Raw genomic sequence first — 72,089 nt, 5'->3', positions numbered from 1 at the left:
GTCTGTATCCTTTGTATATTTATATCAATATAAATCCAGGGCAAACCAGAGAAAGCTGTTTCACTAATATAAATAAAAAACCATAGCATTGAAAGGATTAAATGCGTACTTTGGGCCAGATCGTCTGAAAAGTCCATTGCATCAATTACAGCAAAAGAGAATTTAGCTTATGTAGCTTCTTTACTGCTGATCCCTTGTAATGCCAAAAGGAAGTTCCAATCATTTACAAGCTGACGTATATAAAATGTGAATCCACTGGGACGTTGTAAGTCTCCTTTGGAAACCTTGTCAACTTCAACAGCTCAGGCTAATATCAGCAACTGCTGCGATAGTTGTTCAGAACAGTCATTCCTTTTCCCAAGTGTAAAGTTGAAACGGCAAGATAAAGTTGCTGCTTACACTCATGTTGTTACTTCAGTTGGTTATATTTATCACATTACTACTGGAAAGCTTGGCAGTTCGCTGAAGCATCGTGATGAACCAAAGTTAATGATAGCCGGGAAGCCAGCTCTGTTCCAAATTTGTCATGTGGATGTGATGCCATGCACAGTGCACTGCGGTATCAATGAAAGAATCAGAGTCAGCTGATCACTGCAGATTCAGTCACTAAAAACTACCACACATCCACAACCTAAAGCTTCCCTACAGCAAGCGGCAATCACACTTCTGGTACTAGGAGAGGCTGCTGGCAGGGAAAGGTCCAGAAGTGTGTATACCAAAGTGGCGATGAATCTCTAAGTTCAGCTGGGTAACTGAGAAGGAAATTTGACTCAAACCTGTTGACAGTCATGCACGTGCAAGTCACAATGCCATTCAGATGTGTTGTGTTGGGAGTTTGGTTTATTTTGGTGGGGGTGATGTTGCACCAAAACATGTTCTGAATTTGTTTTTGGACTCTATCAGAAGTATTAGCAGCACTTGACAGTAAAAAAAGTTCCATTAAATTCTCTCTATATCACAGACCTCATACAAGCCCAGCCCTCCGATTTAGCAAAGCCGCACAACCTGGGTTGGGAAAATGCACTTCTCAGCTATTTACATCTATCTTTTTGCTAATGGTGCTCCCCTTTTGTTGGAGCTCTATCAGCTAAGACTTTCACACATCCCTTCCCAAAAGGAAGAGAAAGCCAAAGAAACCATGTACTGATCCTGCTTCTTGTCCATGCCACAAATTTACTGTAAAACTCGTCATAGGCAACCTTAGGGCTTACAGTCCATGACCCCTTCCTTGTGGATGAAATGCACTATAAAAAAGAACCTTATCTTTTATTTTTAATTATGTCTCTAGTCTTTCTCTTTGTCAGAATAGTCATAAGCTGTTAGAAAGCAAAAGAAGGGAATCTAGTTGCCAAGAGACTCTTGGAGATGATAAATAACCAAAAAACAATCTTTCCTCCCTACAAACATTTAAAATCTCCAAGAGAGATGTCTGTCTCTCTCACAATAGATTGGAGGTTGGTATTTCAGCCTCTTCCTTTTCACTGGAAGCCTGGCGAATTTCTTGGCTACTGTTTCTCTCAATCCTCCTCAACACCCCCTTGACTGATACTTCAAGTTTTTGGTCATTCAGATATGGTGCATTAGAAAGAACATGGGAAGAAACACATGTGTGTGGGAAGTAATGTGACAGAGGAACTTAGAAAAGATGTAATTATGATATTTAAGAAGGATCCAATTGCTTCACTACACAATCTAACAGAAGAGAAAACCAAACTCACAAATTTCCTAAAACAGAGAGAAAATGACTACTGGACAAAGAAATGGCATGTTTATCTACTATGGTCTATCCTAACACAGAAAAATTGAGTAAAGCCAGGAAGAATAAGAAGGTTTACTGAAATGATCTGTGAGTATCAAAGGCATGGGGAATCATCTCACATGCCAGGAGCTGGCACAGAGTATAAGACATTTTTGGAGAGTCATGCCTGAAACACTTTTGTTTTCCCACGCATGAATGGCCTTTTCTCCTCTTCTGGGCAACACACTTCACCTCAATGAGTTATCAAAAATATAACGAAAAGTGATTTTTGACCCCATCACAAAAGCATTTTACATTTGTACCAAGCTCTGCTGACTTTCATTTTTTCTTACATGGACCCTGAATTTTATACAGTTATGACTTTAAACCCTTGAGGTTTGTGGCCTGAAGCAAGCAGACCCAATCAAGCCCAGAATGCAGACAGCACAGAGACAGCATGAAATTACTTTTGCCCACCTTATTCTCTGCTGGAGCCACATGCCAGGCTAAATACAGAATATGGCCCATCGTTCTACATGGCTTGAATTAGAATTGTTAACCAAGGTGACGTTCACTTCGGAAATATGTTCTTACTAAGAATATTTCTGTTAAAACATTAAGACAGCAACAATGCAAATATGTTAACATATGAACTACTTATTGTCCATGTTCACCTTACAATTTTATTAGAAAATGGGTACTGATCTCTAAACAGCTTGCTTACAAAACTTTTTTTTTTTTTTATGAAAATTATCAAACTGCATTTTTTTCCATGTAACACAGTAGACTACAGTGGCTGCTCATTACTTACAGGTCAATTCTGCTGAGCCAAACCTGCGCTCTGATTTAGATTCATGCAGCACCCCAGTAATAAAACTACAACAGCTTACTATGGTAGTGAGAGGCAGGTTTTTTCCCGCGAACGTACAGAAGCCCATGATGGGGAGAACAGAAGTGTCAATATTCTGTGCTTTCTGTAAAGCTGTGGAAAAAGATACACATGGCTAACAGATCCCTCCGTCTTCACGGACGCTTGCTTCCTTTTCCTAGGAAGTAATGACCATGGAATTGCTCCCTTTTGGTGTGCTATCTATAAATTGAGGGCTGTGCTGCTGCTGAGGGTTTAGCCCCTCAGGATAGTGTGTAAGAAAAAACGTCCCATAAAGAAAAAAAAGTCCAATACAGAAAAAAAAAATCCTATAAAGGATTTCAGTGGGGAAAGGGTACTCAAATAAAGCTGTGAATGTGCCTGAATCTGTCTGTTTAGCCTTGTGACTAACTGAGCATCCCACAAAACGAAGGCAACTGAGAGAAGGCAGTACCAACTAGGCATGCAGATTAAATTGTTACAAAGATATGTGTTGAACAACTTTAGATAAAATGAATCACATTACTATGAAAAATTATAGTCTGTGCAATTACACAGACTGAAGATGCTTCTAATTACCCAGTGTTAATTATCTACTTAAAATACTTTGGGGAGGATGAACGAATAGGAGATCTGTCAGGAACTACGTTTCTACTGTTTATTGTTAGGAAGCAATCACAGTATATGAGCTAAACTGTCTTAAATGAATACTTGGAGAGCAAAACAAAGGTGGTTTGTAACTTGGAGAGCAAATGTCTCAATGTAAGTATATTTTAACTGTACTGGCAAAATTACATGTAAGAAAAAATTTAAACTGCCTCACAATTTCTAGGCCAAATTCAGGACTTGACAACACATATTATGAATGCTCTGGTGTCACTGAAGATGCAGAGGTGTAACTGAGGCAGGTACTTTTCACACTACCTAAAGAAAAAACATCCTGCATACGTTTTTCTGCCAGTGTTAAATGTCTATGAAATGCTACTATTCCAGCCCAGAGTGTCCCCTACACACACTTAGACCCTGCTCTTCACTGTTACAAATTATGAGACATGGTGCAAGGTAGTAAGTCCTTACATGCAACCACGTGTCACTGTAGGGACACTTCCACCACTGGCAGATGTCAATAAACCATTACATTTGTCTTACAAATAGTCGCAGAACAAACAGAATTGGGATCTAACAAAACTTAGTGAGATGCTAAGCCTCACAGATATCAGCAAGAACTGCGCAGGAACAACAGTTTGCCCAGGAGTGGGGATTTCTATACTATGGCAGTAGTGTAACATAGAAGACATAAATAGTCAGAGATGAGACAGATGGAGACATAATTCAGGCAAAACCCAAGAGTTTGAAGAAAGTTATACATATAAGAAGAAGATATTAGACTGGAACTACCATTTCAATTTTAATAACAAAGCTCACCCTGTAAGCACTTACCTAAACTGAGATGACAAAGCCTTCATTTCAGTTAGGACTCCAGGTTATCATACTGCATGCATGATAGCAAAAGGACAGTGATCTAAACACACCTAAGTATAGACTTTTCCTGTTCCTAGGCTACATGAAATCAAACAACTTAGCCTTTGGTAACCTTGACCTGGAAAGCAACTGCTGTTTTGGTCTATTAACAATCTTTAACGAGTGTACTGCTCTTGTAAGAGATTCTGGGTGGTCACTTGGTTTCAGGGTTATTAGCCTGCCAAAGTAAAATCTAGATAAGACTATCAGCTTACGCTGACAACCGAGAGGACCGAAATGGAAATATAAATTGACAGTATGGGTTTCTCTGATGTCTGGGGATCCTGTCATTAACAACTAAATACCATACAGCAATGAAAATTTGCACATTGTCATAACTCATGGAAGAGAAATCCCAGAAAAAAACCCCATAATTTACCTATAGGAAGAAAGATATGCATGTTTAATTCTCTTTCAGCTGAGTATGTCTTCCTCTTGATTCTCTTCTATATTAAGGGTCTGAGCCTATTGTACACCAAGTCATGTTAGGTTTAAGTGTGCTCCTTAAAAATATAAAAACAAAACCAGAGGGGATAGGTTTAAGAGCTAATTTCTGTACACTATATATACTTTCTATAGTTACTTGAAAAATAATCAATGTTGGTCCCATTTGATTGTTGTCCTAAAATCTGCCTCGTCCTTAAACAAAACCAAACCAAACAACAAATCACACAGCTTTTGCAAGTCCTTGCAAACTTACTGACTTCAGTAACATTTTTGTCTGAGTGAAGCTGCAGGGCTGACAGAATTCAATAGCACAAACTCGCTCCTGGAACTATGCCAGCTGCCTCTATGTACACCTTGGCACACACATCTTCTGGCTGAAAGACTGCAATGAGATAGGAAATAGAAGCGGTAAAAATCAGCCTCAGCCTCCCCTATGCTGATGGGTCCCAGAAGATTTATGGCGTTGCTAAGAAAGGCGCAGAGCCAGGAGTCCTACAAATACTCCACTCCGGGGATACTAGTGGAGTTTTGTCTATGCTTTGACTCTGGCTGCCTTCCCATGCAAACGATGCATAAGGGTTAGCTTCTGTGCCAAAGTAAGCGCAAATAATTTTGCCTTGACTTGAATGTTAACAAGTAGCAGACCCTCTGTAATTGAGGTTTGAAAAGTAATTTTAAAAAGCAGCTATTTCTTTAAACTTCACTGTGCTTTCTAATTACTGTAAAACTGAATGGTTTTCACTTGAAACCAGACACAATATAGCCTGATAACTTTGGGTGACAAGTTTTGGAGTGAGGTCCTCGTTTCCAAGGATGAATAACATCATTCCAGCTATTACACTGCTGAAAGTACATTTTCAAAGGCATATGTAGACTCTGAAACAAAACATTTTCTTGGGGAGAAGGTAGACAAAAAAGTAACTTTCCATACCTGCAGACCATTTAAAGCACAGTCTTCAATAGTAGTGCCATCAGCCACTGTCTAATGAGAAAAACGTAATCCATGTCAAGAACAGGCTTTTGTGTTTTATTGCAATAAAGGATTTTGTGGCTCCCTTGTGGCAACATAAATTAAAAATACACAGCTATCTGTAAGTAGCTACCTCACTTTACATATAATTGAAAGTGTGTGTGAAGAAAACAATGCTAGGGAGAGGTTGAAAAATATGATTCTTCATAATGACACTACCATTAATGACAAGTGGAATATTTACCCCAATTAGTTTACTGTTTCACCTAGTTCCCTGATACTATTTCTCTGAAATATACAGTATTCACTTTCTCTTTTCCATTAATTTCAATGTAATAATGAAAATTTTCATTCTTTTTAACTTGCATTCACTGTGTTTACTATCACATTGGCACAGGCTTTGACACAAAGGAAAATACATTCCATTTTTCCGGTAGAAAGCTGCATGTCAGATTAAAGGGTTATTTAAAAGGCATTAGTTCCCTGAGTTATGTCTCTCTAATACTCAGCATTTACCTTTTTTTTTCTTTTTTTTTTTCCTTCCCCTCTGTGAACTTTGCCTAGCTTTTCAAACTACTGGCCTGAAGGAAGCCATTCTATATTCTGCCTGGTCAGACAACTCTATGGTTTTTTAATTGCTACAATTCTCCTTCCTTTCTTTTGCTTGTTCTCATTCCTGCAGTACCTGACAGAAGGTTAAACAGAACTCGTTTCTGTGCTCTGCTAACCTGTGTAGAGAAAAATACACAAGGCTGGACTGGGACAGCCTTGAATAGTACAGAACAAATGTATCTAAGCTATGCATTTTAAAATAGTTGCTCAATTCTATAAAATTTAAGTCTTCCATACAAAACCAGCAGCAATAAGTTCCTCCTCATCTTCAGAGGATCTACTTCTTTTTATTAAGGAGAAAAATGGTGGACTAAGTTTGAAGACTGTTTAGTTTTAAAGAGAGCGGAAGGTGTTGAATCTTTATTACGAGTGTCTCAGTGAAAAGACTTTTCCATAGACCATTTGGAATTTCCTACAAATGGTCTTATTCAACATTCTTCTAATTCTGTCTAGTGACAGCAGTGTTTGTTTCCAGTTTTCGTATGCTTTGTATTAGATCCTGTAACTAGCTTTTCCCAAACAACCAGTGGTCTGTGGATCACAACAGAATCATAGATACTTGATGCTGTGTGGCTTGATTAATTAATTGCTTTGAAGTTATTACCAAGGAATATGCAGCACCTAGCAAAAGGACCTCAGCAGAGAGACAAACCTAAGGAGAAGTGAAGATTTTTTTGCATCAGCTGTCTTCACATTTCACTTCAATTGGGGTAAACCTCATTGGAACTGCTGGACGCACCTGCTACTATTGACCACAGCATCAGGTAGAAAGAAGGGACAATGCTTTTCAGCTAGATGGCGATGAAAGAAGTCCCGCTTGGAAACTAATGCAACTCAGCAAGCAAGCTGACTAACAACTCAAACACCACATATGACCTGGTATGACTTTGACAAACAGAAGCTATGTACCCTCAGCTCTACATGAGATGCATTTGTAAGTGACTCTGCAAAATCTCGTTGCTGCATACAACAGTCTGTAGTGCCAAGGCTGCAGAAGGACATGGTATTACAAGCACTGAAGTCATATTGCACACAGTCCTCGAGAACCATCAACATTGTCTCGTGCTCTGCTCTGACCTTAGATTATCATTAGACCTTTACAATATTCACAGATGTCACAGGCTGCTGGGAGTTTAGTACTTTACTGATTATTGTCCTGAAGTGGGAGATTGGAACAGGGAACGCAGTCACAGATGTCTTCAGAGTAAAGTGTTAGCTTCTCGGGAATTGAGGGAACAATTTCAATAAAGTGTTGCAGCACAAGCTGTGGTTTAAAAAATGTCTTGGCCTCAACTCTCCCTGAACTACCAGTGTTCTTCAAGAACCCCACCTTTCCTCTACAAGTGGTGCTGCTGACTTACAGAACTACTCCAGCTGTAAGGTGTCATGCAGTACTAACAAGATAATCATAAACTGGAAATCAATGATCAAGACATTTTTAACTATTTAATTATGGGGGTCTACCTTAAAGCTTCCTTTTCAAGGTCCAGGAAGTTACATGCTTTGTCCAGTGACTTGAGACAAAATCTTCCATTAACTACCTAGCAACACATGCAGGTCATAAATTACGTTAATCTCTGGCTACTAACCCACTCTATGTACTATGACACCACTGCAGCCTCTGTGCAGATGTCTCTACAACAAGAGTTGGTTGTGCTAGTAGTTGGGCACGCTCACATTAACTTTTATCTAGCTAGAAACAGCAACAGGAGTAATACAGACCCAGCAGCACACACTCCATCGCTGACTGTACAAACCTGCAGAAAACCCTGCATATATATACATGTACACACACATGACGTTTGTGAACCCTCACTAAAACTGACAGTGGTATGTTTTTATGACTGTTAAATTCATGCTAGCTAGATTAAACTTGGTTTGGTTATGCCCCATCATTTACTGAGTAAAGATACTGTAAGTGCTAGCTCAATAGATTGAATGTAACAGTGTTTTCCATACATCTTATGCCCTACTAAAGTAGTCTTACTGCTGCCCCGAAATATTTCAGTAGGGCTGAAACTAAACATTCCATAGAGGGCTGTAAAATACAATCAAAACAATCACAGAATGAGATATATTGTATTTCAGTTAATGAGTAGGAAATCTCCCAAACATCATGTAAATATTTGTTTTTTATTCGTATCCTGCAGCACTGTTCCAACTTTCTGTAGTATTACAGAGCATGGTTTGAAAATCATTTTCTATTATACTTATGTATCTTTCCAGCAATATAGCAACAGATAGCAAAAGGAAGTATTTGCATCACAGTCAAAACACACTGCTCCTCCCCTCTGGAACAAACCACACAGCTCTAACACCCTTTACGTCTCTCTTGCTCAACAGATACGACTAGGAAAGCAAGAAAAAATGTAAGAAACATTTGATCCTCAGCGAGTAGTGCTTTCCGTATGTTGCACCGAACTCTTACGCATTCCCATAAGTACAGGTATTTCATTTCTACAGATTGGGTTTTTCTGACCCAATCATTCTGACTGCTCTTACTAGCAACCTTATCTGATGTGATGTGGTAATCTGCTATCTGCCCATATTCCTGTTCACAGGATAAGCTGGCACTGGAGCACTGACAGTATGTGATGACGAGTTCAGACAAGCAATCAGTACAATTCAAAAGTACTATCTCCCTTTCAAATGTCACACCTCAGTGAAAAATCTGGGAACTGGAAATACCGCCCTGATACTACTAGATCCAATTACAGGAATCGTGGCAAAAATTTCACTGTCATCTTGAATGAACTGCAAACCACCAAATAATCCTAAATTAAGAAAAGCACATGCAATCTTCTATCGTGATAATTTACAAATGTATCTCCTTTATCCCTAAGAATTTCAAAATCCTTTACCAGCAACTTAACAAATCACATACTCACCAATCTAGGTATATCTATGTAACACATGCAGGTTGTAAATGGTAAAACGGACTTAGACCACAGTCATTGTGTCCACTGCGGAAGTACAGCCACACCTAAGATAAAAAAGGACAGCTAATTTTACAGACTACAGCAGTCCCACACAATAGCACTGGCACAGAAGGACCAAATGACATCATTCATCTAAATTCCTGTTACCACAGGGAAACTCTAGGTATTTAGAAACTGGAATCAGCCAGAGCACCAAAGTTAATTGCAATGAAAAATGCTCCCAAAGGAATCAATTACATAGATCAGCCAAAAGATAAATACAGTCTTCATGTCACTTTAGGAATAAAAAAATAAAAATCACAAATCCTCTTTGAATTGTATTATTAAAACCTTTGAACCCTAACAATGAAAACGCACGCTTGTAAAGGCATACATGCAAGCATGTCTCTTCACTTCTCTCACACTATATATCCCATTCAAACATCAGAAAACACTTATGCCATGACACTTACTTTATATGTTACTACTGATTTGATTCATCAGTCTTTCAGCACCAAGTAAGTCTAGTGACAATGTCTATGCCAGGACTGCAGCAGTTAAGAAGACTCTGCAAAGGAACACTTGAAATTTTTCATAAGTTCTTAAGCATGCTTATGAAGAATGTGTATTTCTGTAGAATCTAGTTCTTCCAAGTCACAGGCTAGAAATCTGTCAAGCAGCAAACTTAATTATGAAAATTTCAAAGAGAAAAATGGGGACTTCTCTACAGCTTTTCTTCGAGGAGAGTGAAAGCCAACTAAAAGGTGCACACTGGCACTAGCTCTACTGCTCTTCCCAGTGTCTGCGTTGCACTCTGTGTCAAAAAACCATTCCCTAAACAGCAGCAGAGTTCTGTCCCCACTTGCTAGACTCACTCAGAGAACTTGAGAATACAAAGGCATGCCTTGAAAATGTCCTGGTATATATACAGATGTGATCGTAGTGTTGTATGTCTGAAGTGAAGAACATGAGACATGGAAAAGATAATAGTGAGGGATAACTCTTTCTCATTTACCGGACATACATGCACATTTACGCATACACCAACAGGTTCCCCGAACTGTGTTAGGTAGCCCTTCAGAGGGTATAACAACTGACAGTTGCTTAGATCTGCATTTTATAAGGCAGAAAAGATTACATCTTAAGATCAAGTAGTAACATTTTTTGAGTGCTCTTAGGAATCTTTTCCATTTTCTCAGAGGTTTATTTTGACTTCTCAACTTCAGTATTGCTGTATTTACTCTTAAGTTTCAAGATATCTTCATTCTGAACTCAACTTCTTGATCCATGATCTGTTAAAACAATAAATACTTTATACTGTTGTCTCAGTGTCGCATGGCTGACAGCAACGTGAAATGGAAAAATAACCAGGGTATGCAGCAGAGTCAAAACAGCTTTGCTGCAAAAGGAAAAGTACAAAGGGTGATGCATAGATCCAAAAAGTTTTGGCTACATTTGAAATTTAGTACATGAATTGTGCTCTAGAAATTGGTTTTAGGGCATAGAATTCACCTTAAAATGAGGAAAGGACAAAGATATATTCCTTAAAATGTAAGGAAAGAGAGAGAAGCAAGGTGGTTTCATAAACACAGGATTTATTAAAGAATAGCTAGATGGTTTGAGAAGTTTCAACTGACATATCAGGACAACAAGTTTCTATTTAATTCTGTAGGCAGAATTAAAATTGTTACAGAAAGGATATCCTTCACTGTGAGCTCCGGTTCTACAGGGTTCCACCTAAATAACTCTGCTTAGACCCTGAAGGCTGCAACTTCTTGTACACAAGTAAACTATCACAGGAGTCAGCAGGATCTGACGCTAACACAAGGCATTACCACAGGCCTACAGATTACTCTGCTTAGACTTCATGCCAAGATAATTTCCTTCCATATGGAAAATGATATGAAAAAATGGTGCCTCCTTACTCTAGACACACATTCCTGGCTTTGTATAATGACGTTAATTACTTCAAGTACAAAAAGACCAAAAAATGTTACTTCTTTTTGTAACTATGACAAATGGATTCATACTGTATTCTACTTTACGCGCCATCAAATAAAACCATTAAGCAAATTTCTGTGACAAAACACGCATTACTGATCACACTGTAACAGGGAGAAAGAACTCAGTTTGACTTTTTAGATTCAAGACTCAGTTGACAGTGCTTACATTGAAAAATTATGCTTTTGATTTGTAAATGGAACTAACTCAGTACAGGAACTATTCAGACAGAAAACATACGGAATACTAGAGGGCCATTTTGTCAAGATACTCTTCTGGCTGCAATTCTTAGGCACAAACATGCAGAAAATTGCTTTCTTCCAAAATAGGAAAATGGGTCTCTTAGATTGCTGTTTATAAAGAGAAAAGGGGAGCAGAAATAACTACATTTTTGTTCTGTTTAAAAATGAATGTAGCATGGAATTTAAATCCCAACCTGAGGCCTTTCAAAGATGGGTAGTAATAACTGCCATAAGCATTACATTTTAAAAAAGTCACACAAAACCCAGGGGCATTTTTATCTAGAAGTTATTACAGAACTGGATTTAACAATGAATTCCATTCTACTTTGAGTTACTGTCTGAGCTGCAAGTATTGAGATCTGGTTTTCAAATTTTCATTGCATGCATTGCATTTTTTAAAATGCAGGAAAAAAGGGTAAGGTATTTCAGAGCCCTGTCTGATGCACTGGTTCTCACACAGCTGTCTAAGAACTGCCCTGATTACTCAGTGCCAGCTCTCCTTGTTTCCAGCTGCTAAATCCCATTAGAAGCAGCTAAAAATACATTAAATACTTTCTTAATATTACTTTTCCGTGTAATCAATTGTTGTAGTTGTCATATGGATAAGAGGAGACAGAAGAACTAGATCAGCAACAAAATGAACTCCTTTCAGAGATGTGTTCAGTGAAGTTAAAACATATACAATCTTTGATTTCTGGGGTAATCAGGCACCTAATACCCATAAGGATTTTTCTCCTAAATTCTTGAGCAGAGCACTGGCTCTGCTATGATTAATTGTGAAGTTTCAAGACTGATTAATTTGCCAGTAGCACAATCCTGCTCTCAAATCTATGACTAGCTAAGAGCAGATGAAAAATACGAAGTCTCTGCAAATTTCTGTTGGAACACTCCTGCTTTGAAAATGGGATGGGTGCCGATAAATCAAGCAATTGCTAGATGATAGTCTTCCATTACAGTTCATTGCAGAGGGTTGCAGAGGAAAAGCATCATTTTCAAACAGAAATAAAGGATTGGTTGCTGATGAACTGAAATGGGGCCATGGCGCTTACTTGCATGACGCTATGCTGGCTAGCCGAGACATGTGCATAAGAATCAACAGCTATACAAAGGGCTGTTTCTTACATTTTAAGAAAGTGAGAGACTAGATAGAGCTACTGGAACTATTCATTGGTCCAAAAGCACGCATTTATATTTGGGAATTACGGATTTTTGTTGAGGAACGCGCACTTTAGCAGCTTGGTATTAATTCCAATCATAGGATAAGAATCAGTCTCTGTTAGATAACAGTACTGTTGCACCAAGATCCTGTTTACTTCTGGGTTTACATCTTGCCTCTCCAGAAATGCTACTCGGGCTTGGCTTGTTTCCGATGTAGGAATTAGAATACAGGAATCCCTTAATTAACTTCATGTAGCCTCCGACACAGCAACCAAGGCCTCCGCATACAGAAGATGGCATGGAGAATCAGTAATGGCAATGCAAGATACATGTCCCCTCCTTTCACCCCTTCACCCTGCACTTTCCACTTCTCTACCAGAGAGAGACAGAAGGTGGTTACAGGAACTCTGCATCTGCTCCGATTAATTTCAGTGCAATGGTGTTTCTGTGGCTCTGACAAACAGCAATAAGCAAGAAGAAGGAGAAAAAAAAAGGTCTACCTAAGAGAGGTGCTAGCTGAACAGAGAAAAATATTGGAACACAAAAAAAATCCCTGAGAAACACAAATCATGGTCTTTATCATTTGGGAGGAGATGCTTTAGACCAGCTGACACTGGCACACAAACAGAAGAACATAACCTCAAACTATGGCCCAGTCTGTGGATGAAAAATCCATGTACACCCACTAAACCATCTGCAAGGCTCTGCCTCAACAGGAAGACTTCAGCCTCGGTTGACGTCAATGAAAAGTCCATGCTGGATCAGTCTGTATCATCACAACTGCCTTAAGTCTGTCCTGCGAGCAGAGGGACACAAAAACATTACTCGGAATGGCACAGGATGAGGAGAGCCGAGCGCAGGAGTGCAGCACACGGGCAATTTTCTGCTCACAGCTATCGCCTGCGAGCAAGAACGTGTCCACACACCTTATCGTTCCTGTCAATATTCAGAAAAAAATAACGCCCGAAAGCTTTGATAAGGGCCCAGCCGCGCTCGGAAGGAGGGTTCTGTCAGGGGGATGCTGCCTCCCACGCGCCAACCGCCCCGCTCCCAGGCCCCGGGTGCCCGCCGGGCAGTCCAGCTCCCCCTCCCCGGCCAGGCCAGGTCAGGCCCCCCCCAACTCCCACCTCTCCTCCCCTCCGCCAACCCCGTTCCTGCGCGATAACGCCGGGAGACGGGCCGGCCGACCTCCAGCGAGCCCCAAAACCGGCTCCGGGAAACCTTTATTTAAAGGACCTGAGGAAAGAAAAAAAAAAAAAAAAATCGCGGTGTGAAGACCAGGAATACCGGGGGATCCCACAGCCGGCCGGCACCTCCTCCTCCTCACAGACCCAACCGCCCGCCTCCTCCTCCTCCTCCTCCTCCTCCTCACAGACCCAACCGCCCGCCTCCTCCTCCTCCTCCTCCTCCTCCTCACAGACCCAACCGCCCGCCTCCTCCTCCTCCTCCTCCTCCTCCTCACAGACCCAACCGCCCCGCCCGCCTCGCGCCCGCCGCCGTTCGTTACCGCGCGCGTTCGAGCCCCCGCCCCTCCCGCCGCCCAAGTCTCGCGAGGGCGGGGGCAGCCCCGGCGCGCGGGCCGCGCCATGTCGGAGCCTGGTCGGCGCAGGCCGGGCCCCTCCCCCCGCCGCGCGCCCGGCGGCCTCTAACGCCCCGCGCCGAGCGTGCAGGCGCAAGCCCCGGCCGATCCCGGAAGCGCTTCCCCGGCCGCGCGCAGCCCTCCAGGCCCCCCCCCCCTTTTCCCTCTCCCCCCCCCCCGCCCCGTCCTCTCTTCCCCCCCCCCCCCCCCCTTTCCCCTCCCCTTGTCTCGCGGAGACCCGGTGCCGCCGGGAGAACGCCCCCCCCCCCCCCCCCCGCAGCGCGCGCCCTCACCGGGGGGGGCACGCGCGCCTCTCCCCCCCCCCCCCCCCCCCCCCCGGGCAAACGTTCGCCGTCCCGGAGGCCCGGGGCTGAGGTGAGGTGAGGGGCCGGGCGGGCGGGAATGCAGCCGCCGCCGGAGCCGAGCCCCCAGCGCAGAACGGTGAGGGGGCAGGCCGGGAGGAGGAGGAAGGGAGGCAGAGGCGGGGGGCTGCCCCGCTGCCGGGGGGTGCCCCGTTAGGGAGGGAGGCGGGGGGGTGACCCCTCTACCCCCCCTCCCTCTCCCGGGTGGGGGAGAAGCGGGGTGGGAGCGGGCTGGAGCTGGCGGGTTCCCCCAAGGGGGTCCGGGTGGGGGACACGGGGACGGGGACCGACTGCCCCCCGGGTGGGGTGTGTGGGGTGTCCGGTGGGGTGCGGGGGCAGGGGTGTGGTGCTGGGAGGGTGCTGGTGTTGATCCTGGCTCCTGTTTTGCTGCCGCACTCCCACGCACCGAGCGGAGGAAACTTTGGTCTTTGTTTTTTTGGAGCCTTTCGGAGAGGGTGGGAGGTTGGCCGCCCGGGGATCCTGAGAGGGTGTCCGCTGAGGAGGGCGGCTGTGGTGTCTGCTGGGCCACAGGTGCTGCGCTTGCTGTGTTGTACAAAAAAAATAAAAAAACCGGCAGAAATTCACAGGTAAGAGAGCTGCCACTGCCTCTTCGACATGTTGACTGCAGTATGATGATGCTGCTGTTGTGGCTTGGCTCTGGAGACAGAAGGCCCCCAAAGGTAGGAAGGCCTTAGTTGCGCTCTGTCCAGAATCTTGTCTTCAGGTCAGATGTGAGATCTTATCGGTTGTTTGTATTGCCTGTTGGGAAGAATAGCTTCGGTTTTCTTTTGGTTTGCCTTTTAATATGGGTGGATATGGTGGAAGGATGCTGCTCTTATTTATGGCTTGATACTGCTCCAGTGTTAGCGTTTGACTGTGCAGTTGGTGTGTTTTCCCCTTGTTCAAACATGACTTTGTAACGTGATATTGGCTGTTCTTTCCCTTGCTTTAGCGAGGAGAAAACAAGGAAGGGAAAGGCAGTTGCATAGATGGCTTGAGAGTAACTATACCCTGGAGTTTGATAGAGAATCCCTGTCACCAAAAAACCCAGAAAGGCCCAGGTATGCCACGCTGGAAGGTAGTGGAAAAGGTAGTGGAAAAACTTAAAGCAGGATACTGTGTTCAGGTAAATATGCATAAAACTGTCTTTGAAGGTTTCAGTGGTATCTAACTTGTAAAGATGCTATTAGTAGTCTATTAATACGTTTATAGCTGATGAACACAGTAAATATTAACTAAATAAAGAAATCGGCTAAAAAGATAGCTATTTGTAATGCTTTTATAATTGCTTTTGTAATAACTACGTTTCAAGATTTTTCAGCTTGGCATTGTGCAGTAGCTTTCCTTTTCCCCTCTTCTGTTCTAAATAAATATTGCGAGTGGATAGGCCAACCCGTCCGTCTGATGTATTGATAGGCGTCTGTTATTTTTAGTGCTGGTGTTCACTGTTACAAAATTGAGTAGAAGTTGTTTATAGGCTTATGTTCTGTAACAGGTCCACTTGACTGGTTCTGTTTTGGGAGGGCTTAGTATAAGAGAACTCTTGAAACTTACAGGTAAAGCCTGCATGGTCAAAGGTCAGTGTCTCTTCTGATAGCTTTCATTTTGTTTTCTAGATCTGTGAGAAGAGCAATACTTTCTTCTGCCCCTTTTCAAGTATATTTTCAGTTAGCATATTTCATGTAAAAAGAAGAAATGTTAAATTCATTTCCTCTTAGTAGTGAGAGAGGAACAGGATTCTTAAAAATAAAGTATTTCACAACATTTGTTGAAGCCTGCCCTTTGTCCTGTCTTGTAAATGGTGTCAGTTGATAGCAGCAATCTGAGGAATGCCATAAAAACCTGTATTAACGTATATATAGATTGTCTTGGTTCATCCATAAAATTGCTAGCATATTAAATTTTACACACATTAGTAAATGATGATAAAATCAGCATTTAAGTCTGCCTTTAATCTTAAATCTTTTGGTTTAGGTAGGTGCAGTGAGTTGGATAAGTGTGATGGATGCTTATAAGGAAACTATACTTTTGTGATGTGTTTTTACCTGGCTTGGGTCATAACCTTTACTGTAAGTGATGGCAGATAAATGTAAAGAGATCCATGAGATCTGTGTGCATTCTTTCCTGTTGTTTCCTGGATCTCGTTGAGCGTCCTTTTTCCTTCCATTAGTCGTCATCTTGAGGAAGACAAGATAAGTTGAATAGGTGTTGTGAAAGCGAGTCCTCTTTTCCACCCAGCTTTGGTGATACACTTGTACTGATGTCTGTCCATTGAGTTGCAGATGAGTAAATGGTAATCCTAATGGTAAAGGATTCCTTTGAACTTGTCCAAGAGAATACATTAACATGATTCTTAAGGTTATCCGCTAACAGCTTGCCTCTTTCTGTCCCCTCTCAAAAATTATGTAGTGCTTCAATGAAGTTAAGTTTTCGGTTGCACTGGTCTGTAGATGCTTTCTCCTGACTTTAAACCTGTGGTGATTCATTTTCTATGCATTTTTAGATAGCATTAAGTAGCCTCAAAGTATGACCTGCAAAAGTGTTCTCAGTTAGGGTCAGAGTTACATGTTTCCTTGCGCACTGCAGTATATAATAAATACGGAACTTAGGAAGATGTTTTATTGAGTTATTTTTCAAAGAGCTTTATCTTCAAGTGGGATGATAGTTCAAATTACTTCTGCAGCAGCAGTGTTTTAGCAGAATCGCTAACAATACAAGCAGAAGCCTTTGATTTACTTGTTTGACACCAAAGATATTCTAGTGATGGTCCAAACGTTGAGTAAATGATAAAATCCAGTAAATTCTGGATAATGTCAAGTCTACCATGTATGCTTAGTCATCCAACTCAACTATGGTATGACACGTTTTGCTCTAGGAGCGTCTGTATGATGCTCTTCTTTTCACTGCTGTGAACTGAAGTAGGTGCAGTGCCTGGTGTGTATGCACCTGTGTGCATGCATGAATGTGAGTAAAGATATTTGCAGTGAAAGAGTTATTTTTGTTACATGGTACATTTGAAAGGCAGGTGACAAATGGATAGCAAACTAAGCAAGAGTTGATACAAAGCCTCGAGACTTTTTCATAAGCACCTTTTGGACTACTTTTGACTGCAAGTGTTTCAAGTTACAAGGTAGAAATATCTGTGACTTGTGGTTTTGCAATATTTTTTCCTGTCCCTGTTACTGTCTTTACTCAAACAGAAAAATAAAGCTAAACTGGAAATTGGTGGTGCTGCCTAGTGCAGTAAACTGATATTAGGGTATTACTTTCAAATCCCTGCCAAACTTTTCTGGTATTATATGTCTTTTTTTGCAAGTTGGAGCTATCCTTCTGTTACCTATAAAATGTAAATTTTCTGTAGATTGTTACTTCTGTATGGGCATAATAGACTAAAATATTGTCTGAAGGGCTATTAGCTGTCTTGTTCTCGTGAAGGACCAAGAATCGTTTTGTTGAGATTGAATTTTGATTGATTTGTCTGGTGATGTCATGGTGCCAATTCGCCATGTGTGAAACATTCTTTCTAAATGGAAGGATGAGAGTTTTGAAATACTTGTTTAGACTCATGTATGCAAATGTTGAAGGTGTTGGTTGAAAACAGTTCTAGGATAGGTTCTTGTACTCTGCCAAACCTTAAAGTATCAAAATTGTCCTTTGAAAGGCTTTCAAATTGTGAATATGCTAGTAATACTACGCAAATTTGTCTCTCCAGCTTCAGACAAACGGTGTAAGTCCGACCTGATAGTGTAGATGGTTCTGGGGTACTGAGTATCCATTCCGAGTACCTCTTATTCTGTGTGAGGTGGATAGTTGGTCAGCGACTTCTGTGCTGTGTCGGTCAGTGCTTAAAAGCTGTCACTGTGGTACAAGTATCCAGGAGACTCATGGGCCCAACTACCAGAAAAAACATCACTGAAGCCTTTTTATTGACAATGAGAAGCTGGAATACATCTGGCAAAATTCGGTATGTAATAGGAAGGTGAGACAAAGTTACAATGTTGCTAATTAACCATACAGATCAGGATGGGCAGCAAGTTCTTAATGTTTGGGAGTTTTCTTCTTCTTTTTCTCTTTTTGAAGATTAATTGTACTAGATAGATCACACTGTGATCTATCTCAGTTAATGTCAGAGTGGAACTAACGTTTCAATATTCTTACACCCCGTTGATTACTAGGTTGAATGTTTCTCCCTCTTCAAGTACTGTTTCATAATAGCCAGCATAGCACTATAGTATAAAAGTGAAAAATGTCATCTCTGTTAAGGTTATATACAGCTTTGTGTTCTTAAGAAGCATTAGTTCTTGCATTCCAGGTGGGCTTTATTTTATTCAGGGCCTGAATTTAGAGTAGTGGTATTTTAAAAGCATCTTCAATGTATTACCAGCTTTTGTCCAAACCTAGCTCTTTTGTAAGGAAAATTACTTCTTTTGGTCTTTTCAGAGGGTTGTATAAAGCGGGATGGCTTCATAAGCAAAGAGTAAAGCTACAGAATAGAGATAAAGGTTGTTCTGCTATAGTAGTGTTCAGTAACCTGACTGTTGCAGCTGAAGTATAGAAGTTTTCCTGCCTGCATGTGGGCTTGCTGGTGGGTAATTAAGAATGTTTTCTTAAAAACACCTTTCAGCAGATTATGTTCAATCAATCATGTTCCACATGCAGTATGCTTTAATGAAATGCTTGCTTTCAAATGAAATTGTATATCCACTAAAGTGTATATTAATTTGAAAAGTGGATCAATTTCTGTGAAATCATGGTTGATCTAGGGATGCTTTTAGAAAAAAATTCTAATACTATCAGTACTTGTCTTGGATGTTGTAAAAAAAAAAAAAAAAAAGAAAAGATACTTTTCTAAAATGTATTTAGTGTTGAGTGTTTCTTAGCAGATTTGATAACAAGATCCACAGCAGTGCTAGTGTTCTAATCTTGTTACAGCTTTAAGCTTTCATTTTTCCCTTCCTTGGTTGTGTTCTAAGGTAATTTGTCCTGAACTCTCATCTGTTTGAACAATTCATACTAGTGTACAATGTCACAACTTACTGAAAATAGCTGGCGAAAGGCTTGTTTTATTTCTATGTATGTCATAGCATCATGGCATTTGTCATTTGTCATGTTGGTATAAATCCTCAAGTATAATTCTTTTTGTTCTGTGGGGAGTTTGTATACTTTGGCTTAACTCAAGCTGTGGACATTTATTCACAGCACTTGAAAGAGTTAGGGATTTGTTTTCTTCTTTGGTTTTTTTGGCTTTGGGCATGGGATCAATAATAGTTCAGAGCAAGTAGAGGGGGTGGTTGGTTTTTTTTGGTTTGGGGGTTTTGTTTTGTTTTGTGTTTTTACCTGGATGTTGTGCAAGTTATGAAAGGAATGTAAAATTTGGCTTTCATGTTCTTGAAGATCAGCTTGCAGAAGTAGTAAGCCAGGCACTAGGTCTTTTGTGGAGCATTGCTGTTGAAATGTATCTGCCTGCCTTTCCTCAAATTCTTAAGATTATCTTGATGGAATAGTAGTTCTCGCTGTAATCCTGCTAATGTCAGATCAGAAATGACATGTCCAGGTAAGGCAAAGTGTTAATGTGGTACAATTTCACTCTGTTGCTTCATATTTGCTCGAAAAACTTTAATAGAATAAATTTCTCCTAGCAAGTATTTCTACATCAAATAACATCTTTTCTTCCCACTGCTGACTTGAAGGTGGTAAAAACTTTTTATTATTTTCCGCATAATTCTACTGAAATGCCACTATATGTCCTTTCCTGGTACAAATCGAATTATAGCTGCTAGGTGACCTGGTAGTGTACAGATGTAACTTTAGTAATCTTGGAATTGCCGAGTAAGTGTTGTAACTGAACTCAGAACGCTCGCATGAATTTATATTTAAAAAGAGACGTTTTTATCAGTGCTTTCATAGATTAGCGTGGGTTTTGCAACTCATTAGTAAGTTTCAAGTGGACAGCGTGGAGTAGCAGTTATTTTAGTCTGGGTCTGTGCTTCATTTCCTGCTGTGTTAGGACAGCATTGTAAAAATGTGGTTATAGAAGTTTGCTTGCTGTTACTTCTTCCTAAGTATCAGCATTTTATACAGGTATTTCAAAGCAGATCTCGCTGTTCGTCTGAAAATGCCTCATGTGCTGTGAGCTTGAGCTTTTTGAATAATCATTCAGGATGATGTATGCAGTTTTGTACTTTCTCTTGCTTCTGTACTGAAGAGGTTAGCCTTGGATGTGTACTGGTTTCAGTAGTGGGTAGTGACAGTGAGATAAGTCCCTGATCACATCCAGCTTCCTTCTGTGTTGGTTTGAGCTTATTAGCACTTCCTGTAATACACATATTCTTTTACTATTGTTTTCTTGGAATATCCAGTTTAAAGGAAGAGGGGATAGAAGGGGAAAGCAGTTTCTACCATATCTTTTGCAGAGGAATTAAGTTTATAAATGGCAGAATGTAGACCCTCTCAAATGAAACCTGCCTCTCTGCTTTTGAATCCCTTTCTCTAGGTACAGTAAATGCTGCTTTTGCCTTAAAGAAAGTTCCAAGTCAAGTAAATGTTCTACCTGCCAATCCTTTTTCAGATTTGGGAGTTGAGGTAAATGAGGCTGAAGGTAGCCTTAGGCCTAAGAGAGACCTAAGTAAGATCAGCTTTTTTGATCTGTCTTTAGAAATGATCTTCGACTGTATTAAAAAAAAAAAAAAGTCACCAAAGTGTTGAAATAGAGTTCCTTCATCTAGGAGGAAGGGCTCAGTGAGAGGGAGATGGATTAGTGGCTTCTGTAGGGGACAACTTTAAAAAGTTTTCCAAAGACAAGAAAGTAACTTGCTCTCAGCGACTCTGTACAGCAGGTCTTGATGTTTTTAGTACCATTAACTGGATGACATCTTCCTATAGTAATGCGGACACTGAGGGATCTTCACTGATCTTTCCTGTTGTTACTCAGCAAGGCACTAGTACCAACAACACAGACATTGCTGGTACTGTGACAAACAGTACTTCTATTTCTGGAGCAACACCCAGTCACTTGAAAGCTGCTTTTCCCTAACAGAGACCACTTTCTGTAAAAGTTGTAACAAAAACACATGGCAAGTCTCCCAAGAGCGTATGTTACCCAAGATGTGATCAGGGCACAGAGGCTTGTGTTGTTTGGGTCTTATCTGTACAGTTCAGTTCTGGGCTTTTCGTTTTCAGAAGTCCTGGTGCCATTTGTTCTCATGTACATCCATTAGTGAGAGGTCAAAACACAATGTTAGTGGACAGGTGTCTTCAGTCTGATGGAGGATTCCCCACCTAGAAACAACAGAGAAGATGAGGGAAGAACTCCTACTTCTCTCACCTTTTGAGGAATCCATATCTTCTCAAAGAGAAGATTTTGCTTACTCTTCTGGTAGTTGGGGGAGGTGGAGAAAACTTTTTATTGCCAGACTTGGGCCCACTGAAGCAGTCGTGGTGGGAATTGCTGTTCACTGACTTGGTATCTCTAACTGGATGAAGGGGAAGTGGTGTTAGGGAACTGGCCAAAAGAAGTTTGACTCTATTCTTCTGTGAATTCATTTTTTAAAAAAAAACCAAACCAAACCCAAACAAAACCCAGTCCTTTTCTGTCATGTGTGTGTGTCCCCTCCTTGATTCCTGTTAAAATCTACATCACAGATCACTGTTCAGTCCATCTTTCTGTAAGGAAGTCTAAAGAATTCTTTTAATGTGTCTTGTTTTCTGAAAGGTCCGGGTTTCATAAGTACTTAGAGTGCTAGAAGAAGGGGGGGGGGGGCGGGGGGAGGTTTAAGTATTTCTCTTTGATTTATAGTCTTTGGTTCAGGAGGAAAGAAAGTAGTTATGACATTAACATTTTAGTATGTCTTGTTCTTATGTTTTATTATGTGATAGAACACAGATTCCAGAAAGTACAGGCATGTTTTACGGTGAAAGTTGTGCGCTCATGACAGTGGCAAATTTCTGCTTTGGGGTACTCTGAATAAATTTGCCTGAGCATAATCATTGGTCTACTATATCCACTTTTCCGCGGAGTATTTGAGTTTAAGCTTTGTTAGTAGTAGTTTATAGCAAAGACTACTGATATTTTGAATTAGTTCCTAAATGCTACTTTCTGAACTGAGCATGTTTATGTGCCTTTTTTGCCACTGTTGGTTGTATTGCCATCAGTAAAAATGGTTAAGATGACTACCACGTGCTTATGTAAGCTGCACTCGTTTTTAAATGAAACTATTTATGGTACAGGCTATTTAGTCTGTTCAGAAAATGAAAACTACATCCTTAGGGGCAATGCATTTAGACTTGCTAAGACCTTTCTTTTGTCTGTTTTCTGAGTCTTTTTTCTTTTTTTTTTTTACTGCAGTTATTTTTTTGGGGGGTAGTTTGTTTTGTTTTCCCAGCAAGTGTATGGTATACTTAAACTTTCAGGGTAAGTTATTTCTGTGTATAGTAGAATTTATGAATTATGTAAACATGTTACGTAATCGTAAATAATCTTAATGTTTATTAAACTATAAGAAATGTCAGGCAATCAGAAAAACTTGATGTTTTTGATAATTTGTTCATGAGTAGCGATGATCCCATGTTATATAGTAGGAGCAACTTGGTTGGCTAACTGATAGTATGTACAGAATGACAGAATGCTACTAGAAGACTATCCAGTAGGCAAGTACTCTACAAAAAAAATTGCTGGATTTTTTACAATATTCAGGCAGTATTGTGGTGATTATTTCAGGAATAAAGCAGTAAAGTTGTATTGCAGTTGTATTAAGTAGTATTTAACTAGGGGTCCTTTAACAGTTAAGTACATTGCTAGCTATGAAAACAAGAATGCTTAAGCGTTAAATGAGTTTACTAAGGTGTAAACCTCAAGACTGAATTATAATAGGTTATTGCTATGCATATATTTGACTACATATAGTTTGTGTTATTTTTATAAAATAAGTTACAGCTAGTCAAAGATGAGTAACTTCTGAATATATTAATGTAATTGTAAAACTTTCTGCTGAGTAACTTTTCAGGAGGGATCTGTGAGGATTGCAAACTTCTTTTTAGGTGTTTGTTTTAATTCTTTCATGACACTGGATTAAACTCATATTACTTTTATGTATCTCTCGTTAAAATACTGTCATTTTTCAAGCACAATATAGGTATTTTGCAGAGTTTGCTGTGCTCTTTGGGTTATTTTCTCTCTTCTGTGATTCTTCTTGTTTGCTAATCCCTGAAATTCATTCACAGCTAATCTGGTCCTGTGGTCAAGGCTAAGAACTCTTCCTAGTTCTTCCAAATGAAAAAGAAAATGAAGACTCAGGCAGTTTTTCAGGGAGGTTGGGAACAATCAAGCTTTCTCCAAGGTTTAGGTTCCTGGCTTGCTTGAATGTAGGTAATTTGGATTTCAAAGGGATACTGATTTTCTGTCATTTAACCTTGAAAATAAGACTTCTAGAAATGCTACCTGTTTTTCTTCAGTGTCTGAAACACTGAGTAAAGTATGACCAACCAGATATATTGGTTGCAGCCAGAACTATTGGTTGCATAGTTGGTTGCAACTGTGAGGTGCCTTTGTGTCCCGGAAGGAAATCTGCTAAATGGAATCAAAGATTTATGCCTTGAACTGCTTTTGTAATGGGATAGTCTAACTTGTAATAGTCTTTTCTGTCTTGCCTAAAGTGAGAGTCTACTTTTGAGATCTGGCGAGATCTCACTGTGACATTTTGATCTAACACTTCTGCCTCTCACCCCTGGCTGCCCACTTCTGTCTCAGTGTTTTGTATCTGATAATGGCACAAAGTTTCATGGGGTTTTGAGGTGAACTGGGGAGCTGATCCAGATTGAGCTACTATTTAGGGTTTGTAAATCAAAGTTCAGCTTTAATAATGTTCAGTTCACCATTTGGTCCCTAAGTGTTTGTGCTGGTGCGTTGGGAGGAGCAAGTGTTCAGAGGAAAGGAGAAGCAAATTCTTTTTGCAGAATTACTGTATTTTTGCTGGTTTAAAGTGATTATGAAACAGTCAGATGAGACTTCCTATGTGATAATTTTCTCTTGTGGAAACACCTAGAGTTTGTGCTATAGCTGAGCATTTTATGCCTCTAAATACTTCACTGGACAAAGAGGTTTTTTTCCTCCAAAACTTATTTCCTGAAGTTAAAGAGTTTTTGTGCCTAATGCTTACTTGTTTTGATTTTTGATGTTTTTCAGAGTTCAACAACAGTAGCAAAACCCTGTCTCTTTTTCTGGGATTGCTGTTGTTTGTTTGGTGTTTTCAGTTGTGACACTATATGCTGGAGAAAAAATGGATGGATTTGGATGTTCAATATTTCTTTTCCCTTACAACTATGTATTTTTGTCTCCCTGCATAGAAGGGAAGTAGACTGCAGCCCTACATTCCCTGTTAAAAAAGTTTTTATGAAGCTTGATATTTGGGTGGAGTTATGTTTATAATTTTTGGTGTGGGGTTTGGGGTTTGTTTTGTTTGTTTGTTTTTGTTCTGTTAATTCTTTTGCACTTCGGGTGTTTAAGAATTTCTTTTCTTCTCACTTTTTTCTGGAAATAGCATTCGATAGCACCTTAATCAGACGTTCTAATATTACATAATTGCCTAGTAAGTTAAGTCTTCCTACTGACTCCTGGACTAGCCTAGGTTATGTCTATTCTATTATATAGTCTTCTCTAAAGACACAGGGTTTTTTTACACTGGTAATTTAAAAACTGACTGAAAATGTAAAACACATTTGAAAGTTCAATTTTATTTAGGTAAAAGCAGTTGTATGAACAGTTTTATAAATTGGGAACATGTCATTTTGAATTCTAGTAATGAGATTTCTTTTAATTCATTGGCTCTTATTTGAAAGTAATCATTTGAATTTTGAAATTTGCTTTTTGTAATTATTAAAAATTCTTACCCCGCATACAATTTAAGCATTCTTATTATGATTCTTTCACAATGGTATTCAATTATTGGCAAGTTTGGCGTACATAGTGAATACTTTGACATAAATAAGTAGGTAGTCAATACAACAGTGTTTGAACTTGTAGCTTGAATGTATGCCTGTCCTTCTTTATGTGCAGTTTCTGTTTGTTCTGGAATCAGTTCAGTTGAATTGAGTGTGTATAACTACATAAAGAATGTCTTTACTCTTACACATACTTGGAAATTTGTTTGTTATAAAGGCAGTGTCTCATTAGAAGAGTATTTTGTCTGTGTCCAGTTAATTTACTTTTCAAGTATGTAGAAGGTTGCTCATCTGATCAAAGTGAATGGTTGGGTGTGGAAACCTGACAAATTCTCAAAGTAATAGAGATCTTGTATTTGAGCAAGTATGCACAGAAGTGAACATACATTTTCTTTTACAAGGGTTCAAATTTGTGTGAAATTTATTTTTAATTAACTTGAAATTTAAACAGAATATCTAATAAGATAGTTGAATTAATAGTAACTCCCATAGGTTAAACTGTTTACACAGTAATGGAGAATTAGGGGGCCTCGAGTATCCAAGGTCTTGTGTATATCCTGAAAGGAGCCTAGTAATCCTTCCTGGTAGATAAGTTTGCAAAAATACTATACTATTATGTAAATCTGGTAACTAGGGATTCTTTTGATTGTGGTTCTCAGGTAAATACGGTTTTTAAAAAGATTCCACTCTTTTTTTAGCCAAGAAAACGCCCAAACTTTAAACAGTACTGAATTTGGTTTACTATAATGGAAAACTGGTGATGTGAAACACTCATTAAGGTAAGAATCAATTACTTTTGTATTACAGGGGTTTTTAAAAAGATAAATTATCTTTGTTTTTTAAATCTGATGCTGAGTCAAAGGAACAGGCATCTTACAGAGGTATCTAAATAATTAATTTGTACATTTCTCCAGCAATTGGATGGAACACAGAGTCTTCATATGGTGTATAGTCTAACTTAACAGGTCTGTTACAGTATTGCTCAGCTCATCTGGGCATTCCAAGTTTTAAATACACAGTCCTATTTGGCAAAATTATTCTTAAAATATGCTTATTTGTAGCGGTTTAGAAGTATGTTTATATCTAATTTTTAGATACGTTTGAATTCTATTTCAAAATAAAGTGATAATGTTTAATTATCCAGAAGTATAGCATTGTTTTCCATCCTGTAGGGGAAGTATGACACGGAGAACAAAATAGGAACCCTTCTGAATAAGGCTTGTGCTTAAGCAGCACAATAAATGTCAAAGATTCTCAGCTTCTTCCCTCTACTCCCTCTATTCTAAAAGCAGAGAAAACCCGAAGCATACACGTGTGTCCAGGTCATGCAAGTGCTTAGAGCTGTGATTTGTTTGTGTTTAATGCTTGTGAGAATTCTGAAGAAGTCATTGGGCTATTTTGTTAAGCAGAGGGTATGGCTACTTGTGCTATGATTTCAGAATCAAGGCATCAGGTTACAATGTTATTTTAACCTAATTTTGCTTTCAACTGCTTTTTTGGTTCTGAAATGTACAAATCTGTCACTTTGTGCTGCTGGTGTCTAGGGCAGGCACTATCTGTCAGGTACTGACTTCAGGGGAATATTCTGGTGGCAGTGTGTTTGGCTGGCAGGGAGATGACTGCAAATTATTTTAAACTTTAGATTTTTCTGCTGTCTAACTTCCTGTTGTATACAAGACTGCATTTGATTTGTGGGAAGGTACATGACCGTGATTTTTTTTCTCTGTGTTCTCAGCAAATGACGCTTCTCTAAGACTCCAGGGAGTTAGACCAAAAGACCTGTGTTTCAGATTGAAATTCTTTGTGTCTAAATAAAGAGCTGTGCATGCTCCATATTGTTACTCTCTACAAAACATACGGACATGGCCACTTCTTAACAGTAAAGAAATTGGGAGATTGCCTAAAGAACTAACTTCATACCACATCTCGTCCTTTGCTGCAGCATCTAAGCAAAGAAACTACCGTATCAGGTGAAAGAAAGACTTTTGCATTCTTGCAGCTTGCATCTGCAACCACTCAAACTATTGGATGGATATCTGTTGCACTCTCTGTTCTTGTGAATGTGAATAGCACTGAGCACAGCGCAAATACCAGGGCAATTTTACTGTAGTGTAAAGAATGTCTCAAGCAGTTCTTTTGCTACTGCTTTACCAAGTTATCCACAAGACCCATATGTCCCGTAAGAACAGAGAGGTCTGTTAAAACAAAAAAGGACAGTGCTTTTGGAGGATGCCCCTACCTTGAGCTGCTGGACAGCATCTTGTTTTAGAGAAGTGAAATAATCCAAACCTCTTAAAGAGAGTAGAATGAGCTAGTAACTATTTTAAGTCGAAGCTGCCTTTGAGCCCTATTTTTTTTTTTTCTTCTTCTAAAGCAGGATTATGAGGATAGCTTCCTAAAAGGGAAATGAAATCAGCGCAGTTTATCCTACCAACCTTAATGGAGTACAGTAGAGCAGATCAGTGTGGAAATGATCTGGCTTTAGAGAGATGCTGATTGCTTTAAGTGTTTAACTTACATTTGGAAGAATATTTGTCATATAGAATAAAAATAAGGTATTTTAAAAACGGAAATTGTGAATACAGACTTTTGGGTGAAAGGCTTTGCAAAGCAAAATACTGCTTATTCCTGAAAGTTTCAGAAAGTGTGCTTCATTCATTTTGTCTCATTCAGATTTATACCTATTTTTTTTCTGTAGCTGTACCTGATGAAAGTGAAATTTGCAACTTCTCCATCAGACAACCATGCAGTGTCAACTGTGGGAAGACTGGCTAGTAGTAAAGGACCCCTTTCCCTTTAATTTTTATACTGTAAGCCTGATATTATAAAGCCCCAGAGCCACAGAGTTGTTTAACATGTTCCTGCTATAGCTTGTGATCACAGGCTCTGTGAAAGAGAGCACTAGCTCCATAATCACAAAATTGGTCTTTTTATACTCAGCTGTATGTAAAAAGTCATGCATGCTTCAGCCAGGAATTGCGTTAATCTCATCACTTGGATCTGAAATTTTCTGGCCTGATACCAGACCAACAAAAATAAACAAATGTTATGACTGATGACCTGAATACTGACAACCTGCCACTGCAGACAATGTCATTGAGTAACCAAGGTGTCAGGACTGCAAACTTGGTTTTCCTTAACCTACCAAAGTCATGACTGAAAGCCTCTGAGAGAGAGGTAAAGCATGGTCTTTAGAATCAGTTTGTGCTGTTATATAGCCGAGTGACCTATGAGTGATTGTAATTCATAAAGCTTCTAATTTAATGTTAAATTGTTAGAAAAATCAGTTTCCAATCCTGTCCTCTGCTCAGAGCACACAAAAGAGCATGAAAGTTATTTGGCAATATGAACCGGAAATTAGTATAATTTGTGCAAAAGTTCAGTGTTGGTGGCTGCCCTTTTATTGCTGCTATCTGTAGTTTCTCAGCCTGCCCTCTCTGGTGTTAAAACACCTGATTTGGTGCCAGGCTTTCTGTAAGGAAGAGGACACTCTAAAGCTTTTATCAAGTAAAGCTATTGGATACTGTTCAAGTCCTTTGAAGCTGTACAAGGATTTTGGCAGGAATGCATCAGTGCATCTTAGGATGAACAATTGTATTCATATTCCGTCGTTTCCATTATCTTTTTAGGCTTGTTCTATTTCTAATCTTGGCTGAAGATTATGGAACAAGTGGGTCTGAAATATCTAGATTTCCTCATGGAGATTTGCCATTGAAGCAGTTCCACAGACAGGGCAGCTACAGCTTTATCTGAGTGTCAGTTGTTTAAACATTACCTTATACTACCAAGGCTTCTTGCTGCAACAGTTAGAACATAGACCTTGCTTGTGGAAAGAGGGAAACTCACAGATTTCCTTCTACCAGACTTTTTTTGTATCCTATTAGTATTCTTTATAGAGAATGCTGAAGCCAGTGCAGAATGAAAACATTTTTAAATATCTGCATTGTACAGTATCTGAAGCACATCTCCCCAGAAGGGCAGTCTGGGGCTAAGCTGAGATCTTAAAATAAGAGAGAGAAAAACCTCCATCTGGGGCTTATATGACAGCTGTATATTTACACATTATATATAGCTACATACACATATATGTGTGTGTGTGTGTATGTATGTATGTTGTTGGCAGATGATGTTTTTATTTTAGGTATCTTTTCTGTTTTGTTAGGAAATTGGGTACAGCAGTTCCTGAACTAGGGCACACACTCAAGCATCTATAGATGTACACGTATGATTATAGATAACCTCAGTGTGTTAATATGTTATATTGACATAAACATATATAGATAAAATAAATACAATTAACACAATGTTATGTGTAACCTCTTAATATGATCTGGTTTTGTGACACCCTTATGGGTGGGTGTTCATGCAAAGACTTGTCAGAAAATACCGCAAAATAGGCAAGGTTCACATTACAGTTCCTTATCTTAACAAATTCTCCTGGAATGGTAGAAAAGACAGGCATGCTGCATATCTTGTCCACCATATTTTATAGCAGTTAGTCACATCAAGGAAATTTACACAGTTAGGCCACCAACGCTTAATTCAAAACTTAAAAAGTGGAAGTTGATGTTTTGTGGTATTTAGGGAGTATATGGTTCATATTTCTCTGTGCTGTCGATAATCTTTTGCATTGTTCTGTATTGACTCCTGTCAGTTCCTTGTTTGTTCTGTTTCTGCTCTCTCCTTATTTCTGTCTTATTTTTTGTTCCCGTTTATATGCGCCTGTTCGCTTCCCTCCTCTGTTTCCTCTGTGTAGAGTCATATACTCCATCAGTCAGTACGTGTTTGTTGGGGATCCTGAAATGAGGTTTTCTCATCCCCTCACTCAACTCCACTTCCTTCTAATCTAGGGTTTTTCTTCTAGTTTAAGGTGGCCAAAGTGAGGAGAGGCTAGTAGTAGTCAGGCCAGAAACAGTGTTGCATAGGTGTTCCTGCTTCCCAGTACCATTTTCTTTTCTTTCTCAACTGGTCATCTGGGGTATGAGTTGTAGTCAATACAGTATGCAGGCAGTCTTTGCAGTAGATGTTGCTTTTTGTGCTGTTGTCAGTTATATGGTCCGCTGATAAATTTACACAGGTCACTTAAATTGAAACTAATGCAGTTAGTATCTCCTTTCATCTCTGCAGAAAAATGAATACTTCTTTACATGTATAAATATGCTTTGCAATAATTTTCTTATTGGTGCAGAAAAATGTGAAGGTTTGAGATGGTGTGTTACAGAAATTGTCTGCGTCCTCTCCTGTAACGCTGTTCCATATGTGAAGTTATAAACAAAGTAGAAATCTTTGGTTCAGTCAGTGTATTCAATACAGAGTATTTTCAAGGTTTGTCATATAAAAAACCCATCAGAGACTTAACAGAGAAATTGTCCTAGCCTGGTTATTTTTAACTGTTGTTTACAACACTATTACTGTTAGCCATCACAAAAGTCTGTCAGGGATATTTCAGAAGCAGGAAACCTGCTGTTTAAACAGTTGATTTAGAATTTTTTTCTCTTCTTCCTACCTTAAGAATAGCTTAATTCAAATAGTTCAAGTTTTCTTTGGTTGCATAGAGAATTAGATTTTTATGTTTTAAAGTTTGTTGTCATAAATTGCTCATCCTATTGCTAATTCATAGCATGGTTGACTAAAAGGAGTGAATTTAAACTTTGTAGTTCTTGCATTGCTTCAGCAGGATCTGAGAGGTTGGCCAAGCTTTTACTTCACTGTGAAATTGTTTGCTAAGCCACCCAAGTAAATGAAATAACTGGTTAAAAATTCGAATGGTATAGCCCTGAATGCATGAAGTGCAGTGGTGTGCCTTTTATGGAAGTATCAGCAGGCTCAGATGACTAATGTCATTATGTTGCTTTTACTCTGTAAATGGTCAATTGTCTCTTTCAAATTTATTGATAGCAATTAATTTATTTAGAGCAAATATTTTTAATAGGGAGAAGCCCAAATCAAAGTGAAAAGTGAGGGAGACATTTGGGCTAATTATGTGAATAGCTAGTTGAATGTGTACCAGTTGATTTATGAGTGCAGTTAACTCTGAAATTTTACAAGTTCTATGTAGGTAAACCAAATGACAATTTGGTTCATATTTTTTAAAATCATGACTGTTGTCTTCAGACTTTGTGAAACTACAGGCTTTAGTGAATACTTCCTGCTCTGAATTCCTGCAAAAGTGTAGCGTTTCATTTCGTGGAAGTCTCTTGTGGAAGGACTCGCTGTATTTTGACCAGCGTAAATATATGTTGCAACAAAGCCTGTTCTCAACGTCTTACAAGCAAATTCAAAGTGTAGCAGTGAATTTGTAATGTAGGAGCAGGAGCTAATACTGAGAATCACTTACCTTGTGTAGGAGCTATAGACATCTTTTAGGCTAGAACAGTGTTAAATTCCTGTTGAGCTGGTTGAAATTCATACTGGTAACCTGCAGATAACTCTCCATCCGTAGCAATACTCTGAGACATTTCAACTTTGAGAAACGTTAATCTCACACTTCTGAGAAGGAAACTCACTTTCTGGAACAGTTTGTGTATTAAACAATAGTCCAGTATTTTTGCAGTTTGTTAGCTCAGTTTCCCTCTAATATAAACCTCAGCTTCTAGTAATTGTTAAACATGGAAATATGAATAGCAGACTGTACTTTAAAAAATAAATAATGCTGAAGTTTATGATCCATGGATTTGCAGTAGACTTTTTTTCCTATGCTTTGTAGTATATTCTCAGTTTCATGTTTTCTTATATCCTTTTTGGTTCATTTTGATTCCCCAAATAGGATATAATGGCCAAAAAAATTTTGCATCCTTATAAAACTGCTTTTAACAGGGCCAACACTTACAGTTTATGAATTGGGAAATCTGACAGTACGCTGGTTCACTGCAGGTTTATTTCCAGCCACAGCCTGTATTTCACAAACATTCGGTCAATAATTGTAGATCGTATGTCCTGGTAAGAAAGCCAGTTCATCGTCCGCATAGCCTTGCGATAATCTCAGGATTATCTGTGAGGCATACAAACTCACTTGTGTTTACAATTTCTAGTTGCACCTAGTATGCTGCAGAATTCTGGAAATTAGTACTTGTTGCATAGTAGCATCATTCCTGAACTATCTCACTGCCTTGAAAACTTACTTCTCTTGTAACTTTGTTGTTTAGCGAGAGCCCCTTCTAGTTGCTTTCTGGAGTGGGAGAACCATAAATTCCTAATTAAGTATTTTCTAGTATCTGATGCGGCCTTTCAATATATAAAAGAGGCTTATAAGAAAGATGGAGGGAGACTTTTTACCAAGGCCTGTAGTGGGTGTATGAGGGGCAACGGTTTTAAACTGAAATACGGTAGGTTTAGATTGGACATAAGGAAGAAATTTCTTATGGCAAGGGTGGTGAGGCACTGGAACAGGTTGCCCAGAGAAGTTGTGGCTGCCCCATCCCTGGCAGTGTTCAAGGCCAGGTTGGATGGGGCTTGGAGCAACCTGGTCTAGCGGAAGGTGTCCCTGCCCATGGCAGGGGGGTTGTACTTGATCTTTAAGGTCCCTTCCAACCCAAACCATTCTATGATTCTATGATCTACTCGGTAGAGGAATTGCTAGCCAAGAATCTCTGAGTAACTTGCTAAAATGAGTATCATCGTTCCAGTTAAGCAGTCTTCTCATTATCATTCAGTTTTCAGTATCTCCTGGTGTAATGTACCATGTAGCTATTGAAAGTAAATTCTACTTTGTGGAGATTTGACTTGTATATAGGGTAGAGATGACTTTTACTCCTTTTGCTTCCAAAGCAGTGGAATAAATAAGGTCTCTTATTGTCAGATACTAGTCCTACCTTAAAGGACAGAAATTTAATCATGAACACTGCCACAGAATAACATGTGACTTGTTTTGAAAATGTTAGATCTTTGTAGAGCAATACTTCTAACTCCTTTTCCACCTGGCAACTTGGTGTCTTAGTGCCTGATTTTTTTTTAATCTGTGTAAACGCTAAACTGTTTATATTGTTCCTGTGACTTTTTTATTTTTTATGTCTTGTAGCACTCGCTACATATCAAGGTGCCACGCTTAGATCACTGGTAACGTGTTTCACGTTGCCTTCCTACCATCCAGGAGCTTTATGAATTTGTTGATCATCTGTTATATAAGTGAACGAATGTTCATCATAAGACAGCTTGACTAACCATGAAGTTGTGTTTTTAGTGATGTAGCCAGTCATTCAGAGCAGTGACAGCAGCATGCTGAGCTCAACTTTAAATATTGACTGCTTTTCTCTTGCTTTGTTGAACTTAGTATGTCTTTATGAACTGACAAAACGTCTTTAAAGTCTGTTGTACTTGTCTTTCCTACTCTGTGAAACAATACAGTCCCAAAGCTGTGGGATGTATCGCACTGTAAATAGAAAAGCTTCTGTAGCAAATGGTCATTGTGATTTGTGAGGTGGGAGAGTTGTTCTTAGCTATATGTAATACTAAAAATTATTTTAGCTGGACTGTTGCAGGGAAAAGTAATCCTTGTTTTTTGTCATACATCATGTTTAAACAGAGTGAGTGTGTGACTGAAGATGGTTGTGAGGAAAAATTGCCCTCTTGGCACTGTTATGACAGTTTAGTTTCTCATATTTCTGAGGTTTTAAGATCTTCCACCTAGCGAATCTTTATGCAAGTGTCACATTACCATAAAAGTATTTGCCTTCCTTTGCTGCAATCCAAAGTCTTAGTTGGATTGATATGACTGTTCTGACATTTGTGGTATGAGTTAATTGTTGTTTGTTTATTTGAACGGTTAAATAACTGGAAACTTAGTGTACCAAATTGTTCGCTATATTATTCCCAGTATCAGTATAACGTGATGACTTTAAACCATTTACAGTCAGTTTAATATTCTACTGCAGGCACCTTTGGATCTAAGCCAACAGTGGTTCCAGAGGCTGCTCAAGGATTAGAGGTGAGATTACGTGATAGCATCTGCAGCCAGGTCACATGCCAGGCATGTTTACAAGGCTATAATTGGGTGCAGATACCTATTAAATAGTAGGCATGTGTGGGATGGGATGTTAAAAAACATATTTTTGCTTAGTTAATTCTTCACGAGAAGCAACTCTGAATCATCATCTTCAAATTCCATGGTTTTATTCAAGCTTATTTACAAGAATGTTGCTATTTAACAGCTTTTCTGCTGTGTGTTTGCAGTCATTGTAGGAAGCACCACAGTAATTATACACCTTAACATCTGCTTGAGTATTGAAATACGGAAGTGGAATTTGGGATGTGATCACATAGTAATGTAGACTTTGGCCGAAATCATATTTATTTGTTAAAACCACAGTGTTAGGTGAAAACCAAAAGATATTAATACCTTATCTAATAAAGTGCTTTCTAAATCTGTCGGCTGAGCTAATTCCCTTCTTGTCTTCTCATGTTTTACTATTGGCGTGCAGTGTATGCAGGGTATTCTAGCCTTTGGAAGCACGTAACCAATGCATCAACGGAGACGAAGGTATAATCATATAAGTGATAAAGAGCTGGCTGCCTATAATCAGTTGGTCCGTCATAGTTTTCAGAAAGAATTTTTGTAGAGAACAGTATTGCATGGACTGTGGGGAAGTGACGTGGAGTTTGAAGTACAGTTTCAGTTCTGACCTCTTCCTGGTGGTGTACCTTCTGAGCTCAGCTGATAGTCAGCTTTCTTGCAGTGCCACAACGATGTAACTCCAGTATTGACAGCACTTGGCAAAATCCCCATCCTGATTTAGTGCTGTTCATACAAGAACAGCTTTGGGTTTTTTGTTCTAAGTCTGCTTCACATGAAGCTGCATTTTTGTTACAGCTTGAACTGATCATTTGGCTTACGTGTGCTGAGAAGAGGGAGGTGGTGTTCCTTGTCCTGTATCCCCTTCCCCTTTTTATCCTTTTTTCTTCCTTTCCACAGTGGTGTGGTATTCAGTGGGCCATGCATTGTGCAGGGTAAGTTTATTAAAGTAGCAAAAAGTGATTGGGTTTTTTTAATTATTATTAATTGTTTTAACAGGTTGAGCTAGTTCAGTTGAGTTGACTGGAGTGGGAAGAAAGGTGGAGAAAGCTGTTCAGTTGTGTATGAGTTGTTACTCACTACAACTGATCTCATTGCTTTTTCATGCTGCTTCATATGCAGTAAATCTTGGTATCCTTGGAGGACTGTAGCCAAATCTCTAGATGACTCTGGAGGCAATGGAAGTTTGTCCACGTCTATTATAGAAGCTAAATTGGCATCTACCTGGTAAGCAGTCCTTGCTTATAGGGTAACTTCTTCATTCAAGAAACTGTACCAAACATGTAATTCACTGAATAGTTTTCAATTTATATACATGTATGTATAAATAAAAACTTTGAAATCCTTTCCCAATAAGACAGTTTCTAGGGACTTAACTTGCCCAAGTTTCTTTGTTGGGTTTTTTTTATTCCCAAATAATAATAAATGCTTTGGACTAGTTGCTGAATTTGAGTGCTGAAGCTGGAATAGGTGATATTTACTTTTGCGAGAGGCAGAATGTTTTCACCATCTTTCTTCGGCCATAGGGTTTAATAAAGATACTTCTAGTAAGCAGGATCATCTTTTAAATACAGCTTAAATCTTTGTATTACAGTAGTACAATGAAATAATTTTCACAGTTGGGAAAATAATAGATTATTTGGAGAATCTGTTATGCACTGTGCCTGGTAAAGGAGAACACTGTAGTTCAGTATCTGGATGACTTTCTGGTAGGATTATTTCCATACTATAAGACATCCTGAATGTAGGAATCTAGAGGTAAGGAGTCATGAAACATGAATGTCCTAATACATGTTATTAATAGCAACTGCTTTTTTTAAAGTGTATATAAAAAAGTTGGCATCTGCATAAATTTTTTTATTTTACTTCCTAAGCACTCTGTGTACTCTAGGTTTGCTGTATACTTTAGTAATATTACTTTGTAGAGCAAGTCTAGTAATGGGAGGGTTTTTGTGCTTTGAGCATGAGTGGTCTGTGTTCTTCTAAAAGGCTTTTCAGACTAGAGCAGATTTTTTCCAGAAAGATGAATGATTTATTCTTGAGACCAACTTCAGCAAAATATAAGTAGTAGGAAAATAAGTAGGAAAAATGCAATGACAAAACTGAAAAAGTAATTTCAAGAACTGTAGCTAACATGGATTGAAATTGCCTCAAGAAGGAATATGATTCATAAGATGCACTCACAACTTCTTTTCATTTAATAAATTTAGAACAAAAGATGTAAAATGTCGCTCAGATTCAGAACTCATGCTGTGCAGCCAGTTAGTCTAGCATGGCTTTGAAAACAAAACGGTATGTTTTAGTAAAGTCATTACAAATGAGTGTTAAGCTTTTATTATTGTTCTTCCATTTAAAGAACATTGTATTTTTCTTTTGGACATGATCTCATTTTCATTTACCCTGCCATTTTTGGTGAAAGTAAAATTCTGTACTGATCTAGATTAATGAAACTGAATTTTAGAAGTTTGTATCTTTTTCTGCTTCCTCAGTTCCTGTCCTCACTCTTCACAGTTCTCCCTCTATTCACTACCAGAGAAATACGGAAAGTTCCTGTTCAGGGAAGGTATTCAGACTGTTGCTGCTCTTCTGTTTGGCTCAGCACAGGGATAAAGTTCTGAGTAGCACTGATACCAGTGTTACTCTGAAGTTTTATGCCTAAATGCCAGTAGCAAATATAAACAGGAATGAGGTGTTGGTATTGGCAAATGATATTTAAACAGATAACAGTTAGGAATTATTGTCATGAGTTTGGATTGTATAACTGTTTATTGAATTTGCTACTTCATATTTACTGCAAGTGAGTTTAAATGTCTCTAAAGTCAAAGTAACTTTTGCTTGGTGGAGATGTTATATATGTTCATTTTTCTTTCAGCTTACTGATTTATATTAACATTAATTTTGTTCTTTCTGTTTTGAAGATTCCATAATTAAGAAGTTGATATTGTTTTACTGTTTTGTCCACCTAAATTTCATGGTATCTTCATACTCCAGTTCCTGCAATGTTTAGACAGAATAGAGCATCCAGCTTTGCTAACTTTCCCTGAATTCTTTTCTACCTCTTGGCTAAAAGCCTCAGTCGAGTGCAAATGTTTGAAGGAGTTGCCCTATGAGTGTTTAATTAAAAAAAATTCTACTGCATTTATGAATCTGAAGGCCAAAATTTATCTTCAACACTTTGATCAGAGATGAACAAGGAGGAAAAATATAGATTAATTTACAAATACTGGGTTGAGTTCATGTGAATGCCATTCCATAAATATACTCTTTATCTGTAGGCATCAGCATGCATTTGATTAGAAGTCAGGACAATGAAATTTAAGAATTATATTTGTGTAGTATTCAGAGGAAAAATTGAGGTTCTTTACCTGATGGTACTTAAATCCATCTGTGTTTTCTCATCCTTGTAATCTAAAGATTTAAATAAACTTTTAAGATGAAGGAATTTATGTAAAATGTATAGAAGCAGAATGCCTTTGGCGTGTTGCTTTTGTAAACTGATTTGTTTATTATTGTGTTTTGTCTTGTTGCTTTTTTCCACTTATCCTTCAAGGCCCAACTGTTGTTATAAAACTCTTAACAATTAACTTTAAATTGATGAGGCCTGAGAAACTGTCTTCCGGGTAACCTGTTTTCTGGAAGTTCACTCAGGAATTATTTTAGTTGCTGCATACATTGTAATTGCATAAGTGCACCAGTACATAATTCATAAACTTCCAGATAGTATGTATTGACCTAATCTATTTTTCAATTGGATGTCATTACTGATGATTCATGTATCTTCATTTTAGGTGATTTAGTGCTTCAAAAATAACAGTAGTGAAATGAATTGTCTTCTGTATATATTTGAACACATCTGTGGGGAGTATCAAGACTATAGTAATTGTACTTTATCTTTCATTATTTCAGAAAAGAGGCGTCAGTTGATTGATGGAACTGTTGACTGTTTTCTTAAATTGCAAGGTACACAAATGGCTTAGGGAAAGAAGATTAAATTTAAGATACTGTTTCCCTGTATGTATAATTTGGGCATGTAAAAGGTGTGAAAAACTGATGAGTGTACTTTTTCAGGACTGGAGTCCTGCTTTGCATAATCCCCAAGGTTCACTAGTGGCTCCCAAGGTCATCTCTGTGTTAACACAGGGGGACCAATTCAGCAACAATATCCTTTGGTTTTGCCATTAGAACTGCCATGTATGTAGCAATGTTAATTTATTCCATCCCTGTGAAACGCTTTTTAACTTGAGCTTGGGTACCCTCAACTCACTTTTGAGAGTTACAGATGAAGCGGCTTGCTTTCATTGTGACTTTGGGTTGGTTGTTGATGTGTTCTGCTCTGTGAACTTTCAATAATTATAAGGCTGGTAGAGTACACCTGGACATGTCAGCATGTCCCTTAGCCTGTGAAAGAAAAGTTTTGAAGGATTGCTTTCCTAGTCTCCTGTGGCTCAGCAAGAGGTCTTGTCTAGAGCATTTTAGCTATGTGGTCTGTGCTGTAAGCTCTTGGCTCTCCGAACAACTTGCTTCTCCACCTGCCTGGTGCTGTGGAGCAACATGGGAAGCAAGTATTGTATTCCAGCCATTCTGTGCCTGCTTAGAGTGGAAAATGTGCAGTCAGTTGTAGGCAGGTCAAGCAGAATAGACGGGACAAAATGCTGGACAATAGGTAGGACAAAATGCCGGGCTCCTAGATACGGCAGTAGTGAATTTTGTGGTTTTGGCTGAAAAATAACAAATTTCCGCAGTAGTGTAACCATGGAATCCAAGGAGTTCTGAATGATTGTGTGTTCATGCTTCTTAAGACAATTATTTCTGGTTTCTTGTAGACTTTTCAAGGCTATCTCTAACTGTGAAGGCTAGAAGCTTCAACTGTTCAAAATGAGAATGGAAATTTCTGTTATCCATTATCTGTGTTTAGAAGAGAACTCTGATAAATTCATAGTTGGCCAATAACTTCCAATTACTTTGAGTGTTAGACCTTTACTCACCACAATTTCAGGAAGTGTTAGAAAACCATCAAAGAAATTATTAATTTAGATGGTTATAAAAGCATTGTAGAAAAACATTGTATGTATTGATGGTGGATCTCCAGTCTGCTCACCCGTGTTACGTTTGAATTTGCATTTGAAGAGAGAAGTGATGCAAAGGCTTTTGCTCATGCAAATGAAATTATTAAAATTATTATCTTCTGTTTCAGATTTTCACATGCTGTCATTGTTATTCCACAGGGGTTTTAACTGCAGGTTATTCTGGTAGGGTACTCCTGTATTATTGCACTTCATCCCTTGCCTCCTGGGAAAAGGAGAGTTGTCTAGAAACACACAGAGCGTGGTTGCTGTCAGGTTTTCATTGAGAATTCTCATGGCGGTCTGCTTTTTCAGATTATGATGTTTGTTTGTCATTTACGAAAAATGAGTTTTATAAAAGGTCCCCTACTGTGAGTGTAGATATGAAGTTTCAGCTAGCTCTTGTAGTCAGTGGAAACTTGTTTCCTTTTAAAATAAAAGGGATCCGCAGCGTTACTGCAGCGGACAGAACTGCATTGTGATTTTACAATGTAAGTTTATTGTAGTATTTCTTAAATCACAGCAGGGTAATTCACGTATCTCACTGTTCTTTAAACTTGTCTCATTTATCTTGAGAAAGTGTGATGTGACAGATGTAATACTGGATACTAGAATATATCAGATATGACAGAGAACAACCCTTCCTGTAAGCATATGTGTTATTTAATGAGTGCTAATGTCAGTTAAGAGCTGTCCACAGTCCGGTTGACTTGACCTCTTTTTTTTGTTGTGGTGGTGGTTGTTGTTTTGCCCCTTTTCAGAGAAAGTACTATTTAGAAAGAGGTGAAAAAAGAAAGGTGTGTTTATTAAGTATTCAAAGTAATAAAAAAAAGAAACCACCAAAGCTTTTTTTACCCTGAACCTGACATTTTATATTTGTTTGGAGATGTATGTTCTCACCTATGAAAACTAAGATACTTTCTTAGGAAAGATGCAGGAAACTGTTGGAGTTCGTTAGTGCATAAAGGTGTGCATATGTTTGTGCTGGTCTGTTGTACTGCTCTAGACTGCTATTAGAAGTTGAACAACCAGTGAAAAGCTGACTGGAATACCTATACTATGTGCCACCCAGTATTACACTGAGGTTGAGATAAGCATGATTTAAATTTGGGACTTCGAGTAGCTAATATATTACCTGAACACCAACTCTGCTGGTATCTGACTTTCATTTCCGTTTCTGAAGACAGCACTACATTCTCTGCAGTTATGAATTCAACTGACTAGTAATGTTGGAAAAGCTTGCGAAGCTTAGCAATAATAGATGTGTTACAGGGGCTATGTCACGCACCACCTTCACGCAAAGTCTTTGTGAATCTTTACTCAGAATTCAGCTGCCTTTTGATGACTGCTGTGATCATGAGCCACAAGTGAGAAGAGCATTTGTTGACTCAGACTGTATTTGCCTTCTAGTAGTCCTTGGGTATTGAAGTTCAGATAGAATCTTTTCACTGTTGAATAGAAGAATCCTGAAATGGAAAGAGAGGGTTTTGTCACTAATTATGTCAGTATGAATATAATAGGTGCTTTACAAAAATCTTACATGGATGCTTATCATAATCCTAAAAAGGACTCCTTAAATTCTGTGTAGCTCTGGTTGTATTTCACAAAAATTGCTCCCAACTTCTTGGATTTGTAATGATGTAAAGAGGAAAGAGTTTAAGGCCTATTACTAGAGGAGTATTTTTGGATAATTGTGCTATTTAGTTTTCCAGCCTGTTATTTCTAGCATGTTGTAAATAAGAGACATGCATGCTTTGCAATAACTTCAGGCTTTTCTACAAACAGTTCAGAATTTCACTGGGAGTAAATATGTAACAGTTTCATTTTATGCAGGTCAGATTAATTTAAGTTATGCCTACATAGTACCACAGTGGGACTGTGTAAAGACCTGAACTAGCACATTCCAGTGAAATGTCATGTAGACATACCCGTGATATGTTAAGTGTTTTAATATTAGAATTTGAGACATGATGATTCCCACTCTTGTGTTTAAGCCATTGTCTCTCTTGATAGCTAGATCTAAAAAAGTAATGCAGTAATTCTTTTACACATGCAGCTGAGGAAGGAGGAAAAGTTGTTGTGATGGCTTGGAAGATAATTGATTGTGTTTCCTTTCTTACAGAAAATGCCAGAAGCCTCAGAAGACCATAATCATTGGAAGGCCTGTTGACTTCCATTTTTTGGTAATCTGGAACATCATCAATCTGGCATGGCGCAGGGCAGTCAACAACTCGATGTGCAGGTACTCCATGATCTCCGACAACGTTTCCCTGAGATACCTGAAGGGGTGGTATCTCAGTGCATGCTTCAGGTATGGTAAAGAGTTTTTAAGAGTCTGTGTATTTTATTTTTGTAGTATGAAAATTCTTTCTAGTAGTATACATGGAGCATAGATTTTCATTCTTCTGGTTTTATTTTGAAAGGGTGGAAGACTCCATTACTTGCATTTTTGTCCTGTCTCTTATATACAAAGATTTTATCATTCTTCACTTATGTTTGTGGGTTTTTTTCTGCAGGCTATTCTTCCTTGTCTATGTGACCTGTGACTGTATGCATACAGAGAATAAGGAAAGTGGCTAATGGGATTATTATTGATGCTGGCTACATAAATAACATACATATACTGAAGGAGATTTTAGCAAACAATGACTCATTCTTCCAAGATAAGGAACTGGCCTTAGCTAGGAATCTAAAGGTTTTCTGTCTTCGTGGTATCTTTTTGCCACAGCTGTCCAAAGGTTTATTTTTACTTCTCTTCTTCCAAGTCAGGTAGCAGTTCTTTTTTGGTTTGGTTTTTTTTTTTGGTTTTGTGTTGTTTTGTTTTGGGGTTTTTTTTCCATTTCTTCCTTCCACCTTCATCTAAAATCACAAATTGGAAGTGATAATAAGTGACAACACACAACCATTTTTCAAAGTTGTGGTTGTCTGGGAATACTTTCCATTAATGGGAAGATTCAGGAGTGGAATAGAAACATGGAAGATCTGGTTTAGCCTTGCGTGGCCATTGCTGAGGTGGAACCTAATGTGATAAACTGCTGCATATGAAAGTAGCAAAGCTGTGTTTGCATCTGTCCCTGGCAGAAGAGAAGGTATACTTATAACTGTGGCTGTAATTTTTGCATTGTGTGTCTTCTAAACCATACAAATACGAATGAATTGCTTTCAGACAAATTTAAAGCAGGGGAAGCCCTGAAATGTAAAGCTTTACTTACCCTGACAGTCATCTCTTCTGGACTCTTAAGTACATGATCCTTTTGATCAACTATGTTTAAGTCATGGACATCTTTAAACTGATAAAATTAAAGAATCCCTAATGCTGTAGAAGCATATGGTGTTCTATATCTATAATACGGTGTTCTGGATAGCTACTTAACATTACATTGCAAGTATCTGTCTTTTTTTAAGTGTATAATCTGTTTCCAAACCCACTTTATATTTGTTTTAAGATACACGAGCTGGTTTCCATTAAGCTTTTGCAATACATGCTCTAGATTTAAACCAGTGTGAGTTTTAGACCTATCAAAAATTGAGGGTCCTTTGAAATGATGAATATATTCCCTACCCTTAGAAAATCAGATTAGGGCCTGTCCTATCTACGTTCTCTCTACCTCCACCCTGATGAAGTGACCTCAGGAAGATGAGGACTCTCTTTATGAAGTCCTCTTTAGATGGCAAGTGGCTGATGGTAGCGGTTAACTTTTTTGAGACTGCTGTCTTGGCACTGTGGTGCTGGTTATTATTACAAAGTCCTTTTCCCACATGTTCTGGTTTTAAATTTTTCTGTGATACATCTGGATATTCTCATTAACCCTTGGGGTCTAGAAGGGGAGCTTGGCATGAAGGGGAAGTAGTCAAGGAGTGAGAGCCATACATAATTAAGTGCTGAACTCTTTTGTCATGTTCAATATTAAGTCTTCATCTGAGAACATGCTGAATATATGTGTTCGTCCGATAGTGAAATCATATGAAATTTTGGGAAAGTCATCCTCACTTTAGTATTAAGACTGACTAGGTATCAGTCCTTTAGAAAATAAATGTAACCGTGACTTTTTCAACCAATGGATAGGCTGTTGAAAATAGTTATTGCAAGGCCACATGACTATTAATATGTATACAAACTTTGTATAGTGATAGCGTTTAAAATAGTGAAACCATTATTAATGTATATTCCTTAGAATGGTATTCTTAGCATGCTAAGGAATGCAGGGCTGTATGCATGTATATATAAATATGTACATACTTGTTGTGATAAGGAGGTGCTGTATGTCACAGAAGGTACCAGTCTTGAATCACATGTAACCAAGTTAGGATGCTGGAGGCCAGATGTAGTTGAACTTAACTTAAAATGAAATTATTTTTCTTTTAACTACTGTTTAAAAAAACCCTGAACCACAACTGATAGAGGCTGTTGTATGAGAAAGTGGCAAGAAAAAAAATAAATCCACAATCTGGAATGTTTTCTAGTGATTTTACTCTTTTGGAAAAGCTATCATTCGTGTCTTTCTGTTAACAAGATTAGATTAAGCTAAAATGAGTGGAGAGGGGAAGAAGGGAAAGGGAATTCCCCATTTCACTTTTCTTTTGATTCATAATTTATTGTCTGTATAGTTTCAGCTGCTGGCACCACAGAACAAGTCAAACATTTACAGGGGTTATTTGGTTTCCTCACTGATGTATGAATAAACCTTTTTTAGCCTTGAGCCTGAATTCTTAAAGGCAGTTGAAATTGCGTCAGAATTGTAAGGTGCTTTATGGAATTGCCAGTACTTTTTCAAGCAGTACTTATTCTGACTTCATTTTCAAGGCACTAAATTCTCTTCTGCCAAGAGAAGATGGTTTAAAATATTGGGCTTTTAAACTTTCAGGTAAAGAGAAATAGTCAGCTAAACAGTAAAATAAAAATGAAAACAGTAAACACTCAGGTAAACATTAAAATGTCATCTGCATTATTCTTTTGACTTCCCAGAGTTTGCAATTTTGATCTAGTTTAATTTGATCTGTGCTGTTACTAGAAGTAGTTAGTTGTACATACCTGTTCCTTGCAGAAGATGCCAAGAGCTCTAACCATTGCTGTCCCCAAAACTGGACTTGATTATTATTTTTTTTTTAGTATGTCATACTGTAGCTAGTGTTACCATAGCATTTTGCTAGATGCAATGTGAGCTATGTACTACTTGCATACTATGACTTAGAAGGTGTTACCTTTATTTCAAAATTTGTGTCTTTGAAATGTTATCCCTAGTTGTGTTCAAGCTAGGCTTGATGGCAGCTTCAGTTGAATGCTTGTTGAATGCTGGCTTTTTCTTTTGCTATTTGACAATAATAGGTGTCAATTCTTACTCCTAGAACAACAACAACCTAGATGCCTGTTGTCGAGCCCTCGCACAGGAGAGCAACAAATACTTATATATGGAGTACCATAGCCCTGATGACACCAGAATGAATAGAAATAGCCTTTTGCACATTAATCTGGGTATTCATCCTCATACCAGCTATCATGCAGGGGATGGAGCTCAACTTAATGGTGGTCGTACACTGGTACACAGTTCAAGCGATGGACATATTGATCCACAACGCACAGCAGGTAAACAGCTGATATGCTTAGTTCAAGAACCACATTCTGCTCCTGCTGTTGTGGCAGCTTCTCCCAGTTACAATCCATTTTTCATGAATGACCAGAATAGAAATGCAGCTACTCCTCCTCCACAGCCACCTCCACAGCCATCTTCCATACAACCAGGAATGAACACGTCTGCTATGCAAGGCCCTCCTCCCACGTATATGCACATACCTCGGTACAGTACAAATCCCATTACTGTTACAGTATCACAAAACCTCCCCTCTGGACAGAGTGTACCCAGAGCTCTACAAATTCTTCCACAGATTCCAAGCAATCTTTATGGGACTCCTGGCTCTATTTATATAAGACAAACATCTCAAAGTTCTTCAGGACGACAGACTCCTCAGAATACACAGTGGCATTCATCGCCACAGGGCCCAGTTCCACATTATACTCCCCGTCCTCTACCTGTGTATCCACATCAACAGAACTACCAACCTTCTCAATATTCTCCTAAACAACCCCAGATCCCTCAGTCAGCTTTTCGATCACCACCGGCATCCCAGTGTCCCTCTCCCTTTGGCTCTCCTCAGCACCAAGTTCAACCTCCTCAGCTGAGTCATCAGAGTTCACATGTTTTCATGCCTCCTAGTCCTTCAACTGTCCCACCCCATCCATATCAGCAAGCATCCCAGACTTTTCAAAAACAAGGCGGTCACTCTGTATCATATCTTCCTCCTTTTGCTGGACCTAGTTTATCCAAAGGTTCCATGAATAAAATAGAAATTACAGTTGAGCCACCGCAAAGACCTGGGACTGCAATGAACAGAAGTCCTTCACCAATAAGTAATCAACCATCTCAACGAAACCAGCACCCGCTGTATGCAGCCACTACTCCTCCTTCAAGCTCTCCATCAAGAGGTATGTCAGGTCAACCCAAACCTCCATTTAGTGTTAATCCAGTATATATTACCTACACTCAACCAACTGGACCTACAGGTGCACCAACACAGTCTCCTCGGGTAATGGTGTCTCAGCCAAACCCAACCATTTTTAAAATCACAGTAGGTCGAGCACCGACTGAGAATCTTTTAAATTTAGTGGACCAAGAAGAGCGTTCTGCAGCACCAGAACCTATTCAGCCTATTTCTGTAATCCCAGGATCTGGAGGAGAAAAAGGAAGCCATAAGTATCAGAGAAGTTCTAGTTCTGGATCAGACGACTATGCTTACACTCAAGGTAAATGTTTCATCCTGCAAATTGTATTATTGTAAAATGCATTTTCAGCTTGCTTTTGCTACTTACTAAGAATTTTTGAACCTGTACAGACAAGAATAGAAATTGCACCAAAAATCATCTAATGAGAGAGTTTGTTCTGATTTTTAAACAATTTTGCCAAATTTCAGTCTAATACATAAAGAATTTCTGAGGTTCTTAAAGTTGCTATACTTTTGATGTTAGGGGAATTTCTTAAAAGAAAACACTGCAGCCAACAACAGTAGATGGTTTGTTCATTACTGTGTGTCCAGTTTGTAAATTCTGCATTGAACTCTGTCATAAATTTACATGTGGATTTTACTACTTTTGTATTTGTTCCATACTTGAGTGCTTTATAAAACCTGAAACGCTAACTTCTGCAGGGAATTTGAATCCAATTTACTTGGTTTAGATTGAAGAGTATTAAGTGAAAGAGGAGAGGGAGGGAGGTAGGATTGCAGCTGAAATTACGTCAGGTGTCCATACAAATAATATTTCTATTTTGAAAGGTATTAAAATAATTATTTTGAAGAACTTAATCAAAAGTTCACTTCTTCCATTTAGAGTTTTCAAAGAGGAGGAAGAGATTGGCAGACAAATTTTAGGATGTGCGTTCTGCTGCATTGGGATAGAATGTAGTTAGTCTTAATGCCATGTATAAACAAAGAATAAAGTAATTTAGTAAAAAAAAAAAAAAGGTTAAATCTAACCTTTAGCTGAAAACTGCTTTTCTCAGAGTAATCTGCTTTATAGATTTGAAACATTTAAAATTGAGCAAATGAATCAGTTTGCAAGCATTCAAACCAATCATTTGGGGTAATGACAGAATGATAATCAGCAGCAATTATTTAAAGAATGTGCTTTGTTTCTGGATTTGCATTTGGAAAAGAGACTCTATTCCTCCGTTGCTCCTTCTAGCCTTCCTTTCACTTTAGAGAGCTGAAATAATGGTTATAAAGCTGACCTGTAGTTCTTGATTTCATATTTCACTTTGTGTCTTTTGAGCTATTCTAACTCATCAACAAAGAGCTATAGACCTGCTAGACCCAATTAGAAATGTTATTTGGAGAGAATGAACTCTAGTAGGTCTGTAACTCTTAGGCCATATGCTTTGTTTGGTAGCATTTCTATTACAGCTTCATTAAAGATTTTCAGTTACGTGAGAAAACTGTAAGTAGCTTCACATAACTGAGAAAGACATATTTTGAAATGTTTAAATCTGGTTTTGCCTTTGTATCTTTCACTAGATTTGTGTATTTGGAAAACAAAATCAATGAAACTAGTTAGTATATGCTTTTTGGGGCATCTGCTTTTGTGGCAATACCTACCACAGCTGGGACTTTATTATAGTCTTTGGTATTGCTGCACTCTGAACTCTTGATAGGAATAAATAGTAGAAGAATAGATGTTATATTCTTTACTACCACAGAGGAGTCCTAAAGAAAAGTATATTTAACAGCTTAATACAGGGAACAAGTTTATTTCATTTTCTTCTGAATATGAACCATTGTGAAAAGTGTTACCAAAAATCCATTCTGGTGTCTGTACTTTCACTGTTTCTTTGTAGTGTGAGTCATGTTTGATGAGTTGTACTACAGTATAATGTGAAGCTATGTAATGTAGTCATATCAGATGTTAAGTTGGAGGAGTCTCACAAAGACAAGGTTTGATAGTAATTAGTGGAAAATCATACAGCCTGGTATGTGTACTTTTTTCCCTTTAAATTTTGTGATCTCTTACTCTACTTGGATGACTTATGCTACCTCAAAAAGTAGAGAACAGTTTTGTTCAGTAATACTGGTGCCTGTATTATAAAAACATCTGATGTTATTCTTGGATAGGATTTTCACTGTTTATTCTTCAGCCGTGAATTGGTGGATGCATACAAAATCCAAAGTATAGTGCTACATTTTTGCACAGAATGCTGACAACTGATAAAAAACATTGTCATTTTTATGCTCCTGACTGTTACTTTTTTTCCGTCCTCCCCCAGTAAGCTGTGTCATATTGTTGCTTATTTTTCTAACTTTTTTTTTTAGCTAGTATGCAAATATTCTTGAAATATTATGTGGTTTTTTTCTTTGCCTGTGTTGGATAGGGCTGAAGAAAAGGGCAGGTGCTAGCTGGTGCTTTGTATGAAATAGCATTTTGCAGATTCTACAATGTCTTCATACATTTGAACAGTTCTTATAACAGTTGTTATAAGAGCAGCGTGCTTGTTTGAATACCCACAGGAAATTTCTTTTATTTTTCTCTGTCCTAGTAGACTTTAATCAGGTAAAACCAGACAGATCAGAAAGTGCTAAGCATCACACTGATTAACTTAGCCAGTTTTGCATCATGATGAAATACTGAGGAAATGCTTTTCCTGCAGAAACCGAGTATTATTTTCTAGCTAGTCAAAATTCTTTATTTGGCTGCTCTGGGAGCCCAACATCAGCTTGTGACTGAGAGTCATAAATTTCAGTACTGTGACAAAAATACGAGAGAATGATTAACAGCAGAGAGATGTTAGAGGACAGTGAATTGGCTCTATTGTAGAATTAAAGACTCTGAAACACCTGAGCTGCCCCCACTTCTTATTTTCTGGATTCTCTGGCCTGTTTTATTGAAGTTCTATAGTTTTGCTTTTGAGTACTGGGGAACTTAGAGTATTGAGAATTACGGTACTCTCTGAAAACCAAAGACTACTTTAAGTTATTTTAGCATAACCTCTTACAGCAGTGAAAAAAACAATTCAGTACTGACATTTGGCTGATGTCTCAAGGCTAGTGTGTCAGCTGCTATTGAGCAGCAGATATGAAGTGTGTGTTACCTTCTGATCTTACCTCTGGTATTTAATTCTTTTTTTTTGTCAGTACAGTATTAATATAACTAGGTTGCTGTTTCATCCTGAGAAGCTGTCTCCTTGTACAGGTGCCTTTGTATTTTTGAGGCGAGAAAGACCAAATGCAAAAAAAGAAGCTTTGACCAAAATGGTAATATCAACTTCGAGTTACTGTCTAAAATGTGTTTTTATTCTGGAAGAACTTTGTTCTAAATTGTAGTTCATTTGGCATGAAAGCATCTTCACACTGATACTTGGCTGCATGTTTATGATCACTTTTTTTTTTCCAGAAAGGTCACTCATGAATCTTATGCATAAATTAAGAATTCAGTTTTCCAGGTTTTTGTGTGCTAGTAACTATTTCTTTCGTGTAAAACATTAGCCTTGCTGTTACATCAACGAGCAAGGATGGAGAGATTAGCAAAGGAACTGAAGCTTGAGAAAGAAGAGCTCGAACGCCTGAAAGCTGAAGTCAATGGTATGGAGCATGATCTAATGCAGAGGCGGCTTCGAAGAGTTAGCTGTACAACTGCAATTCCAACAGTAAGCAATTTGTTAGTATTTTAATTCAAGATACAAATTTATTTTTTATGTTTCCATGGACTGAAGTATTCTACAGAAAAGTATTTTGAGGTATAAAATCTTCAATCTTTGGAGATGATTTTTTCGTAAGTTCTTGGCTTGTCGTAAGCCAGCTCTTATAATTTAAGAGACAGATACGTGTCCAGCTTTCTTAGTGTTTGCAATAGAATTTCTGAGACTTTTATACATGTGCTTTTCTGGACTACAGAACTGAATAGATAGTTACTTTCCTAATGACCTATAAAAGTGTATGTCCAAATCTAGTTAAAGAGCCTGAGCCATATACAGCTTGGTGTTCATGCAGCAGTGTTTCTTTTTTTTTTTTTTCTTTTTTTTTTTTTTTTTTTAAAAGGTCTTTGTTGTATTGAGGTATTTTGTTGTTTGAGTAGTTGTACCTCATAGACAATCGTGTGCCAGGTAACTTTTCAGTGGTAGTGTTGGCTCAAATAGTTGGCACCTCTCTCTCCTCTTTTCCTTGTTGTTTCTTCCTATCTGCCTGACTTCCACCTGCAAATGACTCTAGCCCAAACATCTGTATGGCTCTAATAGGAGAATTCATCTGACTGAAAAATAACTTCCGCTTTGTGCAGTTGTTAGCCACGTCAGTTCAGACTTACTGTGTTGACATAAACAATGCACACAGATGTAGGCTGGAAGACAGAGTAGGGGCTGTTAGTGGCTTAACTAGCATGGCTGCTCTATGTCTTGCCTGTCTCAGGGCAGCATTTGGCAGATACGTTCCTGGGAGGAATAGAGAGATGCTGTCTGAGTGTGCAAGGATGAGGTTAGGAAAGCCAAAGCCCAACTGGAGTTGAATCTGGCACAGGATGTCAAAGACAAAAAGAAGGGCTTCCATTAGTACATAGGTGACAAAAGGAAGGCTAGTGTAAATGTGGGCCCATTGCTCAATGAGACGGGGGACCTGGTTACATAGGACATGGAAAATGCTGATCTACTGAATGCTGCCTTTGCCTTAGTCTTTATGGGCCCTCAGGAAGCCCGAGTCCCAGAGACCCCAGTAATAGTCTGGAACAAGGAAGGTATCTCCTTGGTGGAAGAGGATCAGGTCAAGGAATACTTAAGTAAAGCGGACATGCATGAGTTCATGGTCCTCACTGGGATGCACCCACAAGTGCTGAGGGAGCTGGCAGATGTCATTGCAAGGTCACTCTAGATAATCTTTGATTGATTATGGTGTTTGGGAGAAGTGCCTGAAGACTAGAGAAGAGCAAATGTCACTCCTGTCTTCAAGGAGGAGGACCCAGAGAACTACAGGCTCATCAGCCTCACCTTGATCCCTGGGAAAGTGATGGAGCAGCTAATTCTGGAGCCCATTTCCAGACACGTGAAAGGACAAGAAACTGATCAGCGGTAGTCAGCATGGATTCACCAAGGGGAAGTCAAGCTTGACCAATTTTATAAACTTCTAGGATGAAAAGACTGGTAGATGAAGGGAGAGCAGTGGTTATTGTCTACGTAGACTTCAGTAAGGCTTTCAACATTGTCTCCTGTAAGATCTTCATAGAGAAGCTGAAGTATGGGCTGGATGAGCAGACAGTGAGGTGGATTGAAAACTGGCTGAACAGCCAGGCCAAGACTGTGGTAATCAGTGGCACAAAGTCTGGTTGGAGGCCAGTAACTAGCGGTGTACCGCAGGGGTCAGTATTGGGTCTGATCCTGTTTAACATCTTCCTTAATGATCTTGGGTGATGGGGCAGAGTGTGCCCTCAGCAAGCTTGCTGGTGACACAGAACTGGGAGAGTTGTGCTGCCATTCAGAGGGACCACAACGTGGTGGAGAAATGGGCTGCCAGGAACCTCATGCCATTCAGCAAGGGGAAGTACCAGGTCCTGCACTTGGGGAGGAACAACCCCATGCATCAGTATAAGCTGGGGGTTGGCCAGCTGGAAAGCAGTTTTGCAGAAAAGGCCCTGGTGGTCCTGGTGGCAACCAAGCTGAAAACGGGCCAGCGATGTGGCAAAGAAGGCTAATGATAACCTGGGCTGCATTAGGAGTGTTGCCAGCAAGGGGAGAGGGGTTACCCTTCCCCTTTGTTCAGCACTGGTGAGGCCACACTTGAGTATGGTGTCCAGGAGCGGGCTTCCCAGTAGAAGAGAGAGACATCGTCATACTGGAGAGTCCAGTGGACGGTCACAAAGATGATTAAGCATCTCTCCTGCGAGGACAGGCTGAGCGAGCTAGGACTGTTCAGGCTGGAGAAGAGAAGGCTCAGGGGGGGATCTTATCAATGTATCAAATACCTGAAGGGAGGATGCAAAGATGATGGAGCCAGGCCATTTCCACTGGTGCCCAGTGACAGGACCAGAGGCAGTGGGCACAAACTGAAACACAGGAGGGTCCTTCTGAACGTCAGGACCAACTTTATTACTATATGGTTGACTAAGCACTGGCACAGGTTGCCCAGGGAGGTTGTGGAGTCTTTATCTTTGGAGATACTCAAAAGCCATCTGCCATCTGGGCAGAGGGTTTGGACCAGATGACCTCCAGAGGTCCCTTCCAACTTCAGACATGCTGTGATTTTTGTGACTCTGTCTGTGATGCCACGATGTATCCTGTAATAAGGTAGTTATTCCTACATATGTGTTAATAATCACTGCTGCTAGCATTAAGAATGCTTTGTATTCCAGTAACTTAGGGTTTCTTAATGATATGCAAATATATGGACTTAAATAACTAATTATTCTGTTAAGAATAATTACTGTCTTGAAGCATTGAACGATTTAAATATACAGGGCTAGAAGGTTTGACATGTTGGAACTCCTTGGGGTGATGCAAATAAATGAACTTCAGACCTTATTTGGTTATAATCAAGTAATAATTAATGTGAGCTGCAGCTCATACTGTTTCCTGATCATCTTGATGTAAACTCACGTAACAAGTAATCAATTTATACAGAATTTTATAAGGTGTATGGTTTTATAAACTTAAGCTCAGCTGTGTCTTCTTACTAATGAATTTTAGTATTAAGTAACTTGTTCATTTTTTTTGGTTTGGTTTGTTTTCCTCCTGAAATACAAATAGAAGAATGTTTTTTGAGGGAATAAATTGGGTAGGGGGAACAGGACAAACAGTGGAATCTTGGCTATTTTTTTCAGTGCCTTATCTATACTCCAGTTTCTAATAAAGCTGTTGACAAAGATATAGCAATGTTATTTCTATGTCAGATAGGATGCTGACTTTCCCACAGTTACTATTTTGGGTTGTTTCTTTCTAGCCTGAGGAAATGACCAGATTGAGAAGCGTCAACAGACAGCTCCAGATAAATGTTGACTGTACACTGAAAGAAGTTGATCTCCTTCAATCTAGAGGTATAGAATCGATAGGTTTTTTAAAAACATAATTTAGATATGGGCGGGAGTGTTGATCTGCTTGAGGGTAGGAAGGCTCTACAGCGGGATCTGGACAGGCTGGATCAATGGGCCGAGGCCAATTGTATGAGATTCAATAAGGCCAAGTGCCGGGTCCTGCACTTGGGTCACAGCAACCCCATGGGGCGCTACAGGCTTGGGGAAGAGTGGCTGGAAAGCTGCCGAGCAGAGAAAGACCTGGGGGTGCTGGTTGAGAGCTGGCTGAACATGAGCCAGCAGTGTGCCCAGGTGGCCAAGAAGGCCAACGGCATCCTGGCCTGTATCAGAAGTAGCGTGGCCAGCAGGAGCAGGGAAGTGACTGTCCCCCTGTACTCGGCACTGGTGAGGCTGCACCTCGAGTGCTGTGTTCAGTTTTGGGCCCCTCACTGCAAGACAGACCTTGAGGTGCTGGAGCGTGTCCAGAGAAGGGCAACGAAGCTGGTGAGGGGCCTGGAGCACAAGTCTTATGAGGAGCAGCTGAGGGAACTGGGGTTGTTCAGCCTGGAGAAAAGGAGGCTGAGGGGAGACCTGATCGCTCTACAGCTACCTGAAAGGAGGGTGTAGCCAGGTGGGGGTTGGTCTCTTCTCCCAAGTAAGAAGTGAAAAGGCGAGAGGAAATGGCCTCGAGTTGCACCAGGGGAGGTTTAGATTGGGTATTAGGAAAGATTTCTTCACCGAAAGGGTTGTCAAGCATTGGAACAGGCTGCCCAGGGAAGTGGTGGAGTCACCATCCCTGGAGGTATTTAAAAGACGTGTAGATGTGGTGCTTGGGGACATGGTTTAGTGGTGGACTTGGCAGTGCTAGGTTAACGGTTGGACTTGATGATCTTAAAGGTCTTTTCCAACCTAAATGATTCTATGATTCTAATATAGTATGTGCTTTAAATGTGGATACTTGGACTCTTTAAAGTTCAATTTTGATTATCAACTTCTCTCTAGAAGGTGTCTTTGTCAGTTGCGACCTCATAAACTTGACTTGCTAATATTTCTGTTGGCCAAGTTAAATTACATTACTAAGAAAGTGGTGACTTAAAAGTGACTTTGTCAAGAGCAAATAAAAAAAAAATTCTCCTTAGCGAAGGTTCTTTACTTAATTTTTTAACTTTTTGCTGACAAGGGCTCTGAACAAGTAATACAGAACAGAACTACAGGTTGCAACCAAGAAGTTGGCAAACAGAAATCTACTTAGGTCTTTAAAAATCCTCTTTATGCAACAGAAACTTGACATAAGTACAGTCAAATAGATTAGAATATGCATAGTCCTCCTTTTTTACCAAGAACGTGTCCTACAGAAAGATTTACATTTTCACAGTTTTAAAGCAGTACAGAATGTTGAGCTGGAGTTGATTCTTCAGTATGGGATTAGCCTGCTAAAAAATACTAGAATGAACACAAAACTGAAAATATGTGACACAAGACTACTCAGGAAAAAGCTAATATATAATGTCATAATAAAAAGATGTAGAAAATCTGAAGACTCTAGATGTTCGTATCCCTGGCATAGGCATGTAAATAACCTTTGAGTTAATGCTTTCTTTTCTTTTCTGACAGGGAACTTTGATCCGAAAGCCACATGTAACTTCTATGATAACATAGAGCCTGGTCCTGTTGTGCCACCAAAGCCATATAAAAAGGGTAGGTCAATAAACAAGCATCAGGTTACCTAATCTACATTGAGAAAGCTTTTTTTTTTCTCTTTCTTCTCCTTTTTTTTTTAAAAAGCCCCTGTGATGACAGGAAGCAATTCTAATTATTATAACTTCTCTCTATAGACCAAACCAGAACATTTTATATAAGTGCAGTAATCCTGTCTACAACTTGTTTTCCTCAGGCAAGTTGTTGCAAATGAATGTTCGGTTAATATGTTGTTTGTAAATACTGTCACTCACTGTTAGAAAAAGGGTTGAAAGTATACAAACTTTTATGTGTTAACTTGAGCTCCCTAATTATTTTTTTAAATACTTCTAGGTTAAAAGCTCTATGTCAGGTTTGTTTATCTGTCTTCTAATACGTGTTGTTAGGATTTTATAGTATAGTTGGGATCTTCTATGCAAGTTGAAATGGTCACAGCAGCTTTTTAAAATTTGCATTTATATTTTAATTATATTTTAACTTGATTGGTCACGCTTTACCTATTTTCTGTGTGGAGCGTGAATTTCACAGTAGTCCTGAAGTTTAAGCACAGGAAGCGCTTCAGACATTGTAAGGACAAGGCAGAACACATTTCCTTGCATTGATCTAAGGAGAAAACAGTGTCCCACTTGTACAAGTTCATTACTGGTTTCTAAAATTTTTTGTGCTCATTATATAGTGTCTAGGATTCATATCCAGCTTAGGACACTCCAGTTTTTATGTAAGCCCAGTAGCGATGTACTTAGTCTGACTTTTTGCCCAGCGGAGGTTCAGTCCATCCATCCCAGAGTGACTCAGCTCACCCTAAGCAGACTCCTAGGGGCAGTGGAGCTCAGCAGCTCTGAACTCCACTACGTTTAGGGGTCACATTGGAGCAGAATCCTACCTTTTGTCTCAGGTATTTTTGAATCTTTGGTTTTTGTTTTTACTTCCTGAAATCTTTTAAAAGAATGGTTTCAAATATTAGTGGAAGTTTTTAAACACTTTGTGTCTTTCTGCTGAAATAGTCAGTCTGGGATCCTGTGCTCTGATACAGACAAAACAGTGGTCTTTTCTCTGAAAATGTTACATGTGTTAAGGTTTATAATATTGTGTCTCCTCTTACTGTAACTACCATGTACTAAACTTGTTAGTGGAAAAGAAGTCACTGCTCTTAAATCAGTAATCATATAGTCTGCTTGAAAATCCAGATTTTGTAAATAAGTTCTAGTTGCTGATAAGTGCTTTGCAAAGGTTTTTGCAGTTGAATATTGAATTCATATAGGGAAATTTTTCCCCCTCTTTTGAAACAAGTATTTTACCCTTCAGTAGAATAAAATGGTTAGTATGTGGAAATTTAAAAGAAAGAGATGATTCTATGAAAAGAAGGCCCAGAACTGCTGCTCGTGGTTCAAAAAAAAAAAACCCAACAACAAACCAATACTGGGATGAGTTCCCTGCATAGGTGGTAGTGTCCAGGAAAGACAGTAGCAGCAGGTGAGCAGTGGCATAAAAACAGCTGCCTGAATTCATGTTAAATTGCAGTTCATGTGGTTGATTTAAGGGACTGCTACTTTGTGATGCTTGAGGAGAACCTCTTAATTACACTAGGCTATTTGATTTATTATTTCAAAGCAAAATAATGTGCAAAACTTGCATGAAATAAGTGATTTTATTTGGCAATTGCAAAGATAGTGTCTTGTAAGGATTTGTACGACTTTTATGACTAGCTTCCCGGTTTTGTCTGTCAACTTATTAGAGATCAGTTTTAGGGCTGGTATACTGTATTCTGAGCTTGGCTTCTAACATGGAGTCATCAAAATAATTTTTTTTCTTTAAAAATTCCATTTCCTTAATATTCAGCTGTTGAAGGCGTGGGCAGATAGACAGGTATGGGCAGACAAGGGTCTGCTGTGTGCTGCCATCTGGCTAGTCAACATGAATGCAGCCTAGTGCCCACACTACTTGTTTGCTTAGAAGGAATTTGTTGAGGCCAAGCGCTGTTAATGTGACTATGCAACTTCTGGACTGGAGAGGATTTACGTCTGAGCAAGGAGGTTACTTTTATTTTCTTTAAGTATGTCTCTGAAGACAAACCGAAGTACTATTTGCACCAACTTTGTCATCAGCCATCTGCTAGAGTTCTTAGCAGATGACAGCGTGTGCACTTTGAATTACAAATTACAGTCCTTTTTTACAACTTAAGTTCTCTTTTAATTAAGCTCTTGTACAGATGTTTGTTTAGCAGATGGGTATCTTAACCTTATGTTCTAGGTATGTGTACTAATGTTGTTTTGAATACTAGCATTTTGAAAATGTTGTGTTTCCACATCCTTAGGAGTATTTGTCACTTTTAGTGACCAAGCTGAGTCTTTCTGTGGGTTAATACCTAATGTATGATTTGCACACATACTGATTTTATGAATGAAAACAGACTTAAGGGCTGTTTCACATACACACATCCCTCTGCAAAGCCATGAGGAGGAAAAACAATCATCTTGTTTTGAAACACGCCTACCCTTTTATTTTTTATGTTGTATTTTCTTCGGCCTGGATAAATGCTAGAAAAAGATGCAGAAAATGTATAATCTGTCAGACTGTTTGAAGGAACCAAGTTAGAAGTAGTCTTTCACTTCAGGTAAAGTAGGGTTATTGGAATTTAGGATTTGGTAATAGTCTGCTGTACATAAACCTATGAAATAATTCCTTAACAGGATAGTGTTGCAGTGCCAGTAACAAACTTTTCAGTGTGTTCTAAGCTATTAAAGCTTTAGCAGTATCAGTGACCTAACAGTGGTGACTGCTTTTTTTGGTTTTAATGTAATATGGTTAAGTGACTGTTTACAGAAGTGAAATACTTTAAATATGCAGATTTCACAAACTGAATTAGAAGTGCTTTAGCAGAACACCGTTAATGTTACCTAAGTGGAAAGGTTTCCATGTTCATTTTAAGATAGAATGTTTAATGAGGTGACAAACCAGTAGTACGATCTTGCCTATCATCATTCTCTTCTGAAAAAGAAAAAATGTTTTCCTTTGGCTTTTTTTAGAGCATCAAACCAGCTCCAAACAGACTCCACGGACTCAGCCAAGAGATGAAGACTTTGAAGGGGCTCCATGGAATTGTGATAGCTGCACCTTTCTAAATCACCCAGCACTAAATCGCTGTGAGCAGTGTGAAATGCCACGATACACCTGAAAAATCAGGAAGGGGCTGCACTGGGTTGAAAACAGGCTCTCAAGCCGACAGCTGTAGGAGGAGGAAACATGGGGAACCTTTCAGTCCATCTGCCCAGCCTTTGCCAGTCAACAATCTTCATATTGCAAGGGGTGGGAGTAATGTGTTAAGATGTTTCTGCTTGTGCTACACTAAAAATAAATAAATTAAGGGTGAAATTCTTTCTTATCCCATTGCAGTGAGCAAAGCAGAAAATGAAACCTGAAAATGTAAAAGGATTAATTTTGGGAAGAATGTATACAGGAGAGCAAGTAACTACTGGTGTTTAGTCCTGTGGTTATAGTTACTGCTTAGTGGCTCTAAAAAAATAAAATAAAATACTGGTTTTTTTTAAAAAAATATAGGACTCTTAGTAATGGTGTGAAATGTTACACTTAACCAGAAAAACTGAAGAGCCAGAGCTGACTTAACCTGGCCACAGCTAGCTGGAAAACAAAGGCTCCCTGTGCTTCTAGATTGTAAGCTACTGAAAAAGAAGACAGGTAAATGCAACGATAAATTTTGCAATGTATAAAAAACAAGGAGAAGGGTATTTGTAATTGCTGCTTTTTTTCAGGGTAACTTATGTCTACAAAAAATTGCTGTTTGAAATAGTAACCTAAGGTGACTAAATGAGATACCGTATGAGTGTTACAGAGAGTTTAATCAGAGGTAATTTTTTTACAATCCCTTTTGCTTGTACAGTGCTCACCTGGCTGTGTCAACACGGTAATAAACTAAGAATGAATTCTACCGTATTACGGATGAAAATACTGCTGCATGCTTTCATTAGGCCATTGTGTTTCAAAGCTAAAAGTATGCTTTTATATACAACAATCTTCTAAGCCTGTGCTGTGTAGCAGCACAGTGACATATGCCAAACACAGACTACTCCAAATTCGGTTTGGAAGACTTGAGCTCAGCCATGGTTGTGTATGAGAAGAGTTTGTACCCAGTTCCTTAGGCCTTTTCAGCTTCCAATTTGTGAAGAATTCATGATGTTTACAGCACAGAAGGTACTTTGTGCCCCAGCTCAAAGTTAGCTGAAAAATAATTAATCAGTTAGCTCTTCAGTAAAGGTTTATTTGCACATTGTTAATAAACCAGCCTGTATAAAATAGCAGATGCCAGATCCTGAAAAAGAACACACTGCATTCTTTTTATTTTGGTCAGGAAATATTTGCTATAGGTTGAAGAACACAAGACTTGCAACTGAAGATCATACTGGTACTTTTATGCGTATGATATACTGTATTATAAAGGTGATGTTCAGTTTGTTTGGATGCTTCAGGTTGCTGTAATAAAGCACTCAATACTAGTGAAATTGAACTTGGGTTTGGGCAGCTGAATGATTATGTTACACAACTGTGCGACTGAGTAGGATGTTCTGGTGTACTGGTCAGAAGCTGATACAGTGCATTTCAGGTTTTATGGTGTAACTTTGTCAAGATTCAGAAACTCAACCAAGCATGTCAGCTGAGTTATGGTAATTGACTTTGAAACTGTGAGGCAAAATGTGCTAGCTAAACCTTACCAGAAGAGATTTAAACTACTTCATTTTAAATTGTTCTTAGCTCATGGCAGCCACATCCATATGGTCAATTACCGCAATTCACTTGATGTGTGATAACATGTTAAACTGTGGTAGAACAATCATGTGTCTGAATCCTTATTTAAAATAAAGCAGCGTTTGTAAGGGGTGGGTGGAGGAAAACTCATCTTGTCTGCATTGCTCAATCTGGTGTCTTCTCTCCCTGCAGTTTATAAAGATAACAGTAAAAATCAAACTGTGATCTTAAATGGGGAACCAATATTTTATCTGGCATTTTTCAGTATGTTCTTGCACTAATTAAATCTTCAGCATAATTTTAAATAAGCTAAGAGATCTCCAGCAATCAGTGTGTACCACTGGTGAGCAAAACAAAGTCAAAGGCATCAGAGCTAGTTTTCCTTCCTTCCTTCCTTCCTTCCTTCCTTCCTTCCTTCCTTCCGTCCTTGTGGGGAGCTCATCACATGTGGAAAAGGGGTAAAAAAATTAGTGTCAAATGAGGTTAGAAGGCAAATATTAATTTTGTTCATGTAAGTGGACAGTTTGACAAAACTGAGGTAACTGGAAAACAGATGAGCAGAAGCATTGTACCTAGGATAAGCAGTACTGCTGCTGCTATCAGCCATATAATGAATTACTCAAAACAATACTAGTAACTTCATGACTTTTCTGTCGTGATGCCTTTGCCTTTGTATTATTTCAATTTTCTGTTTATTCGTACTTCTGCTGAAGTTCTAGAAGCATTTGTTTTTGCTGGAATTACAAAATGATGGCAACTGAAATGACAGTCAGCAAATGAGAGTAGGTGTGACATGCATCAATACAGTTGTGCCATTTTCAGACAGAATAGATGCTACTTTTGGGGGGGGGGGGGGGCGGGCAGGGAATGCATGCAGTCCAATAATTCCCTGAACTGTAATAACGATAAACGGAGACTTGCTAATCTTAGTCATAGCTTCACCAGAGGAAGTGAAGGAAGCCTGCCGTGACAGCAAGATACTTTCTGCAAGACTGAGTGCCGTTAAATTTCAAATTAATTCCTTTGTACCAATAATTTTACTCCAGTTTTTCAATTACTCTCATTTGTTGCTTGTACAAAAAAAGAAACAACCAACCCTTCTGTTGTATTCTTTTACGTGTAAATGCTCATACTCAAACATTAATAGTAAAGACTTTACATGGTGCTTGAATATTTCTAGTTTGTTAGAATGTAAATTGTATTTTGAATATTGGAAGATCCATTTTCCTTCTGAAAGCAGGTGACGCCGTTCACACCCCAACTGAATTGTAAATTATGCCAAAAAGATTGGTTGATGTAATATTTATTGAATGCACATAAAACCCTAATGTCAGTTGGCATACAAAATGCACTGTATTGTATAAAACTTTTGTGTGTGCGCGTGTGTGTGTGAATGGTGGGATGCTGATGCCATTGTGTTGAGTTAATGCACTACCTGTGTTTTCTTTTTTTTTTTTTCCTTAACAACTGAGCTTTCCCTCAACCATGCTACTAGAGTGGTAGAGTTTGTAACTGACTTGGACATTCAGATATCCAAAATGATTTCGCTGTTCATTGAAATTTTATAAAGCTTATTTTATATTTACTGTGCTATTAAGATGAATTCCCTTTACTTATAGAATACTACTGTAGTTCTTTAAAAGTTTATTTAGAGTGGGGCTTGTGGAAAATGATTCAGAATATAGTAAACCAAAAGAAATCCTGAACTTTGGATCTACTTTTAATTTGATGTAATTATTAGTCTTGTTTGGGTGAAGAGGAAAGGGGTGGGAAGTCAAGCAAAAGGAAGTACCTTGTAAAATGTAGTCTTAGATCAGATTGAATTGTGTATCTGTGTGTCTGTGGTATGTGTGTGTTTCCCTTGAAAAATGGGAGGTGTGGTGAAAAGGTGTAATAATTCTTAAAAGAGCTGGTCTCAGTACTTTCTGATTATGATATACTACTAAATCACATTTTTTAAAAAAAACCTTTTCTTTCAGTTACTTTATCTGTCCCAGTTATACATCTCTCATTTCGATTTCTAAATACCTTTACATTTAATACTGATTGTAAAACCCCTTGAAACTGAAATAAATATACTTGAGTTGAAATGGGGACAAAACAAAATAAAAACAATAAAGAATGTTTTTAAAAAGAATGTGAGAATATTAGATAGGTTAAAAAGAAACTTGTCATCAGGATGATAGTTTTTGTTTTAAAATTCAGTGGTATACCCTAGAATGTGAAAATGACTATCCTGATGAGAAGCAGACAGTTGGACATAAACAATTCATCAGCTTGTTTGGTACCACAGAATTTACGTGCTCTGTACTACAGTGACTCTAAGTCCCGTAAAGAAAGAAGACATGCACAGATATCACATCTCATAGTCAGTACTGTCTCTATGTGCTGCTGCATTTGTTTTGTTTCAAAATGTCAATATTATATGAAGCTAGCCATGACTGAATTTTGCCAGATTTCTTCAGTTTGGGGCTTTCATTGCTGTTTATGTCCATAAATATTAATGCGAATATTTTTCTTGGTTTTGAATAATCAGAAATCAATGGAGTTAATGCAATATTATAATCCTGCATTTTCAGTACCTTTGAAGCCGATTTTAAAAAACTGTGTTCTTGAAACTTATTTATTTATGGTGGCACCAGTGTATCTAATCCATATTTCCTGCTGTGTGAAACCCTGTTAAATTTTTTCATTAAAAAAAGAAGACACGATCTTGTTTAATCCTGTATATATGGTGTCTACATTCTAGATTTGTGTATGCTGTGAATGAACTTATTACTAAGAGATGAAATTGTATAAAAGCATTCAGAGGCTATGCATGCATGGTACCTCCAGAAAGTGCTTACTCCGAATTGCAGATTCCTGCAAAAATAAATTAATAAAACTAAGCAAACATCACATCCCGCATTTGTTCTTGTATGTAGTAGGAAACATTTGAAAAATACAGCCTTTTTGCTTTCATAGTCTGATTGTTTCTGGTCTTCTACTTGAACCCATAGCTATAGCCGATTTGTTTTGGGGGCTTTGGGGGTTTTCTTTTTGGTGGTCAATATGATTCTCGCAAGGCACCTGGTGAATATTGAACTGGGTCCAAATCCTGTTCCTGTGAAAGTGGACGGCTTGTATAAGCAGGAGTCCCATTTAGATGATGGATATTCTGTGCAGCCTCTGGTGTAGAAACAGGACATAGGATGTTCAGAATGTGAAGTTCAGCTCATCACTTTTCTCTTATTTTTGAATGGAAAGTTGATGCTAAAGGAGTAGCTTTATCTACTATAGCAGATGATCACCTTGCGTTTGCTGCCTTGATTGCAGGTGTTCCTGCTTGTCCTCGATAGTATTGACTATCTGGGTTACAAAAGTCCATCTTCTGCTATAACCTCTTACAGAAAGGCACTGCTCTGGGAGAGGGTGGAGAATTTGAAATGCATAAATCGGTATGCAGGCAATTTCTTTTTATTAGTATGTCTTCTCGGTTATCTTGATTGTGTCAGCTCACCGTGATCTAAAACTTGAAAGCTCTGTAGCTGCGCTACACCTGTACTTTGTTCACATACAGTTTCAGTCATTAAACACATTCTGCTCTGGCAAACCTACCACAGCTTTGGTTTTGAGCTTTTGTCAGCAAACATACCTAAGAATTTAGTTTTGCATTCCTTTTGCTAAATTGAATTCATAAAACTTTCAGGGTATGTTTGTATTTTAATCAAGCATTCGATTCTGTCACTTCAGAAATCACTGCAATTGAAACTTTTAATTTTTAAAAAAAGAATTAATTTGAAAGCTTTAAAAAAAGTTTAAAAATGTTAAGGTACCTGTAAAATACATTACGCTAATGGAGAACGCACAAAGCCAAAAGACACTAGATCTAACAACTGACAGTGGCCACTATTCTTTTGTTGTTGCTGTTTCCCTGAAGTCACGAGGAGGATCTGCCTGAAATAATTGTATAAATCTAGTTGATTTATTTGTAAGAATTGCTTGGTTTTGACAGTACTGTACCACGTCTTACACCTGTGGCACTTAGAGAGATGTTTTGTCCTGTGGTCTCGTATTCCAGGCATTAAGTGCTGCTGCTTCTCATCAGTCAAGATGATCCATAGTGCTGGGTAAGTACTGTGTATTCTTTAATTGCACCCTCTCTGATTGTAAATATGCTTTTTGGAAAGAGGTGACTTAAATAGCTAACTTCACGTAACAGCTGTACTCAAATCATCATATATTAAATAGGTGACCTGATGTTTTGTGGAAACCTTCTAAAGTTGTTAGAGAAGGGGCTATGTTAATTTTTAGATAAGAGGGTCTGCGATTGTGATGTGTTCTAGTTTGACGGGAAAAGCCAGGCCAGACCCATAAAAGCCTCTTGCAGGAGTGATCCTTTATTTTACAAAATATTCTTTTTCTCTAGAAAGCAGTAATGTGTTGGCGTTTTTTAAAAGATATAAATAATTAAAATACATTCATGAAAACTTCACTCTGCAGATAACTTCCTTCCAGTTAGGCAAGACTTAAAACCTTGCACGTATTTGCTGATGTTACAAGTTGTGTTTTGAAGATTTTGACAAATTAATTGTCCTTTATTCCCAAACCATAGTGATCTTGTTTGAAGTTAACAAAGGCTCCCTTGCTAGGTTTGCTTAAAAAAAGTAGCTACAGTTCTGTTACTGCTTTAGAAACAAAACCAAAAAGCCTCTGAATGAAAGAGACATGACACAGGTGCTACTTGATTTTTGACAAAAAGCTTAATTTTTTGGAAGTGGGAAAAAAGTTTAGGCATGTGGGGGTGTGTTTTTTAGGAAAAAATAGATATTTTGGGAAGAATTTTGCTAGGTGAGGGAGGTTGTCATAGGTGTGAAAGTGATACTCTGATTCCAGACTGGTACGGCTCACCGGTCTGTTGTCTAATAATTGGTACCGAATTCCGGCGTTAATTACGAAGAGTGGGAGTAGCAGCGTGCCTGCAACCGCTGGTGGCCAACCGCTGGGCCAAAACGGGTCGCGTGGCCATATTTCGGGAGCGTTTACTGGCCGTATATTGTGGCCCCGTGTCACGTGCTGGGACGCGCGGGGTGTTGTGTGATGGTGAAGCATCGTGGGTTCCAACGCGTTGGTGGTTTGTCCCTTGGGTGTCGTGGGACGAGCCGGGGAGAGCTGGTCCCTCTGGCACGTCTTGGGGTGCGATCGCCCACTGACTTGTCGCGTCACGGGGACTGCCTTTACGTTAGTCACCTGATGGGTAGATGTTACCACAGCAGGAAAGAGCGTCAGCATTTTGGGAAAGAGTAAAGAAAAAAAAAACACCATCACTCCCCACTTTTGGGGAAGAGGTGGTTCAGGGGCTGCCTGGGAGTCCTGGGTTTGGGTCAGCTGAAACTGGGGCTTCCCTGCCCTAAATCAAAGACCTGAGTCACAACTCGATGAATATTCATCGCAAGCTCTGAAGAGCTCTCTGCTGGCTTGGTTTCGAGTATCCTGAACCGACCTTGCAAATTCCTGGCATTGGGGATTATATTTCACCTGAAACTTTTCTACTGTAATTTTGAGCTTGTGCAATTAATTCTAATGAGTTGGCAAAGCTGAAGTTGCTGTTGGCAATGTAAATCGGTCTGTGCGGAGTACCCTGTGCTCTGGAAAGTGCCTGATGTGACTCTGGGGTCCAGATCCACGTGTAGTACCCCTCTGACCCATCCTACGAGGGTGAGAATAAGAGTCAAATACACTTTCCGAGCAGATACGTGGGTTTAGAGTAAGCTGGGTCTGAGAAAACCCTGCAGAGAGTGACTTGTGTCTTTATGATGATTTGTGAATCCTTTCACCTAACTAGATCTGCGTATATGCTTTGCTTTCATCGTGATGAGCAGCTGCAGTGGTGAAAAGCCGTGGTCGTCTTTCATCACCACAGATACTGAAGCCTAATGGTTTGGCTTGGTGGTAACTGATTTTAACTCTTTTTTTTTTTTTTCCCCACAATTGTCCCAAACGATTGTTCATAAGCCAAACAGATGTTCTTTTCTCTTTTTTTTCATTTTTTTGACTGATAGTGATACATGACCATGAATCTGTTGCTGATCATTATCTTTTTCAAACTCTGGAACTTTCAAAGCTACAGTGGGTAAGTAAAGAGCTTCGGGTACATTCATACTCTTCTTCACAACGCTGATCAGTGTTGTACCACACAGAAAGAACTAGATAAATACTTTATAGAGCAAATCTTAAAAAATATATGTCATTTTCAAACTTACTTCAGGCTTTACTATTACTTTTTAATGAAACCGTTTGAGAAGCAGACTGACTGACTTGATGCTGTAGCCCTTTCAAGAAACTCAAGCCAATGTTGCTAGTAAGAATTGTTATCTCTAGTAAAACAGCAACTGCCAGACAAAAATTGCATACCTTGTTTTGTACAGCTGAAGTGAAATATTTGAAATAAGTTTATTTTTTGAATATGTATGTTGGTGTTACTTAGCTTTTTATTTAATCAGTTGTGTGGTAAGTGATTTGCATGCAAAGCATTCTCATCTAGTGTTGGGGATTTCTTGGCTGGGCAAAGGTATGTGAGCAATCCAGCCGCTATGTGGGAACGAAGTATAAATTTACAAAATACTGTGTCCTTGTGCACTGGGAAAAAAGAAGATAAGAAGAGCCTGGCCTTGCAAGCAACACCTGGATGCTGAAGAAGGAGATAAGTAACTGCATCCACTGTGACCTTGGCAAGGTTTCATAGACAACTTTGAGAAAGTTCCCATGAGAAAATTGCGGAACCTACATAGCTGCAAACCACAAGTAGGTGTGTTTTAGTAATGAATAAACATTAGCAATGTACCAATAATATTAGGACTAGTAGGCATAATTATCGTAAACTGTATAAATATGAGCTATCCGTGCAAGTAAAGTGAATCACTTCTATCACTCATATTGAGTCGACTTTTGTGCATTCCTCCGCCGCTCGCAACCCTCAAATCTGTTAGGCCGAGAAACAGACGGAGGGCTTCTCAAATCTGCTCATAAGACTCGGCGGAGCAGACGGAGACGGGAGGGACGGAGCAGGCTTGATTACAGCCGTTCCTCCCGACAAATGGCGCCCGAACAGGGACCAGAAAACAAGGAATAGGAGCGGCGGACACTGAGAAGCACCGGTAGCAGCGACCGGGGGGCAAAAGATTAACCGAACGCTGATCGTCTTGGTTGGTGTGTTAATTCTCGTGCCTGGACCGTCCAAAAGGGGTTCGCCGTCAGTGAGGGCTGCTGGAAAAGGCTGCAAAGACTTTTATTAATCGAGGTGCATTAATCAAGGAGCACCAGGAAGCCGGCCGGCAAAGGATCTACAGGTAGCCCTAAAATTATTACAGTGCTTTTTAGAAAAGCGGGGAGTAAATTGCGTTAAGCAAGTTTCGGGATTAGTTATTTTAAGTCGTGTTAAGGGATGCTTTAAAAATTCAGATTCATTATTTGAGGAAAGTGAATGGTGTAAATTAGGAGATGTATTATAAAATCTGGTAATTGATGATGATAAATCAGCTAAAAAACTGATGAAACCTTGGCGGGAGATAATTAACAGCGTTAAACGGTAGAAAGAAATCTCGCGGCAGTGGCAATAGAACGGCTGCGGGGGTTGGAGACTGTGGCAGAGGAGGAAACACCCCCCCACTGGGGAAATCAGGTGCCCTTGCCGGGAGAACGGACTAAGCCTCCTGAGCCTTTGCCTGAGCCTATGCCTGCTGAGCCGTCACCTGCACCCCCTCCGACGCTTCCTCCTCCCTTTCTTTTCCGCCCCCCCCCCTCCGCCGCCTTGCAGCGGCCCGTGTCCGCCGGCCATGGAGCGGCCACCGCCTGGCGCTGTCGCGGCCGTCCCCCGGGCAGAACCATCCGCGCCCGTTCATCCATCCCGCCTCTCGGAACCGGAGACGGTAAAACCAACTGCGCCCGCGATAGACGCGGAGTCGCCTGCAGTAGCCGCTGCGGGCGAGAAACAGAGACATTGGAGGGGAGTAATAAAAGATGCCATTATAGAAAGGACTATGCTCCAAACATTCCCAGTTATTACATTAAATGGACAGAAAAAATGGGAAGCATTTGACTGGAAGGTCATTGAAAAATTAAAGAATGCTGTGAGTCAGTACGGAATCAAATCTGCGTTAGCTCACCAAATACTGCGATTCATTTTTTCTGCTGATACGCTGATACCTCAAGATATTAAACAGATAGCACGGTTAGTTTCAGAGCCCTCCAAAATGCTAGTGTTTTTCTGACAGTGGGAGAAGTTCGGTGATCGGGAACAAACAACACCACAACAAACAGATCCCTTATGGGGAGTAACCACACAAATGCTGATGAGTATTGGACCCTTCACATCAGGGAACGCTCAGTTACAACGTATCACTGAGGTTCATCACCCATCACAGATCTTGGCATATCAAGCTTTTCTTACCATACCAGACAATATGCAAAGCCATGCTTTTACTCAGGTGAAACAGGAGCATAATGAACCTTTCGCACAGTTTCTTTATAGACTGCATAGGACAATCTACGACCACCATGACATGAACGAGGGCATGAAAGAAAACATGCAGCTCCACAGGGAGCTACAAAGAAACACAAGGCCAGTAAGACACCCTTGGTCAAGTGTTTTAACTGTGGCAAACATGGACACATTAAAAGCAAATGTACAGCTTCTGCTAAGAAAGATGACAATACCACCAAGAATACAGGAAGAAGGGAAACTTTACACCGCGCATGAGGAGAATGCGGACAGTGTGAGGAATTTAAGATAAGGATAGTAACTGAGACATGTAATGGGCAAAACATGGACTGAACGCAGCTAGAGAGTTAAGAGCTGCTTGATGAGTGAGGAATTTTTGTTGTTGTAATCGTGGTGAAGGGACAAGGGGTGGATTGTGTGTAAATTGTCCACTTTTTGTCAGTTTTGTGATGATATTATTTTGATTTTGGTGTGGGAAATTCTTTTGTTGATGTAAGTGAAGATTTTGTGTGATGAATGTAGATTTTAATGATAGTTCTTGGAAATGTGATGCACAGAGGCGAGGGGTGGAATGTATTGGTTTTGTGTGGCAAGATTTTGGTAGCGGGGAGGGGTTACAGGGGTGGCTTCTGTAAAAAGCTGCTGGAAACTTCCCCTGTGTTTGAGAGAAAGCGAGCCCATACCAGCCAGCTCTAAGGCGGACCTGCCGCCGGCCAAGGCCGAGCCAATCAGTGATAGTGGTAACGCCTCTGTGATAACATTTTTAAGAAGGAAAAAAAGTTGGGAGAGTGAGAAACAGGCGCCGGAGCAGATATCCACCTGCAGCCCGTGGAGGACCCCACGCTGGAGCAGGTGGGTTCCCGAAGGAGGCTGTGACCCCACCAGATCCATCACTGCAGGGAGCTCCGGAGTGGATGTAGAAACCGCAGTACACATACAACATAAAGGGACTATTGGGGTTTGGGCTTAGTGCATTTATGATGGGGTGATCTTCAACAGCTTTAAAAAGAATTTTGGTAGTCCCAAGGGTTATTGATGCAGATTTTTGTGGGACTGTGAACATTATGATTCTTGTTTTAATCCCTCCTGTTTCTGTTCCTAAAGGTACCAGAATAACACAACTAGTTCCATTCAGGTCATGTGTTCCAAACCCAGGTGAAGTACAACGTGGAAATGGTGAATTCGGCTCCACAGGGAAACCACAGGTATACCTTGCCATGGACATAACAAAAGGTAAACCAGAAAAGATAGTGCAATTGGAAAGGCCTGACAGAGTTATCATCAAGAAGCTGATAACAATCAATACAGGAGCTGGTGTTATGATTATTTCACGATATATTTGGCCTCCATCATGGCCATTGATCAATCCAAATTTTGGCATTGCAGGGATAGGGGGCACACAAGCCACCTTAGTAAGTCAGTTACCGATTACATTTGTGTTCCCCTACGGTGACAACGTTACGACGCGTCCGTATGTCATGACTACCCCAGCTGAATTGTTTGGCCTCATAGGCCGTGATTTATTGAGCCAAATGAAGGCAATGTTAGTGACCCATCCTTTTTAGGAGCAGTCACTGAGGAACAGTCAATCTTGAAAATTAGCTAGAAAACAGATGAGCCTGTTTGGATTGACCAGTAGCCGCTAAATTCTGAAAAGCTGCTAAAAGGTACAAGAGTTAGTTAAGGACCAATTGAGAGCGGGACATGTTGTTCCTTCCACTAGTCCATGGAATACACCAATATTTACCATTCCCAAGAAAACTGGGAAATGGAGACTGTTACATGATCTCAGAACTGTGAATGCAGTGATGCACAATATGGGAGCCCTGCAGCCAGGTTTGCCATCTCCAGTTATGCTTCCAAAATAATGGGATTTGTTAATTATAAATCTAAAGGATTGTTTTTTCACCATTCCCTTACACCCAGATGACACTGAATGGTTTGCCTTTTCGGTACCATCGATTAACAAGGCAGAGCCCTATAAGAAATACCATTGAGTCGTGTTACCGCAAGGAATGTGCAATTCCCCCACGATGTGTCAAGTATATGTGGCCTAGGCATTAGAACCTGTAAGAAAGCAGTTTCCTCAGTTACATTTTGATAACAAGAAGGAACTTGCCACAGGATGAAATTTTAACTCAGTTGCAAGACATCTTAAGCCATCGCGGAGTAATAATTGCTCCTGAAAAGGTGCAAAAGACAGCACCTTGGAAGTATTTGGGGTGGCACATAGATGTTAGCAATGTTAGAAATTTCAACAGTACATGATGTCCAGAAGCTTGTGGGAGACATCCAGTGGGTGCAAAATCTTTGCGGTATCACTGATAACAATATAGCCCCTCTGGTAGAACTCTTGGGTTCGAGTGCATGTATACATTGATACCTATCCTGCTGCCATGTGGGCCACGGTACAAGCTGGAGAAAAAGCCTTACATATTGAATGACATCTTCACGCTTCTTTTGCAGTGCTGGGTGTGCCTAAAGAAATTAAGACAAACAACGGTCCAGCTTATGGTTCTACACAATTTGCTCAATTTTATAATTTGTAGAAAATTCACCATGGTACGGGTATTCCACATCTTCCCACAGGACAAGCTATTGTCAAACAAGCCAACCAAACCTAAAAGAGCATGCTGCAAAAACAAAAAGGGGGAACCCAGGGCTTACTCCCAGAGGAACGATTGGCCAAAGCCTTATTTGTGCTAAATTATCTTAGATTGACAGGTGATCACAAAGACCCACCAATGGTAGTGCATCATGCTCTTTTACAGGCGGAAAGAACACATCAAAGTACAGGAATCATAGTAATGTATAAGGACCCAGAGTCCGGGAAACGGTGCGGACCAGCAGAAGTAAAACTTACTGGGAGAGGGTATATGTGTCTGCTTACAGATCGAGCCCTTTGCTGGATCCCGGCTAAGTGGGTCAAGCCATGGCTTCGTAGTGATGCTGGACCCGGAATCGTCCCAACGGCAACTGGCACGGCACCGGCGGGTGCTGGAGCCACTTATCCGACAGATTCCGACTAATAGAATATTACACTTTAGAGGACTACCGGACATTGAGTCCTTCACAGAGGTTTTTAGAACAGCGTGCCTTATTGTACGTAGAACCTGCTTTAGGTAAAAAGTGTGTTAAGCATAATTTGGTTAAACATAGTGTGATTACGGGAAGACAGTGTGGGGTAAACGTAAAAGTTAGTTAAAGCCAAACTTAGGGGTAAGGACTATTTCCATTAATAACCTGGGAACGAGGTTGATTGTGTTTCCACAGATACAGGCCCACAACGGACTCCTGTTGAATTTGCACGATCATCATCATCTGGAGCATCATAGATGATGTGGCAACATGAATACCACCTCAGTCAAAAACTAATGTATAGGTCACTTTGGCTAACATAACAGGTCAAGATTCTCTGCGCACCGCAACCGCATCATAAAGCCCACGAACCAATAAACAAGATGGCTATGACTCGTGCAGCGCGCCTGGCCAGCAAGCGCATGCGTCATAGATTGCAATCGAAGCGGACTTTTGGCACCCGCTGGCCACGTGTGCTAAAACCCGTTCCTCTGCAAACGTATAAATACCGGGATTTTCCGAAGAGCATCGGGCTGGTGTACAGTGAGGCCATCGTTGCCTCTGTGGGGACGCCCACAGAAAGCTGGCACCTACCGATTGCTGGGCTGAGTTCACAGAGCAAGATGACACAAGAATGTATGAATGGTTCATCTTCCTCATAGTCCTCATGGTTCAGGTCATTAGGGGTAACAAGTTAACTCAAAGAATTATGGGCATTGTCGTAGTTATTGTGATTTTAGCTATTGTAATAATTTTACCTTGTTCAGCTTGTTAAGGAAAAATGGCATCCCAAGTTATTAAGCAAGCCTGGATTGCTCAAAAACAAAAAGGGGGAATTGTTGGGGATTTCTTGGCTGGGCAAAGGTATGTGAGCAATCCAGCCGCTATGTGGGAACGAAGTATAAATTTACAAAATACTGTGTCCTTGTGCACTGGGAAAAAAGAAGATAAGAAGAGCCTGGCCTTGCAAGCAACACCTGGATGCTGAAGAAGGAGATAAGTAACTGCATCCACTGTGACCTTGGCAAGGTTTCATAGACAACTTTGAGAAAGTTCCCATGAGAAAATTGCGGAACCTACATAGCTGCAAACCACAAGTAGGTGTGTTTTAGTAATGAATA

General features: G+C 39.4%; 1 protein-coding gene across 4 annotated transcripts; it reads left to right on the top strand.

Moving 5' to 3' along the window:
* The first annotated feature begins 14,374 nt into the window (after positions 1 to 14,374).
* On the top strand, positions 14,375 to 60,576 carry TAB3 (TGF-beta activated kinase 1 (MAP3K7) binding protein 3). 4 transcript variants are annotated; one of them, XM_075033513.1, is made up of 8 exons: positions 14,375 to 14,495; positions 41,544 to 41,732; positions 44,768 to 45,902; positions 46,143 to 46,220; positions 49,448 to 49,608; positions 52,883 to 52,976; positions 54,567 to 54,650; positions 57,677 to 60,576. In XM_075033513.1, exons 2-8 carry the CDS (start codon positions 41,631 to 41,633, stop codon positions 57,823 to 57,825), a joined length of 1,803 nt encoding a protein of 600 aa, XP_074889614.1. In that variant the 5' UTR covers positions 14,375 to 14,495; positions 41,544 to 41,630; the 3' UTR covers positions 57,826 to 60,576. The 4 variants fall into 4 exon arrangements, with proteins under 4 accessions (XP_074889614.1, XP_074889611.1, XP_074889612.1 ...); XM_075033511.1 differs by adding an exon at positions 38,265 to 38,318 and having other exon boundaries at positions 14,394 to 14,495; positions 44,768 to 46,220; XM_075033512.1 differs by adding an exon at positions 26,050 to 26,130 and having other exon boundaries at positions 14,414 to 14,495; positions 44,768 to 46,220.
* The last annotated feature ends 11,513 nt before the right edge of the window (positions 60,577 to 72,089 follow it).

Source organism: Buteo buteo, chromosome 8 (genome assembly GCF_964188355.1).
Source record: "Buteo buteo chromosome 8, bButBut1.hap1.1, whole genome shotgun sequence".
NCBI lineage: Eukaryota > Metazoa > Chordata > Aves > Accipitriformes > Accipitridae > Buteo > Buteo buteo.
This window is presented reverse-complemented; position numbering and strand designations above follow the sequence as displayed.

Bases quoted from the DNA above. Each gene is read 5' to 3' on its own strand.
- TAB3 (XM_075033510.1), top strand. From the start codon at position 41,631: ATGGCGCAGGGCAGTCAACAACTCGATGTGCAGGTACTCCATGATCTC. The intron at 46,221-49,447 runs GTAAATGTTTCA...GTAAAACATTAG, and splicing joins CGACTATGCTTACACTCAAG to CCTTGCTGTTACATCAACGA. The intron at 49,609-52,882 runs GTAAGCAATTTG...GTTTCTTTCTAG, and splicing joins GTACAACTGCAATTCCAACA to CCTGAGGAAATGACCAGATT.